Source organism: Spinacia oleracea, chromosome 4 (genome assembly GCF_020520425.1).
Source record: "Spinacia oleracea cultivar Varoflay chromosome 4, BTI_SOV_V1, whole genome shotgun sequence".
Classification (NCBI taxonomy): domain Eukaryota; kingdom Viridiplantae; phylum Streptophyta; class Magnoliopsida; order Caryophyllales; family Amaranthaceae; genus Spinacia; species Spinacia oleracea.
The window spans coordinates 97,041,847-97,098,832 of record NC_079490.1 but is presented as its reverse complement, the minus strand read 5'-3'; the positions used below and the strand labels follow the sequence as shown (position 1 = coordinate 97,098,832).

General features: G+C 41.3%; 2 protein-coding genes across 3 annotated transcripts; one reads left to right on the top strand and one right to left on the bottom strand.

The window, feature by feature from the left end:
• Positions 1-11,566: 11,566 nt before the first annotated feature.
• LOC110788510 (uncharacterized) lies at positions 11,567-27,142 on the bottom strand. 2 transcript variants are annotated; one of them, XM_021993150.2, is made up of 7 exons: positions 26,588-27,142; positions 26,221-26,309; positions 25,860-25,998; positions 13,811-13,909; positions 13,556-13,678; positions 12,891-13,153; positions 11,567-12,070 (listed from the first exon to the last, which is right to left on the bottom strand). In XM_021993150.2, the coding sequence occupies exons 1-7, from the start codon at positions 26,754-26,756 to the stop codon at positions 11,960-11,962; spliced, it is 993 nt and encodes a 330-aa protein (XP_021848842.1). In that variant the 5' UTR covers positions 26,757-27,142; the 3' UTR covers positions 11,567-11,959. The 2 variants fall into 2 exon arrangements, with proteins under 2 accessions (XP_021848842.1, XP_021848843.1); XM_021993151.2 differs by lacking the exon at positions 26,221-26,309 and having other exon boundaries at positions 26,588-27,120.
• Positions 27,143-48,934: 21,792 nt separating this feature from the next.
• Positions 48,935-49,811, top strand: LOC130471730 (uncharacterized). Its single transcript, XM_056842006.1, has 3 exons — positions 48,935-49,339; positions 49,445-49,594; positions 49,665-49,811. The coding sequence occupies exons 1-3, from the start codon at positions 48,935-48,937 to the stop codon at positions 49,809-49,811; spliced, it is 702 nt and encodes a 233-aa protein (XP_056697984.1).
• The last annotated feature ends 7,175 nt before the right edge of the window (positions 49,812-56,986 follow it).

Here is a 56,986-nt window from a genome sequence, read left to right as displayed (position 1 = left end):
TGTTTAAATTTTCTAAGTCGATGTTAAAAATTCCCATGTTGATTTCCAAGGATTTTGTAGGATCTAAACTTAAATTAAACATCTTATATTGACTGAGTTGAACTTGTAGAAGGATGTTTTCATTTCTAATTTTTTCGAATGACTCATTAATAGAGGTATTTCTATCTAGTAATTCAAAGAACCTGCCTTGGACATCAGATCTAATGTTGTTCAGATAATTTATGTGGTCTTTACTGAGTTCCAAGGCTCTATCACTTTGTGCTTTTAATATACTTAGCTTTTTGTAATCATCTAGAGTTTCTAGCAACAGTTCAATTAGTTTTGACTTTGAGAGACACTGAAGAGTGGAGGAACTTACTTCTTCTGATGGAACTTGATCAGTTCCTTCTGTTCTAGCCATAAGGCAGAGATTTGCAGTTTCTTCATTTGGTTGTTCCTCATCGTCTTCTGAGTCTGTTGCTTCGCCCCATGCAGCTATCATGGCCTTCTTGAAGTTTGGTCTGTTGAAGGTAGACTTGTTAAAGCGATCTTTGACCTGTTCCTTCCCTTTTCCTCTGGTCTTGTCGTTCTCCCACAGGGGGCATTCACGAATTTGATGATCAGTTTCTCCACATTTGAAGCAACCTTGCTCAGTTTTGGAACTAGTGATTTTCTTGGCAAAGTTCCTTCCTTTCTGGTTTCCTGGTTTGAAGTTCCTATAGAGCTTTCTCATTCTTCTGACCAGCATGGCAGCCTCTTCTTCATCTGGTTCAGATTCATCGAGTTCCTCAGCCTTTAGAGCAAGTCCTCGACTTCTTGAGCTCTCGGGAACAGCAGCTCCAAGATGCAATTCGTGTGTCATCAAGGAACCAGCAAGTTGTTCAATGTTGAACTTGGTGAAGTCCTTGGTCTCAAACAGTGCAGTGACCTTTGTTCTCCAACGATCATCTTGTGGCATGCTTCTTAGTATTTTTCTTACCTGTTCATCTGTGGGAATGATTCTACCAAGAGAAACTAATTCATTGGTTATGTTAGTAAATCTAGTGAACATTTCTTGAATAGTTTCTTTTGGAAGCATTTCAAATCTTTCATATTTAGACATCAAAAGGTCAATTTTGGAACGCTTAACTTCATTAGTTCCTTCGTGGGTTACTTGAAGTAGTTCCCAAATCTGTTTTGCGTTCTTGCACCCCATGACTCTGTTGTGTTCATGAGGTCCAAGCCCGCAATGCAAGATTTTGACAGCCATGGCATTCATCTCATATTTATCAAAGTCTTCTTTAGAAAATTCAGACATTGGTTTAGGAACTACCTCGTTTTCAGCATTGGTCTTTGTTACCTCGAAGTCTCCAACTTCAATTACACGCCAAACTTGGTAATTTTCAGCTTTGATGAATATCTCCATTCTATTCTTCCAGTATGAGTAGAACTTGCCATTGAACATAGGTGGCCTTTGTGTCGAGTAACCTTCTTCCAGTTTCTCTTGTGAGTTCATACTTTCAGGAACTTGACTCAAACAGGGTTTCCTGTGTTTTAGTGAGTACTGGCTCTGATACCAACTGTTATTCCAGTAGGAACACGCACAAGAGGGGGGGGGGTGAATTGTAATTAGAACTTTGATAAAGTTTCTTGCGGAACTTAAGAAACAATCAAGGAACTGAGAATAGAGAAGACAATAACAACAATTGTGAAAACTTCTTGATACTAATCAAGAAGAGAATTCTTTTATTATGGTAATGCCTCGATTACAATAATCTCTCCAACACAAGTTCCTCTCAAACTCGTGTTCCTCACAGTAATCTACTTCGATTACAACTCCTTAACTTCTCTCTCTCAGACTTAAACTCTAAGTCTAAACAGGATAACCCTATCCTTACTAATACAAAATATAATTCGTGTTTGGATAACTCTAGATATTAATAATGCTTTTGTGTGGATATAAGGAACTTAGGAACTTTGAATTAGCTAGGACACAAACTGTTTTAGAAAATTTTAGACAAAACGTTTTTAGGAAAGCAAGAACTCTCAGAATGTTTGTGTACCTTAAACCAAAAACGATTTCCCTTTTATAGTGTTTATCCTTAGGGTTAGTTCCCTTCAAAACCTCAACTGCTAACTGCCAGCACTTTGGTCTCCACGTCCCTTGACTTGAGGAACAAGGGGAAGACCACTTCCCACGTTCAGCCATAAAGCAGTTAGTGGTTTGACTCAATCAAACCCTAAAATATTTCTTTAAAACAGATTTTATTTATCTACAAAAACTTAGGAGAATTTTTAGGAAAATAAGTTTTGTTTAAATAAAATAAAACGTAAATCTATTTTATATTAAATATGTAAAACTTGTTTTTATTTATGTAAATGTTTTCCATAAAAATTGCTTCCAATAAAATAAATGGCCTAATTAAATCATAAGTTCCTTGAGTACTCTATATACCATTAGCATAATTAATATTTACATAAAATTCTAAGTACAGTAGACTACCTAGACTTTATGTCTTCCCTTTGTCTGGAACTTGCAACTCAGAAGCTTCAGACGTTCCAGCTAAGGAACATTGATGAGTTCCTCTCTTGCTAATACAGGAACTCTTGGCTATGAGTCTGTAATAGTTCTTGTGGATATTCGGAACTCTTGATATGTAACTGTGTTGCTCCTCTTGTGACTTCAAACTGGAACAGATACAACTTCCAGCTCTGGAACTCCAGTGACTGTTCCAAGTGTACATCAGGAACTTCACCAGCTTATTCAAGTTCCTATCCTAATAGAAACTTGGGCATTTACCTGTTCAAAGTCATTTAGCAACCATAATCAGGAAGTTTGCAATATGTGTGTGTCATCAACCAAAACTTAGGAACAACAGGAACACATGAAAACAGTGCAGTCACAATAACGACACAAAACAACCCAAGTTACCTATCCTTTTTCTCCTCTTTTTACGTTTTTTCTCATTTCCATTACTGACTTAGGCATCGGACGGTCGCTGGCTACACCAACGGCCAACCCTAACTCCATCGTTTCGTTTCACATGACGCACAGATCGGTAATACAGCAACATGATGCTGTCATGTGTGCACCCGCTCATGGCGACGACATGATCTCGACGACTGTTGACAGCATAATCTCGACAAGTATTTTCTAATCCTCTTCTACATTTCTTCTTGTCGGAATTTCGTTTTGTTTCATGTAGCCTTATACTGACTTAAGCATCTAAGGGTCGTTGGTTGCACCAACGGCCAATCCTCACGCTCTGCTATGTTCGTAGTATGACGTATACCTGATGACAAGTTCGACAAGAAGAATGCGAAATAACAACGGTCATACTTAAAGAAGGATGAGCGAAAGAAATGTACATATACAAGATGAACAAGAAAACTTCTTTTTATTAATAAACATAGTCACATGTTACGTTTACATCTACTTGTACGAATTACAAATTACAAATGTCGAGATACGTTTTACATCTTACAACATAGGCCATAAAAAATGCCTGGGAAATGGATTACATACTAGATTGTACATCTTACACATTACACATTTACAGAAATACAGTATCGCAATTTTCTTACACCCTACACTTTGCAGCCTAACGTTTTTGTTTGACAGCGCAACATCCGCTGAGTTGAAGACGTCGTGTTGTCAGATCAACGCAACATACAGTGCCGGATCACCTGAAAAAAAAAAAAAACCAAACACCCAACAAAAAAGAAAATCCACAAACACCAAACATGCCAGCAGTCCACAAAATATATCAAACTTGTCCCCTTGAACAAGCCAACACAAAGACTGCCGCCCTAAGGGCTAAACACAGCCAAAATATCTTTTGACCACACATGGGCCATTCAAAAACAAAACCATTATTTTTCACATTGTTACCTACTAAAACACCCATATTTTTAAAGGGGGGTGGGGAAATGACTACTCTAGAGGGCTCGCCTGGCCTGCATTCTCCTCTTGCTCGACATTACCTGGTGTCGCCTCAATCACGGCGTTGGGGCTAGTTGCAATTGCACCCTCCTCAGCGTCTTCCTCATCACTTTCGGCACCAGGGGGACATACTCCTCGGGGAATACAGTATTAAACAGAGCAATGTCATTCTCTGGAGTCCATTCCGTATGCTTGCCCTCCAAGAAGTCCCCCATCATCTCAGCCCGAGTCTTCCAAGTGTAGTAGCCAGCGCACTCATAATCCTTGCCTTGACCTTGGCCACGGACGCCTTCAGCTCGTCGACCTCTGCAGTCAGTGCCTCCTTGTTGGCAGCCAGAGCAGCAACGTCAGCAACCGCCTTCACCTGCTCTGCCTCCAACGCCTCGACTTTGGTCTTCGCCTCCTTGGCGACACCTTCTAGTCGCCCAACCTCTTTTTTTGCCATTTTCATATCAGTTTTCATTTTTGCTAACTTGTCTTCCAGGGATATGACATGGTGGCGAGTTGCCAGGGCAGATTGCAAGGCCTGTTCAAAAATATTTAGGAGTGTTAACAGACCAAGAGGAACAGGACCAAGTAAACACAGGAAAAATAAAAAGTACCTTCCAAGCATCCGAGACGCCCTCGATAGTTGCAGCGACTGGGGACAAGACCTCTTGGCGTTCACGGATTGCTGGCATCCACAAGCGCTCCACCTCTGGCCACAATTGGTAAGACGGGGCGTCGACCGACCCGTAGTCATCTGGAAGCTCAACCATCATCTTCCTTTCCGAGATGGCGGCGGGACTTTGAACTCGACAGCCGTGGACGTCCCCGTCTCCCCAGTCACGGTCGCATCATGGGAAGTCTTTGGCGACTTCGGAGGAGATACCACCGTGATGGGCTTGGGCTGGGAAACACCCCCCAATGCCTCCAGTCTCCTCTTTAGCAGGGCCTCCGCAGACGGAGCCCTTCCAGATCGGGTCGACGGACCAGTCCCTACAAGAAGATGAAGCATTGACGACTTAGTCTCGTCATTGTAATATGTATTTATTTTCGGGCTACAAACCCAACTTGTAACTAACATTAACTCGTTTACCTGTTGAAGTCGACATATTTTCAAGTTCAGAATGCTCCTCCCCTTATGGCAGTTCCTCACGCTCAAACTTCGCCCCACATAAAACTCTGTCCTTCAGCGGCACCCCCAGAATGACGGCAGTCTTTTCGACGGCTTCAGCACCAACCCAAACCGTGTCGAAGGATGCCGCTGCAAAACCAAAAAAGTGAGAAAAAGTCAATAAATAAACATCCCAAAACACAAAATAAACAAAAATACCTCTGGCGATCCATTCCCCAGTCAAGAAGTCAAAGTCGGGTCCCAAACTATCCAACTCTACAAAGAAAAACCGGCCCATCCACCCTATGTCGTTTGACTGATCCGAACCCAGCAAAGCCTCCCTATCGTCCTTCACATGCAACAAGTATCTTTCGGCACCGTAGTTTCGGACCTTGAAAGTATATACCAGGTCCTCCAGTCGGAACTCCATCCCCAATTTGTCAGCCAGGTGGTCGACAAGATGCATGACACGCCAGACCTGCGGCATCAACTGCGCCGACGACACTCCTAGGGTTTTCAAAACACCCCTTACCAGCGGCGTAAATGGGTAGGTGTACCAAATTTTGAAGGGGTACTCATAAAAACAGACCCAGCCGTTCGATGTCCAGTCGGCCCGCTCATCGGGTAGCGGCATGCGAATCACCACCGACGGAGGAAAGCCACAGTCAGCCTTAAGCGTCGCCATATCTTGGGTCCAGCCGCCCGAGCGTTCTTCTTGTCCAAAATGTTTCTTGGGATAAACAAAGGCCCGTCATCCAGATCACACTCAATGATGACTTTCTTAATTTTTGCGCGGGCCAATTTGGTTCCCATTCTATGTGACATAAGAGATGAAAAAGAAAAAGAAAAACAGGAAGGAAGAAGGGGAAATGGTGGTTACCTGAACTCTGGAAGGAAGAGAATTCTGGGTTTTTGCAGTTGAGAGGAGAGAGAGTAAAAGGAAATGTGAAGAAGTAGAAATGAAGTGGTGTACTTATTGAAGTGACTGGCGGTTTACTTCTCGAGAAACATCATTACAATCACATCAGCCATTGGGAGAGAAGGAGGTTATTTCCTCCCTTTTTTCGAAAATGAAAACCCATTTTTCCTTTTGAACTTCCCGGAAGAAATTCGAAATAGGTTTGGGGACAATTGTCAGGGGGAAAATAATCAAAATATCCTCTTAGTGACATGGCTTGAGTCTGCCACCACAAGGCATACGTGGTAGCCAGCATGGTACGAGTAGTGATTGATCAACTTGCCCTCAACGGTTACTTAGGACGGCAACGGTTACAACAAAAGATTAATACGGAGCTTAGGTCAAGGAACGCAGCATTAACGTCCTGATTATGCCCTTTATGTACGTTACATCTCTATGTAGGGCTATATAAAGCCTCAAGTGATTATTTTATAAGATATAACTTTGCTTCCTAATAATATACTCTCTATTATGCTCATACACATTACCATCATTATCTCATTGTTATCTTGCTCGATCGATTGTTAGCACCTCCCTAAGACAAGTTCAACTGTAAGTAGAATTTGTCCAAACCATCCTTGTTGAGTTACTACGTCCGTCAAGACTCATATGTGAAACTCATTTAATACAATAGAAAATATTGTTTTCGTCGTAGCTATTTTATGTGAGTATATTCCTCAGTGTAACAGTTGACAGCTCCTTGATTGTAGGAAAGGTGATGCGGGGCCGCCCCATATATCAAGCATGTCTCACGGCATATTTCATGTCGCCCGACAACATTGAGAGCAAATCATCCCAAAGCAGGACTTACGACACACATCAAGCCGAGCTACTATACATCATACGTCATTACTCTCAAGAATCTCTCACGGCATAATACCCCAAGATGCACGATATTAATCACAGGAAACCAGTCCTAAACATGTCTCACGACATATATCATGTCGCTCGACATTAGTGAGAGCAATGGGCCTTTTACCAAAATGGCTATTTTTACAAATTTATTTACCAAAATAACTACTTTTGAATTCTATTTTCCAAACTAGCTACTATTTTGATTTTGAAGTAAAAATCAATGAATTGGTTTGATTTTTTTTAATTGTGAACCGGTTTGGTTTTTTTTTTAATAGTGAACCGGTTTGGTTTTTTTTTTAATAGTGACCCGGTTTGGTTTTTTTTTATTGTGAACCAGTTTGGTTTTTTTTTAATTGTGAACTACTGAACCGGTTTGGTTTGAGTTTTTTGTTTTATAGAATAGGTGATTTTGTTTAATAATACAAGTTATTTTTCATTAATAATAAAGTAATTATTATTTGGTTTGTAATTTATGTTTTGGGTTGATTTTATTTGAGAATGCTTTACGGCTAGTAGCAAAAATTACTTGTTTTTTAGTCCAAACTCATAATTGAGTCGGACTCCGCAATCGCGGTAAAGTGGTGTAACGAGATTAATGGTGGACCGCGGAACCTCAACTTCATCACTATCTATATTCGGGGCGCATCGCAGGACGGGGATGGCATTGAAACCATCCACAAAACCAGAAAGGACTCACGAGAGCTGATGATTTCATTAGCTTGGCTGTAACTAAGGGCCAACGATTTTTGTATTTTGATTATTTTGGTTTGTAAGTCTTAAGACTGATTTGTACTCTGAGCTTTCACAATGATTGGGCAACCGTCCAATTCTATGGCTCCTTCCTACTTAATAAAACAACCTCAATCATCAAAAAAGAAAAAATCGGTTCAATAGATATATATATATAAAAAAAACCCAAACCAAATTGGTTCATTGTTTTTTTTTGCCTCAAAGTCAAAATAGTCGTTTTGGTGAATAAATAGTAGCTAGTTTGGGAAATAGAATTCAAAAGTAGCTATTTTGGTAAATAAAATTATAAAAGTAGTCATTTTGGTAAAAGATCCTGAGAGCAATTCGCCCCAAAACAGGCCTTGCAGAATACATCATGCCGAGCAACAAATCTTTTTCATTGAGTGCAGCCGAGCCTATGAATAATGGGACAGATCGTGTATCGTTGCTTGAAAGTAAAGCCAAAATAACCGAATATCCTTTGGCGGGTGTCCAGAGCTCGTGGAATGACACCCTCCACTTTTGTGACTGACACAGAGTAATTTTTCAAAGCCAGAGAGTGATGTCACCAGACATGTGATCCTTCAAACCATTATATTCAATTGTTCTAGCCTAGTTGCACGACAATGGTAACAGGTTAGTTGGAGGGATCCCAAGAGAGCTTGGGTTCCTTCTACATATGCATTTTATTTCCTAATATTTTATTTCTCTTAATGTCAATATACTAGCAGAATATATTTCTCACACTTTATTTCCTCACATGTTATATCTGGCATAACTAATCTTCCTAAAGAATCACCTTTTTATATTTTTAGTTGTTCATTTTGGGGCATACTAGGCTTCAAGCTAAAAATTATGTGCCTTAGAAAAATGAACAACTACAAAATAATGAAATAAAGAAGCAGACATGTGGGTTACGTTTAAACGACGATCGTCATTTAAATTATTCAAATTTATCCAATCATCATAACCTTGATGATACTTTCTTGAAGAAATCAAATCATGATGCGAGGACGCCCTACCAGTATCTAAAATTGAAAGGTAATACGAGAATTTTCTAGGCTACACTACCAAGTGGTTAATACTCTGTAGCATATATTTGTTTTACTTTATATATTTTACCTCACAAGCTCCTGCATAAGTGCAAAACATTAAAATAAAAGCTTAATTGCTTGACGCCTAAGAAGTGGCTTAGATCAGCAAACGAACAAAACATGTTCATCAAAAAGCATAATTTCTTGATGCCTAAGAAGTGGCTTAGATCAGCAAACGAACAACATGTTCGTTGCTTGATGCCTAAGAAGTGGCTTAGATCAGCAAAGGAACACCGTGTTCCTCAAAAGCCTACCAATTGGGGCAAACAAACTTTAGGCCCATCGCCTAACCTATCTAACGTCATCAACAATGCCTCTAAGACCCCAATTGGGGCAAATAAACTTTAGGCCCGTCACCTAACCTATCTAACGACATCAACAATGCCTCTAAGACCCCAATTGGGGCAAACGAACTTTAGGCTCATCGCCTAACCTATCTAACGGCATCAACAATGCCGTTAAGACCCCAATTGGGGAAAGCGAACTTTAGGCCCACCGCCTAACCTATCTAACGTCATCAACAATGCTGCTAAGACCCCAATTGGGGCAAACAAACTTTAGGCCCGCCGCCTAACGTATCTAACGGCATCAACAATGTCGCTAGGACCCCAATTGGGGCAAACAAACTTTTGGCCCGTCGCCTAACATATCTAACGGCATCAACAATGCCGCTAAGACCCTAGTCGGGGCAAACGAACTTTAGGCATTTCGCCTAACCTGTCTAACGGAATCAACAATGCCGCTAAGACCCCAATTGGAGCAAACAAACTTTTGGCCCGTCGAAACCTATCTAACGGCATCGACAATGCCGCTAAGTCCCCTATTGGGACAAACAAACTTTAGGCCCGTCGCCTAACCTATCTAACGGCATTAACAATGCCGCTAACACCCCAATTGGGGAAAACGAACTTTAGGCCCGCCGCCTAACCTATCTAACGGCATCAATAATGCCGCTAAGACCCCAATTGGGGGAAACAAACTTTAGGCCCATCGCCTAACATATCTAACGGCATCAACAATACCGCTAAGAACCCAATTGGGGCAAACAAACTTCAGGCCGTCGCCTAACCTATCTAACGACATCAACAATGCCGCCAAAACCCCAATTGTGGCAAACAAACTTTAGGTCGTCACTCGTCGCCTAACCTATCTAACAGAACCAACAATGCCGCGAAGACCCCAATTGTGGCAAACAAACTTCAGGTTGTCACTCGTCGCCTACCCTATCTAACAGAACCAACAATGCCGCGAAAACCCCGATTGGGGCAAACAAACATTACGTCGTAGCCTAACATATCTAACGGCATCAACAATGCCGCTAAGACCCCAATTGTGGAACACGTACTTTAGGCTTGTTGCCTAACATATTTAACATCAACAACATTGCCATTAAGACTATAATTAGGGAAAATATAGTCTAACGTCATCATTAGTGACGTCATACAACATAGCTTGGGTTCATCACCTAATGTCTCTGACGATATCAAGCTATGACGTCACTATATGATTAATTTTCGACAAGTTAAGAGATAGTCGTAACAAATATTCAAGTTTAGGGGCAATCATAACGATTGATTGAGTCAATCAATAACATTGAATAAACTTGAATCTTTCCCAAGAAAGGAACTCGAAACCTATTCGCACATGTCTATGACGTCGAATGTACACCAATACTTCTTGTCAAATACTAAGTTTCTCTCTATCATGTGCCTTAACTCGTCACAACTTATGACTTGATATCTCTTATTATAAGTCTTATGCCTCTCGCCATAAGAGACCATTTGAGTCATTCAAGATACATTCAAGAGAGATTTACCTTCTAAAAAGATAAGAACCTTTGAGGGGGAAATGATGTGGCATAAAATAGCCGGATATCGTGGCCTAATGATAGCTTGATACGTGTCCTATGTAATGCCAAATCGGCAAAACAATCAAGGTGTACGTCTTGCATGCGAACGTGGCACACTATGCTTTCCAAATCCAGTAAAGTAATCACTTATTAATTGGCCCAAGGCCCAAATAAATATTATCTATCACATCTGCTAAGACACTTGTCATTCCAAGAATGATCAGCCAATCATAGGCTTTCTCCATTAGGGTTTCCCCTAGCTTGAAACCATATAAATACCCCCATTTTCCATCGCAAAAGGGAAGGGTCTTCTCCTCAATAGATTACACATTTACAAAGCAACATAGTTAACTAAACAAACGTTTTTCCTTCTCTCTAAACATTCCCAATTTTCTCTCTTTAACAAATACTTACTTAAGTATCGGAGGGAATATTTCTTAGTGAATATTCTTGTTTTGCAGGTATTCTAGAAGATCGAGCCAGCTGTACCAGATACCTCTGTGGAAGTTTCAACCTTAGCATCTGGAAAAACCCCACAACAGTCCTCACACTTACTCGCATCATCTTTTTACTACAATAAATAATTCATCCACTACTCCGGCCACTTTCATCTTATTTTAATAAATTCAACGCTTTCTCCTAAATTTACGTGTCGGTCAAAGTGTATCCTTTAATAAAATACGGAGGGGGTAATTGCTTCAAGTTTTATTAATTGCTTATTATGTGATTAAATGAGTACCTTCAAGTTTTATTAATTACACATTATCTTTAAGGGAGAAATATTCTAGTTAAATATTTTATAAATAAAAAAAGGAATAATTTTCGATTATATGCACGTGACATAATCTAGTAATTGTATATTACTTACTTTGTCTGTTGCTCTCTCGTAAAACTGTTCAAGAAACAGTGAGTCGTTGGTAGAAAAGTGGAAGATCAAGTAATGGAACTAGGAGCAGATGATCCAAAAAATCATACCACCAATCACGACAAACAAACTAATTTCATCTCATCTCAAATTTTAATGGTCGAGATTGTTGGAGTAATGCCATTAGTTTAACAAAGAATCTTTCTTGATCTGATATGGGATCATAAAATGATGTATTGGCTGATTAACAAAGAATCTAAAAAGACAGAGGTATACATATATTCTCTATAAATCAACAAAATATCATCTTTAAAATGTTTTTACAATGAACTGTTCAAATAAAGGTGTAACAACCCCCTAAATGGGTGCCATGATTCAAATTTAGAGAACCAGCACCAGTAAACCACCAAGCCACGTGTTAACAAAAATGGACTCACAAACCGGAGAAGCCCGGACAATGCTTTTCGAAAGCCTTCACTGAACCAAAGACGGCGATGCAAACAAATTCAGCAAAGAGCATCAGATTTTCTATTTTGACAAATTCACTCAAGAATTTGAACTGCTCGGCCAGCTCCAATTGGTTGCACATACTTCGCTGAAACAAATTCCCATTCATGCACTCACCGCCCCAGAAACCCATGGAACAAGCAGCGGTGCTTCTGGGTGAGAGCTTCTATAAGAATCAGAATACTTGTCTTTGAAATTCAATTTGGGCTTTTCCGACTGCAAAACCATAAAGTCAGTTAAATAAGTAGCTACAGATTGCTTAAATATGCTTGGAATCAGAAAAACAGACTAAAGTTTGCTCCTCATATGTCGAAAATGAATTCTAGAGACCTAACAATCCCTCACAATTTACGGAGTAATGCCATAATCAAGTTCATTGTGCAAAAAATAGAAAACAAGTACTCCCTCCCCCAATGAACTTCCTGCTCAATGTTACCTAATTCTCTAATCACCACACGAACCGTAAAGGCGAATTCTAACATGAAAGTGGTATGATTTTGGTCTAATTTAGCAAATTAGGTAGCGAATTGCGTACCCATACCCAATGTCGTACTAGCGAATCAGGTAACAGTGCTCCTGCTTACCGTTTTGGTCGATCCCAAAATTATCATCTTGTTAACTACAAAGGATAAGAAAAAAATCACTCCTTCACGTGCATTTGGCCCCATTTTCGGTTATTACTTCTTCTATCTCCACTATGTCAACCGTTTTTCTTTCACAAATTTCAACAATTTCTACAATGCAAATGATCAGCCCTACTATATTTGCTTGATCATCCAGCCAAAGCCATTGGGAAGTGATTTTGGCACGAAAACTGTGTGAAAACAGTTTTCCCTACTCTCCCTACTCATAGAGGTGTGCCAAAATCAGTTTCCCAATCCATTTAACATCTTCACAAAGAAAAAGATATGAAAACATCAAACCAACTTCTGTACATCAAAGCACAAAACTTCAATAATTGTCAGCTGAAAGTTCGGACGCGTCTTATTTTCAGCTTTCAGCATAAACATTAATCAACCATGCAAAAGACACTTACATATTTCAGCCAGCACTCCTGATGCTTGTGTTCATAAATGTCTGGAGAATAACAACCTGCCTCAGATGGGCAATAAACCCATACATTGCATTTCATTTCACCAGGCTTGGCACGTCTTGCCTGATCGAAGCAAGCCTGGCAACAGTCAGCTGCACTATCTTTATGGTGGGTTAGACCCCATCTAACAGCAACACCATCGTAATCTGTATGAAGTTCAGCATGACACTCAGGAGGAACGGGCCTTCCAGCTAAAGGCTGTTCTTCTGGAAACACAATTATATGTCTCAGTTATACACGCACCAAACTGACAGGAATAAAATGCTGCCTTCAAACATACAATTGTTCTTTTTTTGTTTTTTTGACATTTAAACATACAATTGTAATGCTAAAGATACTTCCGTTTTTTAATTTACTAGCAACATCTCTATGCATGATTTCTATCACTTAAAAATAAGTAAAATTATAGAACTAAGTATACATTGTGTCAAATTCTAACAAGACTCCACATGAAAACTATACTAAAGTATAAATAAATCATTAAAACAGTGGAAAAGTCAAAGCGTTGAACCAAAAAAACGAAGGAAGTATGACATTTACATGAAAATTCAAAGAAAAGGCATTAAATACACAAAAGGCAAAGTCATAATGTAAGATTTATCATTTACCGAACTCATCTATGCCGGGAGGCTTATCGTCATGCTCCTTGTGGATGATTGCAGGGGGTATCCACAGCCCAATTACTTTCATAAATAAAGACCAGTTTGATTCCATGGCCTCAACTAGCAGTGCTATATTGAACACAATTAGACAAGAATTAACAAGGCAATCAGATGATACTGCAAACATGTAGAAGTCCAAAAACTATTAACACGGGTGATGAAAAGAAGCAAAAATGTATATTCAGAGAAAGAAAACCTCACCAGCATCATCAGGTGAAATCATCAAAGTAACATTCTTTTCACCAATGATCAATAGTTTTGCTTCGTGTAGTTTAACTTCCCGCCAGTTTTCAACAGCTTCTGTTGTCAGAAAGTGTGCAAAAGGCGGATTAGAATCATAGGTATATATTTTGAGTCATAATAATCACAACAGCTGACAACAACATTAATAGGTTAAGTGTCATTAGTTTTGCTTCATTAGGTTAACTGTCATTAGTTTAGCTTCCCGCCAGTTTTCAACAGCTTCTGTTATCAGAAGTGTGAAAAAGGCACATTAGAGAAATACTTGACATCATAGGTCTAAAATTTGAGTCTTGCAACAGCTGACAACAACATCAAGAGGGTAAGTGTCATACCAACCAGTGAAGATAAGAAGATTGAAACACAAAAAGCAAGGGCGAGTTGAGAGAAGTTGATCGCACATCATTTTTTATATTGAAACGTGTGTGTGATGACTATTTATCCTACACAAAAGCTATACTTATGATGACCTCATGTATCCAAGTTTTGAAGCAATATTGAAAAACTTTCCACCAAGAACATGTATATATAGGACTCTCGTCTAAGGATGAAGAAATCATTAGGATTTTTCATCTACAGCCAGCCACACAAGACTCTCCTGTCACACTTATATACCTCGCAAAGTAAAAAAAGTGTTCCATTGGAATAGATAAAATCGCAAAAACTTGTGGGGTATTTGAAGGAGAATACGTTGAGCTATCATGGGTGATGTACTGCTGATAACCATTTACCCTGAAATACTACATCATCTGCTGTCTATAAAATGCTACTGGACTAACCAGCATGTTTTATTAGCAGACGTCCAATAAAGCACAAAGTTCTAAGATATAGGCACTCAAAGGGATCCATAACCAGGTCACAGTTTTTCAATTCAGACATCTAGCAGATTCTTTATTATATTTCCTTGGACCGATGTTTTCCAACCAAGAACAAAGACAAAAAGCTGCACCGAGAGTGAACTCTACCAGCGAACATTATACCAGCATGGCTAGTATGTTACAATGACAGCCAAGGAACGTCAGAGCTTCCACTAAAGAATCAGAAATGAAGACAAAGAACCTTGAAGCTCTCAGCCTCTGGGAGTCTGATGATGGTGCTGAATTCCACGGAACAGCCTGCTGAAATGGACTTTTCTCTTTCGGGAAAAACAAATTTCAAGTCTACATCACTCCAGTACCTCTAAAGAAACTCCTGCTAGACATAGTAAAGCGGTATGCATGCAGCCTTACCCTTGCGACAGAAAAGAGGCTACTTTAATGTGACCATAGATCCAAAACTGAAATGAGCAATTGCTACTTTACAATCAATAAGCAGTACATAAACAAGTATGAGCTCTCTGTCCAATTTTCCATCCTTCTTTCAAACATGGCTTTTCATACAAACCCAATGCCAAGTCTCTGGCAAGTGGTCTTCAAAAATTTTAATAGTAGAAAGTGACGTGACATTGGAGGTAAGAAGAGACAATATTGATTTCACTAGTAATGGTGGTTGTCTTGACAACGGGAGACGATCCACTAGACCACTACCAGGTACTGATCTGAGCATTGACGAGGTGAAGACAATCACATCATTGATATAGCGAAAGAGGCGAAAAAAGCAATCCATAAAAAGATTTGGCGCCGCTCACTAAATTATGTGGTTAATAATATTTGTAAATCGGTGTTCTAGCCACGTGCTCTAATCCTCTGAGCTATAGGCCCCACCCAGCGGTTGACTGATGTTGGTGGAGTAAGAAGGGATGCATCATATTTAGATTTTGAGTATTTTGGAACAAATAGAGAGAGAATATAAGCAATGTTACTCGGACACTTCGTTTCACCTAAGTACATGGGTCATATTCTTTACACTCCGACACGGGTTTGAGACTTGACATTTCATTTAAGACCAAAAACATGAAATTTTTATATAAAACAGCCAAGTTTGACACTCGGACACATACCTTGTGTCAAGTTTGAGTAACATATAAGACAATATAAGTTAAAAGACATAAATGGTGAGAGGGGGGCGTGTTTGGAATGAACTCCATTCCCACCTGCGTACACAACAACAAACAACAACACACAACAGCAACACACCGCAAAGAGCAGAGGAAGGTTGAAGGTTGATTGATAGGAAGCTCAAGGCTTGGGATACAAACTACTGAGAACTTTCGAGAGGTTCTCTTCTCTCCAACAATTCTACACAATACTTTTCAGATGGTTCTATTGTTTCTTCCCCCCCCGTTTTAATTACAATTTCACTAGCAGACAAATGTAATTAACCCAAGTACAAGGACAAGTGGCTGTAATAAGACAGCATTCCTTAATTGCTCCAGACCGTTGCCTCCACTATGTTGGTGTTGTTTGCTACTGTTGTGTCTCTGCTAAAGCTGCTGCTTCTTTCTCTTCCTTGTTTGTTGGTTGGTTATGTTTCCTCCTTCTTGCATATGTACGGATCAAGGGCGGAGCAGGTGAGTTCATAGCAATACCCCGCCCCCAAACACGCACCTTGTCCTCAAGGTGGAAGGCTGGAAAGCGTTCCTCAATCATGCGTGCCTCCTCCCACGTGGCTTCAAACTCAGATAGTCCCTCCCACTTGAGCAGAACCTCTAGCACCTCTTCCCCATTCCGCTGAATCCACGGGCAACTCCATGTCATGTGTGAGTTGTAGGGGCAAAGCAAGAGGGGTCATAGCCTGGCCTATAGCTCTTTTGAGTTGCGAGATGTGGAAGACCGGGTGTATCTTGCTTCCCAATGGCAGTAGCAGTTGGTAGGCCACCTTGCCAATTCTCTTGGTGACCTGAAACGGACCATAGAACCTAGCAGCAAGCTTTTCAAAGGGTCTTCTAGCTAGTGATTTCTGCCTATACGGCTGTAGCTTAAGGTACATCATGTCCCCCACCCTAAACTCATCATCTCTTCTTTTACGATCAGCTAAGTCTTTCATCCTCTGTTGTGCCCTCATCAAGTTCACCCTAAGCTCATCCAACATCACATCTCTCTCCAAGAGTGTCTCCTCTAAGGAACCCACTGCCGTCTGCCGTCTGCCCTTGTTGCACTCGAATGATTGCTGGGGGATCCCTTCCACAAACCACTTTGAATGGCGACATCTTGGTGGAGCTATGTGGGGTGGAGTTGTACGAGAACTCAGCCCAAGGCAGCCACCTTGCCCACGATCTTGGCTGTCCCGAAGCGAAGCACCTCAAGTATGTCTCCAATTTCTTATTGACTACCTCTGTTTGGCCATCTGTTTGGGGATGGTACGCCGTACTCCGTTTAAGGGATGTGCCGTGGAGACGGAACAGTTCTTTCCAGAAGATGCTAAGGAACACTCGTGTGATCAGAGATAATAGATGAGGGAAACCCATGTAAACGCACCACCTCCTTGGTGAAAGCCTCAGCCACAGACACGGCTCTAAAGGGGTGACGTAGGCCGATGAAGTGGGCATATTTGGAGAGGCGATCCACCACCACAAAAATAGTATCAACTCCTTTAGACACCCGTAGCCCATCTATGAAATCCATAGAGATCTCGTCCCACACTTGGGTAGGCACCAGTAAGGGTTGCAACAAACCCACAGGACATTGTTGAGAGGACTTGTTCCTTTGGCAGACTTCACATTGCCGCACATACTCAGCCACTTGCTTCCGCATCCCCTGCCAAAACCATTCTTGTGCTATGCGTAGAAAGGTCTTGACATCGCCCCCGTGTCAAACCACACTGCTGTCATGGTACTCATGCAAGAGGGAAGGAATTACCGTGGCTGATTTAGGTATCACATACCTCCCCTTGTAGAGCAACTTACCATTGACCAACTCAAATCTCACTTTACATTCCCCTGCCATCAGCTCCCTTTTAATCCCTGAAATGAACTCATCACCTTCCACTTCCTTTTCCAGCTCCTCCCATGATATACCCTGGGATGTCACAATTGCTCCCAGCTCAACCTCACCCGCAGACTTACGGGACAGAGCATCAGCGACACGGTTGGAAGAACCGGGTTTGTAGTGGACCTCAAAGTCGAACCCCATCAGCTTACTCACCCACTTTTGGTAATCCGCACCTATCTCCGTTTGTTGAGCAATAAACCGCAAGCTCTGTTGATAAGACCGAACCACTAATTTCCTTCCCAACAAGTAATGCTTTCATTTGAGTACGGATAAGCAGACTGCCATCAACTCCTTCTCATACACGGACTTACATTGAGCTCTCGGCCCCAATAACCTACTGTAAAAAGCGATAGGACACCCATCTTGCATCAACACCGCTCCTAAGCCAAACCCAGACGCATCCGTCTCAAGCACGAATAACTTCCCGAAGTCGGGCATGGCCAACACAGGGGCAGCACACATAGCACACATAGCTTTCTTGAGATGCTCAAACGCATCTGTCGCCCCCGTTGTCCACCCAAATGCATCCATTTTCAACTGATCGGTCAATGGGTGTGCAATTTGAGCATAACGTGAAATAAACTTACGGTAGTATCCTGTGAGACCCAAAAACCCTCGTAGTTCCCTCAAAATTTTTGGGACAGGCCATTCGGTCATGGCCTTGATCTTATCCATGTCCACTGCCACACCAGCCCCTGAAACAACATGACCCAAGTATGCCACCTTCTCCCTCTCAAACTCACATTTCTTGTAATTCGCATACAACCTGTTCTTCATCAGTGTTCTCAAAACCACTTCCAGATGACACAAATGCTCCTCACAATTGGAGCTATACACAAGTATGTCATCAAAAAATACAAGTACGAATTTACGCAGGAAAGGTTTAAATACCTCATTCATAAGGGATTAGAAAGTGGCCGGGGCGTTGGTCAAGCCGAATGGCATTAACAGGAACTCATAATGCCCTTCGTGAGTGCGGAATGCAGTCTTGTGGGTGTCTTCCGGCCGCACTCGAATCTGGTGGTACCCAGATTTTAAGTCAAGTTTCGAAAAAACCTTTGCTCCATGTAACTCGTCCAAGAGCTCATCTATGATGGGGATTGGGTATTTGTCAGGGATTGTTTCCCGGTTCAATGCTCGGTAGTCTACACAAAATCGCCACGACCCGTCCTTCTTCTTAACCAAGAGAACCGGGCTGGAGAAGGGACTCGTGGACGGTCGTATTATGCCGACTTCCATCATCTCCTTGATCAATTTTTCGATTTCATCCTTTTGGAATTGTGGGTACGGATAGGGTCGTACGCCTATAGGATCACTGCCCCCTCTTAGAATTGAATTATGGAGTGTTCGTGGCTTCGCGGGGGTGGCAGTACCACATCTGAAACACGGCCCAATATTGTTGGAGTCCTCCTGCAAGAACTCTGGTTGCTCCCCTATGGCCCGTCTTTCCTCTCCTTCATTCCCTGCTTCCAGCAAATTCAACTCCAACAACACCCCTCCACCTTCCTTGCGCATCGTCTGAATCATGGCCTTCAACGAGACTCGGGATAAGTGAAGGGTCACCTTGCAGCGTCACCGTGCTACCACCCAACTGAAACTTCATCACCTGTGATTTCCAATTTGTGACCACTGGACCCAGCTTTTCCAACCACTGCACCCCTAGAATTAAGTCTGAGTTACCCAATTTCAGAGGTAGGAAATCTTCCTTCACCACCACACCACCAGCTAGGACCACTGTAATTCCCTTGCAAATTCCCGTCCCTTCCACCGCCTCACCGTTGCCCAGGGATACCCCGAATCCTCCGGACTCCGTTACCGGAATTCTCAATTTCTCTACGGCCTTAAGGGATACGAAATTGTGGGTTGCTCCCGGGTCGACCATAACTACCACCTCGTTGCCGTCTATCACTCCAATCAGCTTCAGGGTTTTAGGACTAGACAACCTGACCACCGAGTTCAGCGACACCTCCACGGGTTCCGACACAAATTCGTACCCACCACCATCTTCGATCTCGTCCTCCTCCCCTTCTTCCACCAACATCACACTGAGTTCTCATCGCCGACAAACATGTCCGATCACCCATTTATCATCACATCGGAAGCAGAGTCCTTTCTCTTTCTTCTCTGTTAATCGCTTGAATTCCCCAAAAGTTCGGTTGTGGGTGTTGGTAGATTTGGGGTATGTTGTCGACATTTGAGAGCCAGACCCACTGTTTGGGCCACTTTTCATTGTTGGGCTTGGCTGACTCAGCAGAGAGTTGGCTCCCACCGAACTTACTTGGTCCTTCTTGCCCAGACCCGCCAGTATAAGACCCCGACCCGTGACCATAACCCGAAAATAGAGTTGATTTATCTTGACCCGTATTGACCGATCCAAACTTTCTGGGCCCATTTACTCGGTTCCTTTCTTCTATTCATGCTGCTACATCCATGGCGTCATCTAGGGTGAGTGGGTTTAAGAGTCGTAGCTCCGCCTTGATGTCCTCCTTTAACCCGTTGATAAACTGCCCTTTCAGCAAGCTTTTCCGGCACGTCAGTTAGCGGCGCCGAAGTTTTGATGAATTTCCGGCGGTATTCCAAAACTGACAACGTCTGCTATTTAGCTAGCCACTGCTCGTGGAGAGACCCTACGTTCAACGGCCTGAAATGGAGGAGTATTCGCGATTTGAGATCACGCCATGAAAGTATGGGTTTCCGGCTGTGACTCCATTGATACCACTTCAAGGCGTCACCTTCCATGGCCACCACCGCCGCGTCCACCTTCTCTTCTTCATTCAGTCGACAGACCATAAAATACTTCTCGCCTCTAAGTAACCACCCGTCGGGGTCACTTCTGTCGAACAAGGGCATCTCCATTTTCCGATATCTCCATTGCCTTCCCCCTCTTTCCTCGTCGCCCCCCTTTCCTTTTTCGAACACCCTACCCGTACCTCTCAAGGGTGCTCACCCTCTTGGTGCGCCGCCGAGTTCTCCGCTTCTTCCTCCACATGAAACAACGGGTGCCCCTTGAGTGGTGGGCTTTTCTTACCGGCGATGGCCTCACGGATTTCAGCCTGGAATTTGTCCTGTTGGACCTTCAATGTCGCAAACTGGACCTCCTGACTCTGCCGAAAACGGTCGAGTCTTCCCTCCAACAGGGTGATCGCTGCGGCTACCTTATCACCGCTCTTCTGAGTTTCTGCTTCGATGGCCAAACGGTTTTCTTCTCCACGGTGTTCCTCAACTGTTCCAGACTCCTGTTCACAGCCTCGGTGACCAACTGTCCAATGGAACCTGCTAATTCATCCAACTGTGCTTTCACCCCAACAATGGTCTCCTCAAGGGAGTCCACCCTCTGGTTTGTTGACGCGGCATCGTGCCTGCTCTGATACAAAATGGAATGAACTCCGTTCCCACCTGCGTACACAACAACAAACAACAACACACAACAGCAACACACCGCAAAGAACAAAGGAAGGTTGAAGGTTTATTGATAGGAAGCTCAAGCTGCTGCTTCTTTCTCTTCCTTGTTTGTTGATTGGTTATGTTTCCTCCTTGCATATGTACGGATCAAGGGTGGAGCAGGTGAGTTCATAACAGTGTTATATACTATGCTTTAAATTACAATAGTGAAAATTACAAAAACTAGATTCGGGCGAGTTAATCTCTATCCTTAGAATAATATTTGTCCCCCATTATATTGTTGATGGGAGTCAAAGCGAATCTACCCCAAGATTCCTAATCATATGAACGGAACATAGCAAAGTCATCCATTCTCAATGAACTTGTCTTTTGGAGATTATTTTTTGATAAGCATTAGAAACGTATTAGACCTTCAATCTACTGCATTAGTATATATAGGAAACCAACTGACAGTTGTCTAAAAACTGCCATTTGATAATATCCTATTAAAATAATAATTAATATATATTTTATAGTAATAACCGCAGAAGATCGATGAACGCTAATTAACATGTTTATATTTATATTAATAACCGCATAAGATTAACGCTAATTAACATGTTTATATTCTTAATTAATTTGCAAAGTGCTAAGTGTTAGTCTTTGATTAATAAATATATAACCAAACTATCAACCCAATTACAAGAACACCAAGCTCAATTCCCGATTTAGCCCAATAACTTAGGTCTCTCTCAATTTTATATTATCATAGTTAAGTGAGATATTGTTAAATTCGTACCAACGCGAGGATTCCAAATATCAATTTTTTTTTTTTAATTTTTACTTATACGCAATTAGAGATATTAATGTCCAAATAAGCATGTTGGGGTATGTGAAAAAAGAAATGTTGCATATAGTTATGAAGCACAAGAGCATATTTATAGACATAAATTAAAACTCGGCCGTTCAGTTACGTAACGGCCGTTCTGTAACCTACTTTGGATTTGCCGTTCCGCGAAAACCCGTTACGTTACGGTTTGACAAAAATCACGTCTTTCTCTCCGCGTCGTCCGTTACAGAACGGTGACTCGCCGTGTTAGACGTTTTTTTCTCCGTTACACCGTTCTTTTACATAAGTTCGTCAAAAATATTTTTTTAATTAGTTATGTAGTTTATAAAACATGATATTTCGAGTGCTTATTTGTTTATAGAATATAATATTCACTCATATTATGATAGATTTGGTTATATTGTGTTGATATAATACTTTTTAGACTCAAAATGCAATAATTAGGCTTAGACATGTTATGTGCTATTTTCCAAAAAATTCACACCGCGTCAGCCGCGATCCGTTCTATTTTTCCGTTACAAGCGGTTTCCGCGACAACGTGACCGTTACCGCGAACGCGACCGCATCCGCGTTCTTTTTCTATGGTTATGAAGCACAAGAGCATATTTAAAGATATACAACATATCATATTTCTTCCATGTGGAAAAATACTCCATATATAACTTCAAATGAAGACTATTTCTAACAAGGCGGGGAGAGGCTGGGGAGAACATGGGTAGAGATCCGGTAAAACCAAGCAAGTGAACACATTGTTTTCCTCTTTTAAATCCGTTGATGAGTATAAATTATGGGCGTTGTGCTACTTGGTTATATTCGGCTTTTTGTTTGGTCATTTCTAGCTTTATAAATGTGTTAAGCTAACAAGATGTGAATCTTTTCATATAAAATTTATGTTCCTATATATGTGTCTAAATTTAGGACAAAATCTCCATGCCGCAAGATCACATAAAATATTCAAGTAAAAGTAGCTAGTAAGGCTAGATGAAGTGTCGATAGCGTTGGAAGTTCTAGTGGGAAACAACACAGAAAAGAGTGCAAAAGTGAAAGGAAGGGAAAGTCCCACATTGGTAAAATACCAACTTCTTCCCTTCTTTATATATTGGGGGTTGAGTGTATTATTTGTTTAAAGAAGTGGGAAGAGGGGTATGGTGCACACACACCCTAGTCGGGCCGGGTGGGGCCTCAAGGAAATCGATGCGCGAGCGTAGGGTGGGTTGTGGGCCCATATATTCTTTTTGGTCGCCAGCACTTTGCTTAGTTCTTTGTTACGAGAATCTTCCCTTGGTTAAAATTGTCTTTTAGAGCAGTGGTTTGGCCACATCGCAGTTCGTAAATCGCAACATCGAAATAAGTTGTTCTAATACTTTTATTTCGTAATGCAATTGGATGACAAGAAAATTTTGAGCACTAGATGAACGAGGATATAATGGGATTTGTTCTTTTCACAGTTTCAAAGGAGTGTAGCAGTATTTTAATTTGGAATCATGTGAAGATCTTGCGATATTGATAAATAAGGATTTTTGGTACATTTCAAATTTGATAAGGGGGTGGTGTGAGTACCATCTTAAGTGGATGGCCCCGACGTGTAAGGGAAGAACACTTAAAATATCTAATTTGAACTTTCATCAATGGTCTATACTGGATTTAACACTTGCTAGTTCAAATGGGAAATCTTATTACTATTAAATTATTAATCGGCTCGAAGTACCTTGGTGTCCTACTCTAAGCACCAACAGAAATTGATGTAGACATGATGAGTGGGTCTGGCTGGTTCATCACTGATCTGGTGAACAGATTCTTTAACTAGAGCTATCCGATATGGCCATATGGGAACCCAGGCCTAACCAGTTATCTTGGCCACACAAATGGGTTTGACTGATTGCAACTGGTCTGGTCTAGACTAAAACACGGATCGGGGATTATTTTTTCTCTTTCTATTTCTATTTTCTTATAAACTAGATGAGCTGGTACAGGGGCCAGAATATCACAGATTTATGGTCTCATTCAGTGCATGCATCGCTTGAATGTCCCGCCAAAGATTCATTTGATTTGTAAAGCATTGGGCCGTGAACCTACGGAATGGGTTCAACCACTGGTCTGGTTGATTAGGCCAAGCCCAACCCACTTATAAGTTAATATCACAATGGATTTACCTGAAGAAATTGCTTTTGATTTTCCAAGGAGAAATCCTATTCAATTTTGATTTATGAGTGCCTTGTTAGATTTTGTAAACAATGTACAAAGACAGGTATGATCCATGTTGTATGAATATCCTTAATTCATGCAGGTGTTGGTGACCAAGGCTACTATTTTGAACCAATGGCTGCTGATGGTGCTCATCCCCCAGCCCTTTCCACTCTCTCACGAGGAGGTGAGGTCTGCGCCTACAGCTATGAGGCTTTTTACCAAAATCTACTGTATACAGTACCTATAGAAAGGGAAAGACCTATAACTCCTCCACCACAGAAGAAAGTTGTGATTGATCCTGGCACCTAGGCAAAGATTCTGATGAAGAACAGATCATAAATGTTGGAACAAAGACCTATGTCAACCAGGTAAGGGTTTAGAGAAGTCACGAATATTGGATAAAATTTTGTAGTTGGGGACACTGGATATTATTACTAAGTTTCTAAACAAGGCCAGAAATGCACAAAGAATAGTGCAAAGGCACTCTTCTTCTTCTTCTGTTATCCACTAATACCAAAACAATTACAGCATTTGGGCTTAGTGTCTTTGAAGAATGATAAATAGCTTCGTCCACATAATCAATAGAAAGTTGAATCCAAGCACCTAAGATCAAAGGATCATTTCAATTTTGTTTAAAGGCTTAGCACTAATATTCCGGAAATAAGGCAGATATTTTGCTGATCTAACATATGCATACGAAAAAAATACTTTATCCAATTCCAAATTTAGTCAAATAGAATTACAATTAGCTACTAATTTTGTACCACAATAGACTCAGGCTAAGATTTTCTAGAAAAACAACCATGGGTCTAATATCACTGCAAGAAGAGGCGAGGGAGCCACATTTAATCAGTCTAATCTTATAATACAAGCCGATTTAACTATTACACTATCCCTTGGAAGTTGGAAAAATTAGCTGCATGCTCTTAAGATCAGCAAAGCCCTAAAAATAATAGCATACGTGAACATATTGACCTGCTGGTATTTTGTGAATGATCCAGGCATAGCTTGTCTTAAAATTTTCCAACAAAAGAATAAGATTTAAGAGAGATTCAGGAAGGTACATCTATGATTTTATGCAGCAGCTCCTTTTCACCTTTGACTAGAGTAAACTGCCATTTCTTGGATTTGCACTTACCGCTTCGTGAAACAGTTCCGGAATATCTTGTGAGTTGTCTATGAAATTTAAACAATTATCCCAAGCAGGACTATTTATTCTTATCCAATCACTCCCATAATCATTAAAAATCCATCTAATTTCAGCTAATTCCAAAAGAAGAACAGACGTAAAACAGAAGAAATGTTCTAACGCAGCAAGTTACCATTGCTGCATTACCTAACGAATGATGCAGGCAACTCACAACCCTCTTGCTACATGGACATTCCAGTTATGGGACAGTGTATAACATAAAGGAAAAAGAAAGGCCTAACTAACAAGATGATGACACCAAATTAATATAATAGAGACACCAATACATGGTGATGCTCCAAAGAAGTTCGACCTCGCTCTACCTTAAATCCTTAATATCCTTAATATCATGGTTCCGGCACATAAAGATCGGATAGGGGACAAATTGCACCAACAAAATCCTAATATTCAATTTTAACAAGCAATCTTCACATAGGCATTTTCTTCGTAATAACTATTCATCTAAATGCAATACCAAAGAGGCAAAGATGAATAATAGATTGCCACATGACAGTTAAGACAAGTAACACCAACCTCTTTGATCAGTCGTGTTTGCTTTAGCAGGTAGGGTTTTGAGAAGTTGCAAGATCTCATCTCTAATTATCTTCTTTAAATGTTGGGGTAACTTCTCCATCCTTTTTTGTTCAGTTAACGCCGTTGTAAATCTCTTAACCTTCATCCCAAAAAGGAATATTTGGCATCAGTTCCATCATTCAAGATTACTTCAACTCACATAACAACCGCGGAGAAACTTTCTCACTAGCTAACATTCTTAACCCCAATCCCACCTCAAATCCAAAGCCAAATAACCAGCAAAACCTTCTATGTTTTAAAATCAGCAAACCAATGCACCAACCAACAAATCCAAGTTTTAAAAATAATAAAAAAGTCTTACCACTTTGACAAGCTCAATAGGCTCCGATGCTTTCCTAATTCGAATCGACTCCTCCATGTTTCTTAATTGATACGGGGTGTACTTAACGTCTAATCGCAAAAACAAAACAAAACAAAAAGAACCTTCAATCAACATCCAAATCAAAACACCACATAATCAAATGAGCATAAACCCTCAAAAATCCTCATCAAATCAACAACAATACTTCAAATCAGACGAACTCAAAATAATTCTCCACCAACAAAACTCACTCCACCATTAACTAAAAACATCCAAACAACTTACATATGAAGAAAAACCATTACAATCATCACAACAAGCAAACTAAAAACAGTGTAAAAAAAAACAATGAAAGATAGAAACTTACTATCCTGTGATGAAGTATTGTCACTGGAGTAGATATAAACAGAGCTGTAAAGACAACGAAGAACATAAAGTGCAATGACAATGTTAATTGAGCAAACAATTAGTGTAACTTTCTTATAAGAACAACCCCATTTCCCTCTTGCTTGATTCCCCCACTCTATCCTCGCCATTTCCCACTTTCACCTTCTTTCCTCAACACCCTATTCTTCATTCCACCATATCCCTCTATTCTACAAAGTAAACTTCAATTTTTTGAACTTTGTTTTTGGGTGTTTTTTTTCTCTAATTTCAGTGTCGTGGGATGCAAATATTTACAGATTTTTGGCAAATTTGGTTTCTGGGTATTGCAGATCGGTGTTTGAATTGCCCAAATTTTGGATTTTTTTCGGAGAATCTGTGAAAAGATAGCAGTGCTGAGATGAATAAAAACGGCAACTCCACCAAGGAAAAAAAAAAAAACTCAAGAAAAAAAGTAAAGTGGGTATTGTTTAGTAGTTGTTGAAACTACTTGGTTTAAAGTTTAGTCGTAAATCCAGGAAGAATTAGGAGCTGTTTTAATGACGGAATTTGCGGGTCTGTAAATACTTCAGTATATATTAGGTGAACAGTACGTCTCTCGTGTGACCAACTAACCATCAACTTGATAGTGTGACGCGCATTCGCAATTACTACGCAGAAAGTTATTAACCGGTGTTACTTGTCTTTCTATGCTGGTGTTACTTATACATGTATTCGCTATTACTTTTCTTATTTTATTGCAGTTTCTTGAATTTCGTGTTAAAAGTTCATTGTATAGATTGGTGTTACTTGACTTTCTATGCTGGTGTTACTTATACATTGTATTCGCTGTTAATTTTCTTGAATTTCGTGTTAGATGTTCCTTGTATAGACTAATGTTATTTGACTTTACTTATACATTGTATTCGTTGTTACTTTTCTTGTTTTATTGCAGTTTCTTGAATTTCATGTTAGAGGTTCCTTGTATAGTCACGTGTTACTTGACTTTCTATTCTGGTGTTACTATACATTGTATTTCTTATTATTTTTCTTGTTTTATTGCAGGTTCTTCAATTTAATGTTAGAGGTTCCTTGTATAGACTGGTGTTACTTATATTCCATGCTGATGTTACTTTTAGGTTTCGTTAACCAACGCACTTGACTTATTTATAAGTGTGAACATGTCACACCATCAACTTGATGGTGTGGCTGGTCTCATATAAGACTTTATGTTAGGTGAATCATGAACCCGTTTGTAGGCCAAACACCTTGTTTTTTTTTCCTCGACTCCACGTTTCTTAAATTAAAAAAATGTTCATGAAATGCCCCTGAGGTTTGCATAAACGCATCTTTCGAATCACATAACATACCCCTAAATATCCGTATTGTTCATGAGATGCACCTTCAGTTAACATCGTTAGTCTGCCGTTAGTGGAGTTTTACTATTTTGCCCTTAATTGTGTTATGGCGCCATTCACTTCCCTTCCCTTTGACAGAAACTCAAAAAAAATAAACTTCTCATATTCTTCTCTTTCTCTCTCCTCTCCCCTGTTCTTCTTCAAGCTTCAATCCTACTCGAAACCCAGTAATTCTGGGTAGATCTTCATTGTTCTTGTGAAATTTGTTGCGCACCTTAAAGGCGAGTTCGTGGTTGTGATTTTGCTTCATTCGCGACAAAAAAGGGAGAAACTTGAGGCGATTAACACTACAAAAACCTGGCCCATTTACGACAAAACATTTACGACAGGCCTAAACTCCCGTCTTTGAAGTATATGTTTTAGGACAAGATCTTGAGCCCGTCGTTTTAGTGATCCTAAGGCCTTACCGTTTCTTCTTTCTTCTAACTGGCCCAATCTTCTTTATAAACATTTTAAAGCCTAAAACCTTATTTCTCTCTCATCCTCTCCTCTTTCCTCTCCGACTCTCTCCTTTCTCTCTCTCACTGACGAAAGGTTTTTTTCTCTCTCTTCTATTCCATTCTCCTTCCTAAATTTATTTTGAAATTGATTCATGTTTTCGATTGACGAATTCATGAGTATTATTTTTATGCAGATTGCATCTATCTTTGATTTTAGATCTTCTAGTATGGCTGAATTGAGCAATTGAAGGTCAATATTTCACCATTCGAGCGATTTATTTCTGGTATTTATCTTTCTTAATTCGATTTTGACTTTTTTTTTACTATTATTTTGTATGAATTTGTTCAGATTTTGAGTTTATTCTTCATTTTTCTCCGCGATTTCTCGCAATTGTTATATGCGATTTTTATTGGATATAATTGCATCCATAATTATATCGTTTCGCTTGCAATTTTCCTATTTTTTAGGCGTTGTAAGTGACCTAAAATTTTTTTTAGGTATTCACTCAAGCTAATTTGTTTCGAAGTATCTTCAATCAAGCATTTGATGTTTGATGTTGTCATTCTGTTGTAAATTATGTGTTTCGAAGCATCATTTTGTGATTTTGAGGTGTTTTGCTTGCGTTTGGCATGTCGTTTAATTTTTTTGCTTGATTTTTCCGATTTTACAAATATTAATTAATTTCTCTTGTTTTTGGCGATTTTGAGTTATTTTTAGTGAATTAATGTTTAATAATTGGTTGATTTTTAGTTTAGTTGTAATATGTTTTATGTATTGCCAGTGGTTAAGGATGTTTTTATTTTTATTTTTTTGGCTTTTTAGCTATCTGTTAGCCCTATTTCAAATTTGTTTCTGAGTTAGCTATGGACTTTGGTGGGAGTAAACTTCCATGATAATGCATATGGTGTATCTAAGAATAGACTTAATTACACAAATTTAGACAAGATAATATGAAATATACTGTGTGTACTTGCTCAGAATTGTTGAATTAGGATGCATATCTTATGTTACTAGTCTTTTTGCTAGCCTTGAACTTCTGCGGGAGAGTGGGAGACAATTGCCACAACAAATTTAACTCTCCTAACTTGTACATTGAAGATTCTATTTGAACTAATTATGCTCTGTATCAGGTTCTTAGTTGCGATGACATTTTATAATTTACTCATTGAGTAGAAAATAGTTGCGATAGAACTTTTAATCTTTGTAGGAATTATCTTCTTATCTATTCTTTTCATGTAATTTATTGTGCACAAAGTGGTGCTTCCATCAGTGTTGTTCCCCTGCTTGACTTTCTAAAGTTCATCCTGTATCTCTTCTAGAGTTTATTTTCAGTTTCATAAACCGCAGTCGTTTTGGTGATCGAAATATTTGCCATTTGTTTTCTAGGATTTCATGGATATTGATACTAGCACTCACTTGGATATGCTCCTGCTCTAGATGAAGGTGTTTTTTTTATAAATATGAGGCCTACATTTGCATACACACCTCAAATGCTTCTACCTTGTCTTTATTCAAATTATGCTTTAAAAGGTAATTTCTTACTAAACACAGAACTTAATGTTTTTCATACGATTGTTTCTTGCCTTTTGCTATTAATGTTTGGGATAGAACTTCGCATTATAAACTTAAAGGTTCTTGAAACTCATACGTTTTGCATTTCATTCTGTATAGATCGAAGTGAGTGCCAGAGAAGGTAGTGTAACACCCCGACAATTCTCTCTTTCTAAGATAACCTTTTAATATAAAACGTAGAGAATTATCAAGGCATTATCGCCCGTGTGAAAACGTAACGGCTTATTCAGAATTTTGCAGCGGAAAACATAAAACTAACTTTAGGTTTATAAATAATCGATTACAGATTTAATCCCAAAAACCAACCAACGAAAATAAGGAAATATAAATAGTACGACAAGTTTAAAGTCCAAATTAACAAACCAAGTTACTTAGCAAAACAAAATAAATACAAGCTCTCTAATCCCGATCCCAATGATGCATCACCTTCAAACCTGTAGATGGGCAACGCTTATTGATCCTTAGAGACTGCTCACCAAAGATGGGTCATCACAGGATCAATAAGGCATAGCCATGATCAACACACACAAAAAAAGCACGTAATCAGCAAAGCTGAGTACTACATACTAAAACAATAATAATCCTAACATGATTCTATTAAACGAACAATCCTAACATGATGCTAATGAAACATAAGTAAGGAAAACCTAAACATATTGACTTGAAAGCTATACTTGACTGGACTAGAATTTTGTATCATTAACATTATTTTAATTGAAATAGTCAATGGACTGAGTTGTCTACTAGAAACTTCTTCTTCTTCACTAAGGAAGACGAGGTACGGGCGCGACTCCGTAAACCCCAATGACCTGCGATATCGAGGGACTTTTGAACAAAATAGAACCGGTGATCAATCCGGCCCCAGAAAAAGCCATAGGCGACCCATGACCCCAACTCCTGATTGTCCGTCACTTTAGACGTGCACAGTTTAAAGCTATTTCTACCCAGTTTCACTTTACATGATTTACAAATTAAACTCTGTTGTGACTCAACAATCACACAAACAACATTTATTCACGACTGTTTTTATCTTGGAATTAAGTAACTGATCACAAGGGTATCAATCAAGACTCATTCCAATTAAATCCAACCTTTCTTTTAATACTGATCAACCCCTCTATATGGGTATAAGGTTTCAACTTACTAAAAAAGGTCCTCGGCCCTCATAAAGTAGTGAAAAGCTAAAAGGGAACAATGAGCAATCGATCTGAATCAATATATATATATATATATATATATATATATATATATATATATATATATATATATATATATATATATATATATATATATATATATATATATATATATATATATATATATATATATATATATATATATATATAAAATAAAGTTCCCAACTGACATGCTTGCATCAATAATCCATACTCACATGTTATAATTCTCATACTAAAATCCATGTTCAACACGTTCATCCAACAACATTAAACATGTAAATTTCAACATAACCAAGTTCAAAGACATAACAACATGTTTCAACATAAGCACACATCCCCAAACACACAGGTATGTACGTACCTTGTGTTAACAAACTGATAGGCCACTTTAACGAATTCAAAAGTCTCCTACAAAGAATTCTCCGCCTGAAAACAACCAATAAAATTCCCCAATCAATATCCAGCAATTTACAGCAATACTAAAGTACTCTAAATACACCCTAAACACATTTTGAACCATCCCCAATATCGAAACTTAACTAAATAACCTCCAAGCATAATAACTATTAAACTAATGATCCCAAAACGTTCTAAACTCCAATAAAACATCCTTTTTAAAATTTCCAGCAATATAGAATAGTTTCAAACGTCCACAAAACATAATCAACGTTCTTAAAATCATAGAAATAATAGCTTTAATAATGTATAATCATTCTATTATGATTTCAAAACTATTAAAATCTTGGCATTCATGCTTTAAATACTTAAAATCATTATTTCAATTCAATTACATAATCTGAAAATTAATAATTCAATTATGCAAACCTATAATTCTGAAATTCATAATTAAATCATAAAGCTTATAATTTAAATTCAAGAAACGTAATTTAAATTATTAAAACATTATTAAATTCATCATTTAAGCATATTATGCAAATCTGAAAATTCTAATTAGATCATAAAACATATAAATTAAATTCAAGAACATAATTTCAAATTAATAAACTTAATTAAAAGATTTAAATAACTTAGGGTTTAAGAAATAACCAAAAGGAGAGAGAACAAGAAGCTGCCGGCGGACAAGGTGGTGCGGCGGCGTGAAGGTGGTCGCGGCTGTGCGGCGGCTAGCAGGTACAGTCGGCGGTGCGGTGGCGCGACTCGGTGTAGTGAGTGAAAGAAGAAAGCAAGGAAGAGGATTGTGGGGGCTAACTGGCGGGACAACAGCGCGACAGATAGGTTGGGCGGTGGCGCACGGCGGACGCCGGTCAGGGCAGTGCGGTGATTTCCGCGGCTGGTGGTGCGTGAGGTGGTTCTGGTTCGACGGCCAAGCAAAAACAAAAACAACCAAGTTCAGAGATTGAACAATGAACGAATTGAAAAACGAATGAGAGGAGAAGGAGAAGAAATATCGGGCGACGGAGGAGGAGTCCGACGGTGGTGAGGCGGTGGCGCGACGGCGGTTGAAGGGAGAAGAGAAAAACGGCAGTGAGGGAGGAGGGTTTGAGGTTTCACGTGATTGCAGGGGAGAGAAGGGGTTTTGCTTTTTTTGTGTTTTTTTTATTTTTGGTTTTTACGTGCAATTGAAATGAGTAAAGAGCTTTGGGCTTTATCATTTGGGCTTCACCCGATTGGGCTAGAATTAACATTTAGTCTTAGTATTTGCATTCAACACCGCTTATGATTGTTTTCTAAATTCCACCATGTTTTCGTAATTCAAATTCTTTTCAACATCGAATTCTTAAATTATTTTAATTTCATAAATCGTTGAAATATTTAAAATGTATAAAAATAAATATTCGTAAATTACATATTTATTTCTAAATTTCATAAAATTCTATTTAAATATAATTAACTATACGTTAAAATATATTAATAAAATGTATAAAATTACGGGGGATTACAGGTAGGATGCAGATCATATCTAACAGCTGATTTCATAAACCTAATGATTACCGCCTTGTTGTGATCATGAGGTACTTACTGAGAGAAAGATCTGATATGAATTGTAATTACCGGCTAGATATTAGACTATGAGGTAAGATATGGTCTTTATTTTCTTGTTTCATGAAAGGGTAAAGTTGCATCAGTTTGCATCTCTTAACACAGAGGAAGACATATTTTAATATGGAAAGAAGTATTGTGCAACCTGATGTCATCTCGTGATTTCCGAGTTACTAGGTTATTGATGCACTGCTGTTGTTGGCTGTACTATTCCGGATGCGGCTGCAGTTGTTTGTGTCGTACTTCGTTGGTTCTACAAATAACTATGTTCTGCTATAAATCTCCACAAGTCTCAAATTTTGTTCTTCTCAATTTGTGCTCTGTATATATTATATATGTGGTTGCCCATCTGTATATAAAATTATTGTTTCCATTTATATAAGATTCTTGCTTTTATATAAGATTACCATTTATATAAGGTTCTTGATTTTATGCATATTTGCTTTTTTAGTACCTATTGATTCCATCTCTATTAATAAGTATGTCAGTGGTTAAACTACGATAGGGCTATCTACTCTTTCGCGATGGGATTTTAGCCCATCGTAATTGGCCTTTTGCGACGGGATTTTGTCCCGTCATAATTGGCCTTTCGCGACGGAAAAAGGCAATTACGACGCCCCCTTTCTAGGACGGGCTCGCGACGGGAAATCCCGTCGTAAATGGTCTTTTATGACGGGTTTACGACGGGATTTCCCGTCGTTAATAGCCCCTTTTTTTTGTAGTGTGTAGGGGTTTTTTTTCGTACTCTTTTGTATCACAATAGAAAATAGGTGCAAAATTAGTAAAGTACAAGACCACCTAGAAATGGACTAGGAGGTGAAACCACATTGCCTAGAAGGACTAGGCAAGTAAAGTTGCGTAATTGATATTTCATAATTGAAAGTGCGGAATTGAAATTGCATAATTGAAAGTGCGGAATTGAAATTGCATAATTGAAAGTGCGGAATTGAAATTGCATAATTGAAAGTGCGATATTGAACTTGAATTTTAGCACATGAGATCCGAACGCCAAGCGAATCCTTAAGAATAAGTGCGCCCGACACGGATTCAAAGCAAAAATCTCTACTTTAGGTCAAGTTTCTCGACCTAAAGTGTCTTGGATTTTGAGTATAGAAACATTGAACTTGAAATATAGAACTTGAAATGTTGAACTTGTATATTAAAAATGGAGTCTTGAATCTTAAAGATTGAACCTTTTGATGTTGAAAAGGCTTCATCTTTAATTACTCCATATTTTGAAATGATCCTAGTTTAGGGAAGTGATTACAAACAACCCTAAACATCATTGAATCTTGAAATTTGGAAACTTGAACTTGTATATTGAAAAATGGAGTTTTGAATCTCAAAGCTTGAACCTATAAACATTAGAAAGGCCTCACCTTGATTACTCCATATTTTGAAGATGATTCTAGTTTAAGGAAGTGATTACAAACAACCTTAAACATCATTGAATCTTGAAGTTTTGAAACTTGAATCACATAAAGTGAGGATTTTGCAAAAGTTTATGATTGTTGTAAGTGACACTTTTAATAATAAAAGTGTCAACTTTACTAATCATTTTTGAAATAAAATCATGAAAACATTGTAGATTAGGTTGGGATTCGGAAATACCTAGTTAGGTTTTGGCTAGATTTCCTTTTAGAGCTCCCAATTGCTTAGAACTTGGAAATTGTATGAGATTTTTGGAGAGAAGTTTGTATTTTGATTTGAGTGGCAATTTTTGTATTACGACGTTGTGTTTTTGATTTTCCCTCCCTCAATGCTCAGAACTAGGGGTATAAATAGGAGGATTTGCTGCTAAACGCCAGCTGACGCCAGCGCCAAGCGCAGCTGCCAGCGCCTAGCGCTGCTGACATGGCCAAAAGCTGCCAAACAAGGACGAATATGCCATCCTTGTGTTTTGGCTTGTAATGGTGTACCTTCGTACGAAATGTACGAAGTTGGCACGTAGTGTTTTCTTGATGATTAAGGCTTGGTTTGCGTCTAAAAACAAGCCATTTCGGGTTTTTGAATTCGGTTTTACGGGACGAGGCCCGGCTTGCTCGGTTTTGTGGGTCGGCGCCCGGATTGGGATTGCTTAGTGTCATTTCGACTGGAAAGGGTCTTGTAAAACCAATGGGATATTCCATTGGGCGAGATTGTACTTGGATTTTGGAATTGATTTTTGGAATTTGTATTTTGTATCGAGTCCCGGAATGGGAACGGTCTCGGGTATTGGACTTTGGCTCTTGGATTTTGGAATGTGTTCTTAGAAATTGGTACTTCCGCACGGAGTTGTTCCAACCAGCTAAAAAGGATAATGGTATCGTCATCATCCCAATGGGGAGACACGATTTAGGTGTCTACAGAAGCCCACACTTTGATTGAGCGTCCGGTTAGGAAAGCGCAAGTCAAAGTTTTCGAATCGAGACGGAGAATGATCAAGATGTTCTGCAATTGAGACCATTCTTTGTACGCCGGTACCTGCACAAAACAGGCGTTAGAAAAAGGACAGAGTCTACCTCGGTTCGGTTATGACGACTCTGATTTGTACTTGTACTGCATTTCCGCCTTTGGTTTAGGACGGAGCTTGGCATCGAAAATTTTGAATCTCGAATTTTTGAATCTTGAATCTTGAATTTTGAATACCCGGAATTGATCCGCTGGGGATGTGCTTCACTGGGGAGAAGAGCTTTTTATTGGCCCTTGAGATTTTGAAATTTTGGCTGACTTTCCTGGAGCTTGGGTCCGTTTGGAGTCGAACGCCTGAATTGTTGTATTTTTTGGACTTCGTATTCTTGAAATATTCATCTATTGGTGCTTGGAGACACAGGTGTATACCCGTAATTTCGAAAAGTAGCATGACTTGATGTTTGATGCCTGGTGTAGAAAACCGTAGCAGCAAAGGACGTGCAATCAGCACGCAGGACCGTGCGCTGAAGATTCCGCGCATGGAGCAAGGCTGCGCCCAACATAGAGCTCGGCGTTCAGCGCGGGGCTGGGCTATAAAAGCCCCCCTTGCCGTGCCATTTGAAGAGCTCAAGCTTGCGTTCTTTTGCTTTTCCTCTCAAAGTTCAAATACTCTCACTTGATCTTTGTTGTTCTTGCCTTGTCCATGTAAGTATTTAATGTTTTGCTTATGAAATAAACTCTAGGATTGCATGTAGTTTTGATTTTTGTACCTTGAAATGTTTGTTGATATGAGGCTTGCATGATAGTAGGCTTCTTGAATCTTGTAGAAAATTGTTTGATAGCCACTTGAACTTGAACTGTTGGAACTTTGTAGATTTGAACTTCTGTAGAAATCTCGAATTTTGAAAATTTTGAACTTTGTACTTGGCACTTGTAGATAGTGGCCTCATTGGAGACCTTGTTAGGTCTTGTAGGAGAGTAGGCTAGCATGCCTAAATGTTGTTTGTAGAATTCGCATTCCTGCTTCGGCATGGGTAGCCTAGGCGTTGGTGTAGAACTTGTATTTCTGCTTCGGCATGGATAGCCTAGGCGTTGATGTAGAACTTGTATTCCTGCTTCAGCATGGATAGCCTAGGCATTGGTGTAGAACTTGTATTACTACTTCGGCATGGATAGCCTAGGCGTTGGTGTAGAACTTGTATTCCTGCTTCGGCACGGATAGCTAGGCGTTGGTGTAGAACTTGTATGTTTGAGTAGAGGTCCATGGCTGAGTCTGTACTGCCACTGGGGATTTTTTGAATTTTAACTTTGTACGGGCTAGTATAGGATAGCCCCCAATCTTGAATTTTGATTTTTTGTACGGGCTAGTATAGGATAGCCCCCAATCTTGAATTTTGATGTTTTGTATTTCGAATGACTTAGTATGCCTCGTCACACCCGGAGAAAGCTTGACGAATGTTCGGTGGTTCGAACTGCCATGTGTGAGGGGGTCGAAAAAGCGCGAGGCTAATGCGTGACCTTGTCCCTCGTGGGTGTGACGATTCTTTTTATTCAATCAAGTGTAATTGGATTTCCTGTGAGTATACACCCAATTGACTAGTAATATAGGAGTCGCCATTCAGTTTTTAACGACAATGAGAAAAACTGACAAAACCCGGTTATCGTGACATAAAGGGAGTGCAATTATGTTTGACCACGACGGCCGTAGGTTCCCTTGTGATCCCTGGTGTGGGGATCTCTCAATATACACCCGCAAGGTAGAGATTGAGGGTTCGGGGGACTGTAACTACCGAGAGGAGTAATTCGCTCGTCGATAACTCCAGAGGCAGGATATCCTTACTAGCTCAGCATAAATAATTGAAGGGACATGCGTTAACTATTAAACTAATCTGAGTTGATTTTAGCAATATGCAACATATAATACTAATTTGATCGTGATTATCTGATTTAAATGGCATTAAGGGACCTAGCATGATAATCCGATTTCCCAAAAATATTATATTTGTTAGGCGTGATAGAACAATCAGATTAGGTTAGTTTAACAGTTCATAAAAAGGGCGAGGAAAGCAGTTAAATCATCGAAAAGGGACACATTACGACGCACCCTTGAGAGGTGCGTCACGGTTCTCAGAAAACTAACCACTTTGACTTTGCTATTTCTCCTTTTTATTTAATGAATCTCAATTATGGGACAGGATACGTTCTTTTCGATTTATGGATCGATTGCGACAGAACGCGTGAACAGTTTCGCAGCGAGAGGCTTAGGCTAAGGGTTGAGTCAATGCTCAGAATATAATTATGTGTTGTTGTGTGTTCTTTCACGTCGAAACTAGGGGCCTATTTATAGGGAAGAGTTCGTGGAAAGATAGAATTGCAGAGTTCTAATCCACAAAAAATTAGGAAAAGAGACGTACCCAGGTATTTTCAGCGCCCAGGCCCGGGCGCCGAAGATTTCGGCGCCCAGAGCCAGGCGTTGAAAATAGGGTCTGGGCAGTTTTGTTTAGTCAGATTCGGATTCCTAAAATCCGTAGAGTTTGAGATTAATTCGAGTCTTTTAGCGCGTATCAATTTTATGACGGAATGCGTCTGGGCCCGTTACGAACTCTAGGTTCGTTAGGATTTTAATTAATACGTGACTCCTATTTCCGAATCCTATTAGGAATAGGATTCTCGCGGTTTTCTATCTCATTTAGGATTTATGTTGGAATACAACACCTAATTCTGACAGGTTTCTATCTTTTATGATTTGCCACTTTTAGACGCTACCTTTTACGGCAGTTACTATTTTTAGCAGGTTTTCATAAATAGCAGGTTTCGGGTGAAATGAAATGGGGAATCGAGATTCGTTTATTTTATAGGAGATGCGTTGTCAAGTGGAGTTTTTATGCTTTCATCATCGAACCTTTCCCTTTCGGGAATGGGGACAAAAGTAGGTGTCTACAGTTAGCCCCCACTTTGACTGAGTCTTGGAGTAAGACGATGGTCAAAGTATTAGACGGAGTGCGTCACACAAGCCATGGTGTATGTGACCTGTTTTGCGAGGGTCTCATGAGCCCCCGAGTGATAACATTTGACTTAAGGGTCATCACTTGAAGTGCCGACACATACGTGTCATTGGGATTTGTCAACTGATAGTATAGAAACTTCCTCACTTTGTCATTGGAAGAATCTAAAGGTGCGTAGAAACTCCCTCACTTTGTCATTGGAAGAATCTAAAGGTGCGTAGAAACTCCCTCACTTTGTCATTGGGAGTAGCTACAGATGTTTTTGAAATTAAAGCTGTAAAGTGTAATTGGGCCTGGCCAAGCCCAATCACGAGGTAAAACGTTTTTAAAGATTCTCATTTTCAGGGCTTGCTAAATGAGAAAACCCCCTTGTTTTTATAGGACGTAAAACGAAGGAAAATCCAGCACATCGTTCTTTTTTGGAAAAACGGAAAACCAATCCTTTAATTTTTGGAAAAAGGGAAAACCAATCCTTTAATTTTTGGAAAAAGGGAAAACCAATCCTTTAATTTTTGGAAAAAGGGAAAACCAATCCTTTAATTTTTGGAAAAAGGGAAAACCGAAAAAGTTATCGCTGCAGCGACTAAGGACCTGCACGGTTAGTGACGCAGACCCCGCTCGCTGAAGGTGGGCGAGCCTTTCCGCTGAGGGTGGACGCCCCGTCCGATAGAAGTGGACGAATCTGTTTTGATGTTTTGAAAATAAGGACCTACGCGGTTTGTGACGTAGACCCCGCCGGCTGAAGATGGCGAACCTGTCCGCTGAGGGTGGACTGCCCCGTCCGATAGAAGTGGACGAATCTGTTTTGAAATTTTATTTTATTTTATTTTTTTTTTTTGAAAATAAGGACCTACGTGGTTTGCGCCGTAGACCCCGCCGGCTGAAGATGGCGAGCCTATTTTAAATTTGATGATTTTATTTCTTTCGAAAACTGAGGACCTGCGCGGCTAGTGACGCAGACCCCGCCCGCTGAGGGTGGGCGAGCCCATTTTGAATTTCTTATTTTGCCTATGTAGAAGGGCTTTTGTGATTACAACCTGTTGGTGGGTCGTAATATTTCCTGATTAGATGTGTCCTATACGTGGGTCAACACTGTGTATGTTTTTGTTTAACAATATTTTTTTTTGAGATATCCAAACATGATATGGTGTGTGGCGCAGTCTGGGAATGTGATTTTGATTGCGCGCTCCTTGTCGGAGTCCATTTTTTGCGAGCCCCCAAGCGTTGGGGCTCGTCGGTTGTTTTTTTGCATCTTGTAATCATGTTTGGGGTCACGCTCGTATGTGCGAGCGACCTCCTATAGTAGTGTGCTATTTTAGCGAAGCCGTGGAGTGCGACTTTAGTTTTTAGGTGACATCCGGTTTTGGCTTGGCCCGGATTATCCCTTTGACAGACATACTTTTTCTATTTGGAAAACCAATGACTTGACGACACATATTTTTGGTGTTTCGATGAATGACCATGATATTTAACTTGCTTTTTTTTTTTTTGAAAAGTGTACATGAGCGTTTTCTGAGACGAGTCTAAGTTTCGACCAAGTTTTAATGTTATTATTTTTTGCTTATTTGGGAGCTAAAGGTGCTTTGGGCTTGATCTTACTTGCAATAGGGCCTCGTGTTTTAGTAACACGGTCTTAAGTCCTTTCCTATTCCGTGTTTTGTGAAATCTGGGCCTTGGGCTGCATTTTCAGCGCCCAAGCTCAGGCGTTAAACATTTCGGCGCCCAGGGGTGGGCGCTGAAAGTTCTTTCCTGGTAATATTTGATTTTCGGATTTCTAAACACGTTTCCGAATGGGATCAGGATGTTATTGGGTGCGTTCAGCTATATATAGGGGCTAGATACGTCCTTATTTTCCACCACTCTCAAATTCTTTCTCTCTTTTTGTTGTGCTCTAATTATTTACTGCTTTTTCCATGTCGATCCCTACTTTCTCACTCCAACGGACTGTTAGGCGTTGGCTGCGAGCCCTTACTCCCACAGAAAAAGCTTTGTTAAAAGAATATCACTTAGAGGCACTTTTAGGTTTACAACAAATTAATATTGATTATAATTTTCTGCATGCTGCCCTAAGCTTTTGGGACTCCGACCATCATGTTTTTTCCTTTCGGGGCAATGAAATATGTCATTTGCCTGATGAATTTGCTGCGATCCTTGGTTATCCTACTAATGCTACTCCTGTTACCCCTGACACTATTGAAGAGGGTAAAACAACCATAAGGGCTTTCCTAGGTCTAGATGATAACATGTTTGCTGAAATTGTTGTAGATGACAAGGTTAACTTGGCGAAACTTGTAAAACATCACTTTAGGCCTAGTAAGAATATGACTGAACAAAAATTGAACATTCGAGCCCTTGTATTTTGCTTGCTGAATCATTACTTGCTGTCGAATAATAATGGTGAGTTCGGTGACATAAGGTTGATCCCCTTGATTAGCCAGATGGAAAGTTGCTATTCTATTATGCCGTTGGTTGTTGCTAAGACTTTGCTGAGTGCGGATGAACTGAAGAAGGGCGCCAAATCTGAATATTTTAAGGGGAGTCCCCTATTGCTGCAGGTAATCGATCTTTTCCTTGCGCACATGTATTTTTTTTGCACATATTTCTTTCTGCCTGGGGCTGAGTTTCAGCGCCCAGGGCTGGGCGCTGGAATAATCGGCGCCTGGTCATGGGCGTTGAAACTGCGCCCCAGGAACCCTTTTTTCTTTCTTTTCATTCTTTTGATTCGATACCTGTTTTTGCAGATTTGGCTTGCGGAACGGCTTAGAGTTTTGGAAGCTCCTGCCGATCCTAAACATTATCGCCCTATAGCTTTGGGTAACCGAAAATACTTGCACCAAGGCCAGGACGAGGCCGAATGTACCTCTTTTTTTACTTATGGCATTTGTTCTATTAAGTGGGTGGTACCATGGTGGGGTTTGACTACTATGACAGGGGGGTCTGATGTATCGGTTTATGTTTCTTTGTTGGGGCTATCTCGTCCCATTTATATTTTCCCTTACCGAGTCATGCGTCAATATGGTTTAAGGCAGACTATCCCCTTTTCTGATACGGTGCCACCTAAGGTAGCGGCCTTTTCACAAACACGGGTCTTAGCGTGGGCTAGGTATTATGATGGTCTCCCGCGTTGGGCCGTAGCTACAAATGGGTTTGTGGGTCTTTCTGAAAACTATAAGTTGTGGATGAGTTCCGATGATAAAGATGTGAGGACCGAGGCTCGTAATGGGGAGCCGGCTGAGCTTTTAATATATTGTATTCGTGTTAAGTATGAGGGTCCTGATTCTGCCAGACCTCGTACCTATAGTTTTAAGACTGTGAAAGCTCGTCCTGATCGAAAGCGAAAGGAAGTTCTTCCCCGTTCCAGTGTCAGGCCTAAAAAGATGCCTAACATGAAGGGGCCTGCTGTTGTTAAAAGAAATGCAAGCTCTCGCGGAGATCGTCGCCGGAATAATGTATGGGTTAGGAAGGCTCAGCCGCCTGTAGAAACAGTGGCTAGTCCAGTTGATGATAGTAATCCTTCTCCCACCATTGCCTGTGCCTTCGAGGCTGAGCGGGCTATAATCGAGAATGTTTCTGAAGCCTTGACATCTTTGGAAGTTAGTGTCCAGGAGCCAATTCTTATGGAGATTGATATTGGGGCTGCGCAGAAGACTATGGGGGTGGATCCTGCGAACATTGCTCTCTACAAGACTTTATTTGATGATCCGGAAGAACTAGAGTAGTGTAGTTCTTGCTAGGGTGTAGGTGCCCTTTTATTTATTTCAGTTGTGTTTGTTTTTATTCCTAGCACTTTGTTTTCCTTCTTATTATATTTTAATAAAGGCGTATTTTTAGTTTCCATTCGATTTTGTTTCTCCTCTTTTATATGTCTAACACTTTTTTTTTCACAAAGAATATAATTTTTTTTATTATTATTTGGACCGAATCCTTGGTAAGGATTGCCTACGTATCTTGTTAGAATCAGGTCGCGCGTAGTTCTAGCTTTAGAATAAGTTCTAGTATGTCGGATTTCGGTAGATATGTCCTGAAGTGGAAACATATTACTTAATTGGTCAAATGAGTGAAGTATTTGCCATTATTTTCATCTGCCGTTTTTTTTGCAAAATTCGACTAACGTATAGCTAGCGTAAAATTCGACTAACGTATAGCTATATTCTTGGTGAACCTACTTGGATACGTACTGTACCCCCCAAGTGTTCGTTATTTTTCCGTTGTATGCGGATAAAATGACGAGCACTTTCAAAAAGAAAACTTTTGGCAGGCAGAGAGTTTCAACGCATCCGTTCTCGACCTCTTCTAGTCTTCACCCATCCGTTCTCGACCTCTTCTAGTGTTGATGCAGGAGAGATTAACCGGGTTGGATCGAAACCTTCATCTTGTAAAGCTAGGGTAGTCATCACAGTCTCGTCCTCCATAGGCCTTGATTCGTTAAACAATGTCCACAGAGCCTGGTTGTCCAATATTTCAGCTGTTTTAGTCTTGGTGAGGTGGGGTGCCTTATCTAAGGTGTGGCAGTCATGGAAATTTTTTAAATCCGGGTTTTAGCAAGCCATCCTGAACGAAGGGTTCAGGAAAATCACAGCATGGGTGTTCTTCTCCTTCCCGAATGAACATCCCGTTAAGGGTCCTTTGATATGGGGGAAGGAGGGTGGTTTGTTTGGTTTTGTTAAGGCGTAGCCTGGATAGGCGGTCAGCAATATCTTCCTTCGTTGGTTCATAACCTAAGCCAAAGGGAGTAGATTTGTCGGGAAAAGGATGGAATGTGCATTCCTTCTTCCTTATGCCCAATGGGGTTCCTGGAAAATAGCCTTGAGCTAACAGCATTCTAGGGATGACTCGGGATGCATGCGGGTCTAGGAATGCTGGATCATAATCTTCGATGAACTGGATTGTTTCTTCCATTTGAAACCCATAAAGGTCGTCTGCAGTTTCGGCCGTTCCAACCATAGTACAACTGACGTCGAGAGGAGGGGCGCGGATTTCTAGTATTACCCCGTTATGGTTAAGTTTAACCATTTGGTGCAAGGTTGAAGCCACACCTCCTAAGTCATGGAGCCAAGGTCGCCCCAAGAGGAGGTTGAAAGTGGGCTTGATGTCGATAATTTGAAACTCCGTGGTGCGTGCCACAGGCCCGGATTGTATGGTAAGGTTGATTTTTCCCAATACAGGCCTTCGGGAGTTATCATAAGCTCGTACCCCTTGCGTGGAGGTTTGGAAATCATCGTTTCCTAGCCCCAAGCAATGGGCGGTTCGCAATGGGCAGACATTAACCGCCGAACCATTATCTACGAGCGCTAGGGGGATGTTTTGTCCTTTGCATCCAACCACTAGGTAAAGGGCTTTATTGTGAGCACCCCCCTCTTTGGGTAAGTCTTTATCAGTGAAAACTATGGCATTTTCTCCGGCATCTCTCGTGACATGGCTAACCAATGAGTCAGGTGTAATATCTCTAGGTACTGAGATGAGGTCAAGTGAGCGAATAAGCTTTTCGCGATGTTCCTTTGAAGTACACATAAGATCCCAGATGGTAATCTCAGCCTTGGTTCTTTTTAGTTGTTTCAGGAGAGGATTTTCAATGACTTCCGCGACGGTGGCGTGCCGTCCATTCTCAGGAGTTAGCCTAACCGGGACATCGTCCATGGGAGGTGGGTGAATATCCGGTTGGTATACCCTTCAGGATCGGGTGAGGTTGTCGACCTCGGGCTCCTGAGGGGTGGTGTCAATGAGAGCATACCCGGGCCAAGTTTCAGTGAAGAGGTCATGGCCCGAGACTTGAGATAGGTAAATATCTTCAGCATCATCGTTCCACACACCACACACTTCCCTCTCGATTCGATCCATAGGTACCACAGCGAGTGGTGCACCTTGAGGTGTAATATACACCGTGGGGTCGAAATTCTCTGGTTGGTCGAGAGAGATGTGACAAGAGCCGAGTGGGCTCTTGTTGTTGTTGGGTTTGCCAACGTTAGGGAGAGGTATTACTTCATCCTCTATCATGTCCTGGATCGTATGTTTTAGAGTCCAGCAGTTTTCAGTGTCATGCCCATTTCCTTGATGGAATTTGCAGTAAGTACCTTCGACCCAATATTTGTTTTTGACAGGAGGGTCACGGGTGGGGCCTATAGGTCTCAACTTTCCTTGATTGGTTAGTCTTTCAAAGGCTTGTACCAAAGTTGACCCGAGTGGGGCAAACTTTCGGTCTCGGACCCATCTTACAGGATTTCTTCGGGCGGGAGCCTCTTCTACAGCATGGACTTCTTGGGCTTGGGATGCGTTACCCCGATTATAGGTGTTGGTCTTATATGTGGGTTTGCTCTGTATGGTTTTGGCGAGGTCGTCCTCGATCTTTATTCCCACATCATAAACTCTTTTGAAAGTGTCGAGTCCCAGGTACCTAAGGTGTTGTCTGTAAGCCGGGTCCAGGTTGTCAATGAATTTTTGGACCAATTCTGTTTCGGGAGGCCTATTGATTAGCTGGGCCGCCTGGTCCCTCCATCTAGAAAAGTAGGTTGTGAAACCCTCATTTTTTTTTGGAAGAGAACTTCCAGCTCGCGCATGGTGACTTGGAAATCCATGTTCGACGAGTATTGCTTGATGAAGACATTGACAAAGTCTTCCCAAGTGGGGAAGAGCTTAGGGTCCTGGTGATAGTACCATTTGAGCGGCACAGGTTCCAAGGACAAAGGAAAGGCAGGTAAGTACATGGACTTGTCCACGCCTTTCAAGTTCATGGTATTCACAAAGCTCAGTAGATGATCATGGGGGTTATCCGTGGCCTTGAACTTTGGTAAGTCAAATGAACTGAACTTTTCTGGTAATTTGCCAGGAAAAGGTTCAGGATCGAGGGAGAAGTATTTGCTCCCCATGGTTTGCTGTAGGACCATTTTTTCAATCCTCTTCTCGTTTTCGAGGTCATTTTTGGCTTGCGCAGCCGCTAAAGCTTCATTTTCCATTTTCAGTTGGCCCATAAGTTGGGTCATTTGGACCATCTGATCTCGCAAATCTTTGATGGAAATGTTTGAAGGTGCGAATCGAGGTTGGGGAAGCGGAGATCCTTGAAATGAGGGACGACGGACGGAGCTTGGAGTTACTAAACCTGGTGTTGGTGATGTATCTTCGAGACGCACTAACCGTTGATTCCCTGATCGGCACCAAGTGGCAGGACCATTCCTAGGCATAAGATAAGCTAAAGTTTAGGTTCCCAAAGTTTCAAGCATTACTTAGTCTAGAATTCGACTCTCTAAATTGGTTTTTTGCTCTTTCTTCTGTTGGTACACTTTTTGGGTTTTTTTTTTTATTTTGGTCATTCTTTGGATTTTCGAAACACTTGCCCGTGTGACATTCATAGTTGTTAGCATGTTCGGTTTTGGTGCCGAGCATTGCCGTCGTAGGAGGCCTAACGACGACACAAAGAGTTATTAATTTTTCACGAGTCGCCTTTTGAAATCGAGTGCTTTTCTTACGCCCTCGTAGCAATTCTTTTGATGAACATTTTTTGCGCTACATATTTTCCTTTTTCTTGGGCACCGAGGCTGCTGCGCCTGACCAGAAGGCCAAGCAGCAACTTCAGCGCCCAGCTACAGGCGTGAGAAATTCTGGCGCCCAGCCAGGGGCGTTGAAAATGCGTCCCTGGCTGGTTCTCGTTTACTGTCTTCCGTTTATGCGACTTCGACTTGCGTGCTTGCCTAATAACGTCCTTTACGCGTAACAGCGTTTGTGGGATTCGTTACAGGCCATCCCGAGCGTCGCTTATTTTGTGGCGATCATTCGGGTTTGCGGAACACGTGTTTCGGTATAACTCTTTGGCAAATTAGTCTATGAATGTTTGGGCAGTTTTTAAGGTCGTTGGTTTTCTAGGATAGTTTGTCACACACAATCACATATTTCGCTACACATAACTACATTACAAACATGGATTTGAAAATTAAATATGCCATGTAGTTTATGATAGGCTTCTATGGGTAGTTTATTTGTGCCTTGCTTGGTACCGCTTCTATCGTAGATCCAACACATGCCCCGGTCGAGGTGGTGTCTTCAGCAGACGAATTTCGCTCAAGAGGCCAACCCGCAAGTGCAAGCCAAGGGGGCATGCAGGCGAGAGGGACCTAATGGGCGAGCGATTGGGTTCGGGATAGGTGTACTACCTGCACAAGTACCGAGTGGGAAACATGCGCGACGTATGCACCCCCCTATTGGCGAAAAAAGGTATCCTTAGTCCCAACTCCCGAGGGAGCCGAGATTCGTTATGATGTTCTGCCCGTTCACATTAATATGCTGATTTTCAGGTCGTCCCAACTTGATGGGGAAATAAACGCGGGGTAGGATCGTTTCACCCTTCGGCTATTTTGATTACCTACAAGCACGAGTATTTCCTTCACTATCCCCAGTGGAGTCGCCACTGTGAGGGGGTCGAAAAAGCGCGAGGCTAATGCGTGACCTTGTCCCTCGTGGGTGTGACGATTCTTTTTATTCAATCAAGTGTAATTGGATTTCCTGTGAGTATACACCCAATTGACTAGTAATATAGGAGTCGCCATTCAGTTTTTAACGACAATGAGAAAAACTAACAAAACCCGGTTATCGTGACATAAAGGGAGTGCAATTATGTTTGACCACGACGGCCGTAGGTTCCCTTGTGATCCCTGGTGTGGGGATCTCTCAATATACACCCGCAAGGTAGAGATTGAGGGTTCGGGGGACTGTAACTACCGAGAGGAGTAATTCGCTCGTCGATAACTCCAGAGGCAGGATATCCTTACTAGCTCAGCATAAATAATTTAAGGGACATGCGTTAACTATTAAACTAATCTGAGGTTATTTTAGCAATATGCAACATATAATACTAATTTGATCGTGATTATCTGATTTAAATGGCACTAAGGGACCTAGCATGATAATCCGATTTCCCAAAAATATTATATTTATTAGGCGTGATAGAACAATCAGATTAGGTTAGTTTAACAGTTCATAAAAAGGGCGAGGAAAGCAGTTAAATCATCGAAAAGGGACACATTACGACGCACCCTTGAGAGGTGCGTCACGGTTCTCAGAAAACTAACCACTTTGACTTTGCTATTTCTCCTTTTTATTTAACGAATCTCAATTATGGGACAGGATACGTTCTGTCCGATTTATGGATCGATTACGACAGAACGCGTGAACAGTTTCGCAGCGAGAGGCTTAGGCTAAGGGTTGAGTCAATACTCAGAATATAATTATGTGTTGTTGTGTGTTCTTTCACGTCGAAACTAGGGGCCTATTTATAGGGAAGAGTTCGTGGAAAGATAGAATTGCAGAGTTCTAATCCACAAAGAATTAGGAAAAGAGACGTACCCAGGTATTTTCAGCGCCCAGGCCTGGGCGCCGAAGATTTCGGCGCCCAGAGCCAGGCGTTGAAAATAGGGTCTGGGCAGTTTTGTTTAGTCAGATTCGGATTCCTAAAATCCGTAGAGTTTGAGATTAATTCGAGTCTTTTAGCGCGTATCAATTTTATGACGGAATGCGTCTGGGCCCGTTACGAACTCTAGGTTCGTTAGGATTTTAATTAATACGTGACTCCTATTTCCGAATCCTATTAGGAATAGGATTCACGCGGTTTTCTATCTCATTTAGGATTTATGTTGGAATGCAACACCTAACTCTGACAGGTTTCTATCTTTTATGATTTGCCACTTTTAGACGCTACCTTTTACGGAAGTTACTATTTTTAGCAGGTTTCCATAAATAGCAGGTTTCGGGTGAAATGAAATGGGGAATCGAGATTCGTTTATTTTATAGGAGATGCGTTTTCAAGTGGAGTTTTTATGCTTTCATCATCGAACCTTTCCCTTTCGGGAATGGGGACAAAAGTAGGTGTCTACACAATGGAGGATGCTTCAGATGATGAAGCGGCTGCGACTGACGTGCCGGAGGCGGGCATGGTACTACGGAGAGCACCTGCCTTCGTTGGTACTGGCTGGAGTCCTTCCGATCTTGGGTTCCGATCGGAGTTTCATTTGTCTCAGCGGCCTCGCGCTGGTTTGGTGAGTCTTGTAATGTGCTTTTGTCTTTTGAACTTGTATAGGTTTTGAACTGATTCGCTCGTCCGTAGGCTGATGGAGAGTCGTTGCGCACATTTTTGTCCTTGGTGGACCTTCACAAAGTTTTTCCGGTTGTCTATGGTGACGCGGAGGCTAGGGAGATCTGGTTACAGACGGGCCTGGTCGATTTTTGGCGTGCCATGGGAGATACTTACAGGAGGACGGGCGTCAAAGCCCGACTTCAGGCTTTGCTGGAGCGGTGGTGGGACACCACCAACACTTTTCATATGGCATGGGGGGAGATCACCATTACCCCCTTCGACTTTGCTATGATCACGAGCCTTCCTTTCTCTGAGAGGAACGTGATTTTTGATGATTGTATGAAGTGGCATTCGGATGGTGTCAGGGAGTTGCTCGGCCCTGTTGTTGACTTGGCGGACGATGACACCCATGCTTCTATGACGGTGATCATGGCCGCGATCCGTAGCGTGGACATAACTGCGGAGCAGAGGGTTAGGCTCTTCCTCTTGGCTCTGGTGAGTAGAGTGATGGCCCCGAGCAGGAATAATCGGGTGCATGTTGGCTTCCTGACGGCTTTGCAGGATTTCAGGGCTGTTTCGGGCTTCATTTGGGGTGGTCTGGCGTATAGCCACCTTTTGTATGAGATGAAGTATGCCTCCCGGACTTCGCCGGAGAGCAGCCCGAGTATTGCTGCTTTGTGGAGCGTGCTGGAGGTATTTGGGACTCCTTGTACTTTGTATCTTGTACTTGTATGTTTGTATCTTGAATTTTGTACACATAGGATTTGACCAATGCTTTGCTTGTATTTTTTTTAAAAGATTTGGATGTACGAGCATTTCCCGACCTTGGCGCCGGCTCGTACTAGGGATGCGGCTTACCCGTATGCTGCCTCTTGGATAGGAGCGGTGCGCGGGAGGATGTCCTTGGCGAGTTCCCGCAGAGTTTTGAGGGTTTTGCCTATTGAGGAGGTATGTTTTTGTAGTGTTCTGTCCTTTTGTACTTGTATTTGTATAGTTGCCTGAGTTGTCTGCTCTGTAGGTGGTTTGGCGTCCTTTTGTCGATGCGCCTACACCCGTCCAGGCCATGCATGCTCACTTCTTGTCTCAGCGCCGGGTCTTGCTCCCGGGGGCCGGGGGTGTACCGCTATATGTGGTATTTGGGGGAACGAGTGTCCCCTCAGCATAGTACGAGGGGCAGGCTTGTCCCTAAGGACCCGCCGGAGACCATGTTAGCGACGGATGAGGTACTCGTCCAATTCTATGTGAATGCTGGAAGTGATGCTGTTTGTCTCCCTTGGGAGAACTTTGTAAATAGGAGAGGCCGCCATAAGGACCTTTTGGAGAGGCTTGCTCCACCTGTACGCTTCTACTGCCGGTGAGCTTTTGAATTTTGTATCTTGTATTCTTGTATTCTTGTACTCTTGTATAATTGTATGAGTGCTTGCAGGAGGAGGAGATCGACCCCGAGGATATTCCCTATGCTAACAGGATTATCCGTTATGAGAACTCGGATGGGGAGCAGGTGGAGGTGACCGTTCCTATAGCTTCTCCTCCACATCGGAGGGTGTTTGATGCTGTACCGGAGCATTATACACCTGTAAGTACCACGGTATTTTCTTAAAACTGTTCGTAATCTTGTATCTGGAAATTGATGTTGAATTTTATATGCAGGCGCCTCGGGAGAGAGTGCGTCGTTGGATGCTTGCTATTGATTCCTTGAAGAGGCATTGTGCCAAGCTGACCCAGAAGCTTACTGGCCGGGACAGAGAGGTGCGTTCACTGACTGGAAAATTTGTATTCTTAAAACTTGAATGTGGGTGAATGATTCTTGGATGTTGAATTTTGTATAGGAGCGTCGTCGAGGTCACAGAGGTTCTGTTGACAGGGAGCCTCAGGCGGAGACTTCGAGAGGGCAGGAAGGACTGAGCTTAGGTCTTGGGACTAGTACTCATCAGAGGCATTCTGATGTCGACAGAGGAGCTGTTCCCTTTGTATATGCTGATCCTATCAGGCATTCTTCCGGAGGTCAGGGCAGTTCGATGCCTTTTGTGCCAACCCCTGGTACTTTCTTCGGGGCGAGCATCTCTTAGCCTTGGAGTGCAGATTTTTGGGCTTACTGGCGGGAGATGGACCGGGTGCGTCAGGCCCAGATTTTTGAGGCGCGGCGCAAATTCATGGCGATGCCGCAGCCTTATCAGTATCCTTCCCCTCAGCAGGGAACTTATTGTTCTTCTGGTACTCTTCGTATTTCGGAGCAGGATCCTGGTACCCCTGGGACATAGCTGGACCGGGATCTGGAGCGCTTTAGGAGCCGAAACAGGAACAAGGAGCCTATGGTTGACATTACGGCTGATGATGACTCGGAGTGATCCTGTATGGTAGCGAGTTCCAACTTGCCTTGGCCGGGTTTTGTATGGATTGTATTTGTATGGATTTTGTATGGTTGAAAATTTGAATTTGGTATGGTTTGTATTGGAATTTTTGGAATTTTGTATGGTTTTGTATATGAATTTTGCAAGGTTTGGAATATTTGAATCTTGTATGGCTGAAAATTTGAATTTCGTATGCGTTGTGTGTGCTTTTTGAAATTTGTAGCTATATGTATGCATGAAAATTTTGCAAAAATTTGCCCTTTTTTCGGGTGTACATACCCACTATAAGCCCCCACTTTGACTGAGGTTTTATGGTTTAGAAAAAGCGCAAGTCAAAGTATATTCAACTTTTTCTCATGCATATGCAGACTCTTGAATAAAAAATTGCCCATTTTTTCGGGTGTACATGCCCACTATAAGCCCCCACTTTGACTGAGGTATTTTGGTTTAGAAAAAGCGCAGGCTCCGGCATCTGGCGCCGGTGTACTACCATGGGGGCTGGTTTTTGTATAAATATGGAGCTTTCCGGATCATACTTTGCATCAATCCTACCCTGCTTTTCTTTGTGTACTGCTTCCTCACGAAAAGAAAGAGAAAATGGCCGTGCCTTTTGAAAATGCCTTGAACTCTTGGCTTGGTTCGTTAGGCAAGATGGAGAAAAGGGAGCTTGATGGCATGCATCTTGGGGTGCTCGCCTCCTTTCGGTTTGTAAAGCTTGACGTGCACTTCATTCTTGCTGCTCTGGAGGCCTGGGATCCCAATCATCATGTCTTTCGCTTTGGAAATAATGAGGTATGTCCCTCCCTGAAGAGTTCAGTGCCATATTGGGGTGGCCCATTATGCCGGAGCCATGTATGCCTAGTGTTGAAGAACACTTTTTCTTGGGCTTTGAAAGATATTTGGGCTTGAAGCCCCCACTTTTGAGTGCTGTTGTATATGGCAGAGGGGTGGATTTGTCCCTCCTTGCTACTTACTTTGCTGGACTTGATGTCCCCAAGGTTTTCCGCTTGAGGGCCTTGAGTTTTTGTATCTTTGCTCGCTTCCTCTTCTCGAAGCAGGGGTTTGGCAATGGTGATGCCTCCCTAATAGAGATTGTAGAGCAGTTTGCTAGTGGCCGGGACCCAATGCCGCTTGTGATTGGCGAAACATTGATGGGCCTTGATATGTTGAAGTCGGACCCCTCTTCTTTGCCGTCAGGAAGTCCGGTATTACTCCAAGTAAGGATCTGGAGCTTTCTTGTATTTTGAATTTGTACTTGTATTTTAAATGTTGAATTTTGAAATGCTTTTCTTGTATAATCCCCCAGGTTTGGGTCATGGAGCGACTCATGCTGGTGGCACCACCGGAGAATATGGAAAGCTATAATAGAAAGGGGTTCACTGTGCTTCCCATGGTGTATGGCCGGCTTTCATTGGATGAGTGGCGATGCGCACCCTCTGGAGTTGAATCTTGTATAAGGTGGGTAGTTCCTTGGTGGGGGATTGCCGCTATGAGACATGCCCCAGGTTCTACTGTTTTGAGGGTGCCAAGCCTCACAATGTTGGTCTTTTACTCGCCTGCTAGAGTGATGAGGCAGTATGGCTTGAAATAGGAAATCCCGGACTGTGCTGAAGAGAACCCGAGTCCTGTTGTGCTGAATGTAGATCGACTTGAAGTTTGGAGGCGGTATTGGGTTGCCAAACCATTCTTGAATATTCAGATACCACCTGAGCCAGTTACTCTGTCTGCGGGTTATATTGTATGGATGAAAGGCCCAAGCCAGAGGGACATTTTTCTCTCCGGACCAGCTAGAGTCCGAGGTTCTAGAGCTAGACGCCCTGCATCAACTGATTATGAGGAAGGTGACGGGAGTGTGGCCCGTCCGGTGCTTGACCGATATGAGTCCAAAGGAGGTTCGTCATCCTCCCGTCTTGGAAGACTAGCAAGTTCCTTCTCCCGCCGCTTGGGCAAGGGGAAGATTGATGATTGATTGCAGGAAGAGCCAGGGGATAGTACTCAAGGTGCCAAGACTCAAGAGCATAGTCGCCCGACCCTAGATCTTTGTAGGCTAAATGTGTTTGAAGTTGTATTAGTAGGAAGTGGATTTTGGAGTGTGTTTAGAAGATGTGTTTAGAAAATGTGTTTGGTAGGAGTGAAAAGGCTTTGAACTTTGCTTCACTTGATTCCAACCTTGTTCTTGAATTAGCTTTGAAGGCCTTAGAGCCAAATAAAAAAGGTTATTGTATTAAATTCCGCTTGAACATGCTTTGTTTTGAATTGGCACATTTGGAATAAAGACAACAACAACAATTGAATTTTGAATTTTGAATTTTGGTTTGATTTTTAGGATGCCCTTAATTGAGGAAATTTTGAATCTTTTTTGTATTAAAGTGGTCGGGCCTCGGAATGAGGTTGTCTACGTGTCCCGTTAAGGAATCAGGCCGAACGTAGTTCTAACCTACAGAACTTCTTGAATTGGGTTTTGAAATTTAGATATAGGACTTAGACATAGAACTTCTTGAGCTGATCCAGGTTTGTAAGGGATCGGAATTCCGTCCCATCGACATCTGTTAATTCGACTGCTCCCAGGAGAGGATTTTCTTGACAATGTATGGGCCTGCCCAGTTGGGTCTGAATTTTCCCCTTGGGTCCATGACGCTTTTGCGAAAGGCTTTCAGGACAAGCTCGTCTTCCTTGATGTTTCGGGTTCTGACCCTCTTGTTGAAATGTCTGGCCACTCGGCGCTGATAGACTTGTACATGATGAGCGGCTTGAAGTCGACGCTCATCGAGCATGATTAGCTCATCATATCTTGCTTGTACCCATGCAACTTCTGGGATTTTTCTTTTGAGGACTATCCTTAGAGAAGATATCTCCAGCTCGATAGGTTGTACTGCCTCCATTCCATAGACTAATGAAAATGGGGTTGCACCAGTTGAAGTGCGAATTGAAGTTCGATACCCCCACAATGCAAAGTGCAGCTTCTGGGGTCAGTCTTTGTAATTGGTTGTCATTTTCATAATGATGGTCTTGACATTCTTGTTGGCCGCTTCGACTGCCCCATTAGTTTGCGGGCGGTAAGGCGAAGAATGGTGATGTTAAATTTTGTACTCGGTGAATAGATCTTCACACTCTCCTTGAAAATGGGTTCCCTGGTCGCTAATGAACTCGTGAGGAACTCCATATCTGCATATGATGTTTTCTTGTATGAACTGGGCCACTTGCTTGGAACCCAACACTTTGAATGACCTGGCTTCGACCCATTTGGTGAAATAGTCGATGGCGGTCAGTATGAACTCATGACCCCCGATGCCTGTTGGAGTGGCTTTGCCAATGACGTCGATACCCCAAGCTGAGAATGGCCATGGTGATGACTGAGAATATAGCAAGGACGGGGGAGTGTGCTTTAGATTCGCACACTTTTGGCAAGTAGGACATTTCTTGACAAAGAAGTAGCAATCCCGTTCTAGGGTAGTCCAGTAATATCGAGCCCTGATGATCTTGAGGGCCAACATCTTCCCATTCATGTGGGTGCCACAGACTCCGGCATGTGCGGTGTCCATAACTCTTTGAGCTTCGTGCTTATCAACACATCGAAGATTGGGGCCGTTAGGGGTCCTCTTGTATGGAACGCTGCCTTCTATGAAGAAATTGGTTGACTGTAGTTGTAAAGCCCTTTGACTCTTGCTTGAAAAGTGCAGGGGATATTCAGAGTTTTGCAGATACCTTTGAATGTCTGTAAACCAAGGTTCATCTCTGTCAGACTCGATATCCTCAATAGCATGGACGTATGCTGCTTCTTGACGTGTTTCAATTGTAAGTGGCATTTCAGCCTTGCCATTCAGAATGTTGATCATTGAAGCCAGCTTTGCTAGTGCTTCGGCGAATTGATTTTCCTCTCTCGGGAGGTATGTATAGCGAAGCTCTTCTACTTGCTCAGACAGCTTCTCAAGATATGACTGGTATGGGGCTAAGCGTTCGCTCCTTACTTTCCATTTGCCGGAAATTTGATTGATGATCAGGGAGGAATCCCCGTAGACTCGAAGTTTCTGGACACCCAATGCTAAGGCGGCTTCCAGGCCCATAATGCATGCTTCATATTCTGCCGCATTGTTTAATTGTGACGTTGAATTGCAGTTTTGCTGACATAGGGATGTGGGTGCCATCTGGGGCTACTAGAATTACTCCAACACCACATCCATTCTCATTTGAAGCACCGTCGAAGTGCAGCGACCAACTGTCATCGCTTGTCATTAAGATTTGTTGGTCGGGTAAGTCGTAATCGTCCACTTCTGCCTCGACAGGACAATCGGCTAGGAAGTCAAAATTTGACAGGCTAAAGTTGTATCACCTTATCAAAAATAAACCTAAGTCCACTAGCTGGGTAGCAAGGGAAGTCAGGATCGAATCCACAGGGAAACAGTGTTCTTTCTACTACTAATCAACTAATCTAGACTATTGGGAAACAAGAGTTGGTTGGTTTGTATACTAAGACTACGACGATAATTAAGCAAATAAGAATTCAGATATTAAAGGATCTAGGGCATAGGTTCACCAACAAATAACAATCCAGGATGATAAACAACCGCCAATAATCAATAAATAATTAATTAGACTAGCATGCTCTCTCGAATCAAACTAATCATAGACTTAGAATTAACGGGCTCTCACTACGTATTAATCCCAATTCTACCTATTGACACAAGCCTAAACATCAAATTGCATCTCTCGAATCTTAACTTTATATTGCTTGACTAATACAATTAAATCTGCGCAAATCTAATTGCATAGTAAATGAAACCAATCAATAGGAATTAATCACAATACCAACAATCAACAACATTCAATCATCCCTTCATATTAATTCATGGATCCCCAAACCCTAGAAAATAGACTACTCACTCATATTAACAATAAACAAGGAAATTAATACTATTGAAAACATGATTAAAGCAAAATAATAAATCAAAGTAAGAAGCAATACCTAAATGAAGAACAATGAATAATGAAAGCTTGAATTTTTTTATTGAAATTAAAAACTAAGTGTAGGAACAAATTGAGAGAATAAACTAAGTTATGAAAATAAACTAAGTATTCAATATTAGAAAATAAGATGTCTCTAAAAATAAAAGGGGCTAGTATTTATAGTTTGCCCAAAATATAGCCCAAAACCGAAAATAAAAACTGGCGAAAAGGCAGCAGGGATTGGCGTCGCCCGATCGGGCAGACGGCCGCCCGATTGGGCATTCTGCTCGACAAGCGGCCCAATCGGGCGGTTGTGAAATGCCCAGAACAGCGCCCAGAATGACCGCCCGATCCGGATCGGGCGGAGTCCGCCCGATCGGGCGCGTGTTGAAACTGCACGATCCTCTATCTTCAAAACGCCATATCTCCTTCGTTATTCTTCGGAATTAGGCGAGTGACCACGTGTTGGAAAGCTATTGAAGTCTAGAATCCAACCCAATTGGAATTACTTCATTTAAAGTTGTAGAAATTGAGTTATGATTAAAATAGTGGACTACAGTAATTTTTCTACTTCTTTCGTTATTCGCTTTGCTTCAAAACTCTTCCAACTTAATGTTTGTGCTCTCGAAAGTACATAATCTCTTGTATTGATTCAAATGAGTAGGAAATGAACATAAATATGATAATTCCTACAATAATGAACCTGAAACTACAAACACACTACAAGGAGCACATTAGTACTAAAAATCGCTCCAAAGAGCTCATTTGAGATCAAAAAGTACTAAGGGACGGGGGTAAAAAAACTATAAAATATGAACATCACTACTAGAAAAAGGGGTTTTAACGAAAAACTTTTTCGTCATTATAAGTCGAAAAAGTCGTCGTTAAAACCTTTAACGACGAACAAAGTTCGTCGTGATTTTTGTCGTAATAGCTTCCGACGTTATTAGTATTAACGTCAACGTTCGTCGTGAATTTTACACGACGAAATTATTGTTCGTCGTTATTTATTAACGACAAAATGGTTGTTTGTCGTTATTTATTA

What these genes read in the sequence shown, in the direction of transcription:
- LOC110788510 (XM_021993150.2), bottom strand. Translation starts at nt 26,756, where the DNA reads ATGGCGAGGATAGAGTGGGGGAATCAAGCAAGAGGGAAATGGGGTTGT. An exon ending in CTATTGAGCTTGTCAAAGTG is followed by an intron (nt 25,999 to 26,220) that starts GTAAGACTTTTT and finishes TTTGGGATGAAG; the next exon opens with GTTAAGAGATTTACAACGGC. An exon ending in AAACACGACTGATCAAAGAG is followed by an intron (nt 13,910 to 25,859) that starts GTTGGTGTTACT and finishes TTCTGACAACAG; the next exon opens with AAGCTGTTGAAAACTGGCGG.
- LOC130471730 (XM_056842006.1), top strand. Translation starts at nt 48,935, where the DNA reads ATGATCACGAGCCTTCCTTTCTCTGAGAGGAACGTGATTTTTGATGAT. An exon ending in CTTTGTGGAGCGTGCTGGAG is followed by an intron (nt 49,340 to 49,444) that starts GTATTTGGGACT and finishes TTTTTTTAAAAG; the next exon opens with ATTTGGATGTACGAGCATTT. An exon ending in GGGTTTTGCCTATTGAGGAG is followed by an intron (nt 49,595 to 49,664) that starts GTATGTTTTTGT and finishes TCTGCTCTGTAG; the next exon opens with GTGGTTTGGCGTCCTTTTGT.